Source organism: Mya arenaria, chromosome 2, assembly GCF_026914265.1.
Source record: "Mya arenaria isolate MELC-2E11 chromosome 2, ASM2691426v1".
NCBI lineage: Eukaryota > Metazoa > Mollusca > Bivalvia > Myida > Myidae > Mya > Mya arenaria.
This window is the reverse complement of record NC_069123.1, coordinates 21,353,340-21,425,428: the sequence shown is the minus strand read 5'-3', so window position 1 is coordinate 21,425,428 and position 72,089 is coordinate 21,353,340. Positions and strand designations below refer to the sequence as shown.

Here is a 72,089-nt window from a genome sequence, read left to right as displayed (position 1 = left end):
ATGTTTATTATGAAAAGTTCTCATTGTATTTTTATACATTTTACTTTTTGCGTTTTAAGTTAATTCTATTTGTTTCGGTTTTTCTGATTTTATAAAGATATCTTGCTCCATGGAAAAATTTTCTAGCCTTATTGCATTTTGGACCAAACCATCCCCGTGTAGTTTTGCAATCAGTGCTATTTCGAAACGTTTTGAAGCCAAATGTCGTTTTGCAAGCATTTACAAAAATGTCGGAAATATTATTTACAATTAGATTAGCATCCTCTTGCGTCAATGATTTTGTTTGATTATGAGTATCAAGTTGTTTTAATATATCATTTAATTTATGCGATTTAACATTTTCTATGAACTCATTTTGTTTTGTGTTATCCCATAATTTTAACGTTGGCTCTATCGTTTCTTGGTTCTGTTTGTATTTAGACAAATTAAAATTACACGTCAACGATATAGGATTATGTGCATCCGAATAAAGAGAACAAAATTCTTGTATATTTAAAGATAATACATACTTAAACATGTTAGCGTTGCACAGGAAATAGTCCACAGTACTGACTCCTTTACATGTTGCTTTACCTAGAATATCACCCTTTGTTCTACCGTTTAGAATATATAAATTATTTAACTGGAGGAACTCAATTAATCGGTTTCCATAATTATTAGCAGATTTGTCACAACTTTCTCTGTTTAACTCTACATTTTTGGCGCACTCAAATTGATTTATCTCATGTATATATTCATCATATATCTCTTCGAAATGGTTTACTTTAGACAAATCTTTGTCAACTGGGATAATATCGTATATTTTTAGTTCTACTATTGTTATCCCCAAATATACACATAAGCTTATATTTAGAGATCAATTCATTTAGCTCTAATTGAATATCATTAAAAGGGTCTTCAACAGAGTATAAAGAATATTCAGGGGGGGGGGGGGGGCATATACAATACCACATAAAATATCTGACTCAGAATTTACATACTCTTTGTGAATGCTAAACCATAAAACCATTTTACAATCAGTGTCGATAACATGTACATACTTAGAAATACTTTCTTTAACTAAAAGATCTAGGCCACCCGACTTTCGGGTATTTAATACGACACTTCGTCTGTTCTTTGAAAACCACAAAATCATCAATATCAATACAATCAATGTCATCTAATTTTGTTTCTTGCAAGCCGATAATATCATGATTGTTCAAAATATCGTTAAGTTCAGGACACATAAGCTTTGATTTCAGTCCACAGACATTAAAAGATAAAATACGCAAATTTCCGATATCACCTTCGTGAAAACCGTTAGATACTTTATCATTTTCATCAAATTTACGAGTACCGTTAATAGGTGGTTTCAAAATATTACATGTAGTATGGCTATTTGTATAATAACGGGAATTATAACTATAATGTAAATAATGTGCATAATAGTTATTACAGTATGATAAGAAGGCACACATATTTATGAACAAAAGGTTCCAAACATTCATCATTACTAAATATTCACCATGATTGTTAACAGAAGACAAATCACTATTTGCCGTGTGGTCAACAGACCGACGAGCTAAGTCACCACTGTTTATTGGGTCAGAGATCAAGCATGACTCTCCGTGACTGTCCTATAAACGGGACTCTTCGATGGTCGGAGGTTCCTCGGGGGTATCCATAGGTTGCGCAGATGATATGTGATCGTCATGGACACTATTTATTGGCGGCTCAGTGCAGCTTATCGGAGACGCTGAGTTGTCCGAGCGCTTAATAACACATTCTTGGTCGAGTGGGGAAACCGCTTTGCGTTTGTTAGAATTATCCGGCTCGATTGAGGCAAAGCGATTCGGGGTTTCGTAACTCGACAACGGTCGATGTACCTGGGACAGCGTCTGTGGGTCGTAATAGCTGGGAGGGGCCCCATGCACTCGTTGGCCCGATGGGTGGGTTTTGGTTTGTGGCGTGTAGTAGGTATTATGCGTAGGCGGGGGTCTGGGGGTCTGCGGCATCTCTTGTCCGTGAAATGGTGCCCGAGGTGGGGACTGGGGCGCGGACCGTGGTCCTTGGTTTGTCGGTCGCAATGTTGGCTGATCGCGCATGCCCGGTGCAGACAACTGGTGGCCTGAGCGTGAGAAACTCTTTGTTTCGGGGTCATACAGCCAACTGTTTACGTACAGCCGGTCCCTAACAATTGAGACCTAGTTCCCAGTTTCACCGTATTGTCGAGCTACTGGATATAACACTTTTCTCTTTTCCTCAACTTCTCTTGGAAAATGTTCATAAATCTGATGTTTTCTCTGGGATTTGTTAAGGATGAGGCCTGCTTTGCGAATTTGTTCCCTTTGCACATAGCGTTCGAAAGTTGCGACTATCGGCCTAGGTCTATCATTTCTAGGCTGTGCGTTCGGTCTACCCACTCTGTACACCTTGCTGAATAATATACCTTTTATATCGGTGCTGATTTGGTCGGATACAACTGAATTTTCCTCTAAAGACGATTGCAACATTCCCCTGAGTTCGCTCTCAGTCTTTTCTTGGGGAGTTCGATTTCCCTGACCATTGGTGGAGTCCGGACGGGCCTCATCCACACCAAAGAAAATGGGGTCGTTTTCCATGAGGCGTGTTCTCAGGTGTAGACATTCGGATTTTAGATCAGCGTTTTCTTGCTTATATATTTCAACATTATAAGATAAAACATTGCTTTGTGTTTTCAAATCGGAGAGTTGTTCACTTGTTTTACGTTTGTTTTGCGTGTAATCGTCAGTGACATCACTAAAAGATTGGCAAAATGCATCACAATCAGCTAACCTGGATGTTGTTGCAGTGTTTACATTCTGGATATTATCAACTGTTAATCTAAGGTGAGAAACATCTTTTTCCATAGCTAAAGCCCTTGCATGTGTTGACTCCATAGATTTCAAACGGGAATTCATCTCATTTAAAAGGTCATACATACTCGACATTTCTTGACCAAGCGAAGGTGTATGCGGAAACGCGCCGAATCCAGGTTGAGAGAAATATGTAGGTTGTGCACCAGGGTAAGGGGGGATGAAGTTCCCGGGTCCGTGAAATTGGTGTTGATCATACAGTTGGGGGCGGTTCCCTGTCGCAGCTTTCTGTGGTTTGGGAGTTGCTCCGTCTGTGGCGCTCGCGTATGTTAGCACCTTTATTGTCTTTGTTTTCAGGCATTTTGGATAAAATTTCTTTAGAATATTTGCACTTATACTAGTTTAATCTTATTTGTCACTTTTGCAAAAATTTAGGCTAGTTTAGATCCAAAAAAACGTCACTAAATTAAAAAAAATATATCACTGAGAAAAAATATCCGCCATTTCACTCGAGCCCCGTTTTCGTTTCAAAAATGGTATGATATTTATATACAACTATTTTACATGGTATGGTTAATTGTCATCATGTATCCATGTTTTGTACATTCGAATGAAGTAAGGTAACGCCAGCAGGCTGTGGATTGTGACTGGTGCCAGCGATGGCAACACAGAACTTGCGGAACAGGTAGGAAGTTTTGAATTTGCATGAACATAATTATATTTAGTACTATATGTATACAGATTATATATGAGTATAATAAACTTACTGAAATGATCTAATCATGAACAAGACCATTGCTAAGTTACTTTAAGTATTGTGTTACTTTAATTGGAGTGTCACTAACGGTTATGTATAGGCACGTGTCAGGATGTCATTTCATTATTGATATTGCAACTTGTCAAAGAAAGGGACAAGGGCGCCAAAAATTGCATGTTTCACATGTTTATACTGTGGCCACTTTTATATTTCAGTATATATTTTTAATTATAATGATGATACGATACATGCATAAAATGATATTTTTCAGGGATCTCCCAAGACAAGTACAGGCAGGCGTCCGGCCTTGTCTGGAGAAGCAATTACTCCAGAGAGACCCAAAATAGCCCACCCTCAAGCTGAGCGAAGTAGTTGTAAGCAAATGCCAGCAAGCAGAGATGCCGACCTTGGATATCAGCATCATGGTAGCGGTAAGTACTTTTTGTTAGTAGTGTAGGACTTAGAACGCCGGCGCAATCAGGTAAGATAATAATAAATGTTTACTATGGTTTAAATTTAATTGCATTACTTATACAATTACAATATTGCATGAAATGCTATTTCAGGTCCCTGGCGAAACGGGCGAGTCTACCACTGCCGACGAGTCGGCCGACAACAGCGACATGCATGAACACGGAGGCGATTACATTTACATGCAGATTACTAGAGATGAGGTAAGCTTTTCATGTATCCATTTTTATATGTTTAGTGAAAAGAAGGAATATAGGTAAATGTTTTAAAAAATATTTATATACTCATGCATGTTAAGACATTTTAAATTCAGCTGCATCGCAAACAGTGTGAGACGTGTTTCCGGGGGTTGAGGTGAAGGGCTGCGCATTCCACTGTCCAATCTGTGGGGCTTGCAGAAGCCTACCGAGAATTGGTGTTCACAACTTAGTCAGGATGTTACTTGCCCTCCAGTTTCTACCTGCGGCCCACATCGCCCGCGCATTGGATGTACTGAAAGCAAAAGCAACATCATCTGCGACAGAGCAACTTGTTGACTATGATACGCGTCAGAGGCAAAACAACAGCGTTTTTTCGCCGCAGGATTGGTCTGTCTTCAAACAAACAATCAGGACGAACAATGACGTGGAAGGTAAACAATACAATTGCATAATGTATAATATATCAGGATACGCTTTGCAATGTAAAATGCATATTAATTAAATACATATTTACCGCTTGTTTGGTTACACAAGACCTCACTCTCGCGCAACATCGTGCCAACGTATAAGCAATCATAGCTTTCTTCATAATCATTGTAAAATATATTACGTTTAAACGAAATACACTCGTCTGAATTTGAAATGTGTATGAGAACATTTACCTTAAGGCGTGTTAAGCTTTAATAATACAAGTATAAGGATGTTAAAAATCGCCGTAGCAAATCGTGTTTTTTTTCTAGTCGAACATATTCCGTCCTTTCTTAATCTGTCAACTGCACGGGTCTATTGTTATACGTTTGAATAATTAAATCTTTAAATAAAACGGTCAAGAAAAGAACTTAAAACTAAACAACAATATGGTATCATATCTAGACCACACAGAAACACAAAACATTGTAACTTTTGTTTTTCTTTTTTCTTATAAGATAGCTGGGGTGTACCCAATGTTATAGTATGAAGGTTATTATATTCCCAGCCATTTATCTTTTTTTCTTTCTTTTTTTTGTCTGTGTAGAGTGTGTTTAAACAATTTTGAAAGTTTAAATAAAATTAAAAGTTTCTCTTTAAAATTATTCCCGACTATTTTTTTACCTTTTCATTTAAGTATACTATTTAAAATAAAATAAATTCTAATCATGAAGGGAAAGTGCTCCACCCCTTCAGGACAGAAATCCTTTTTTGTCAGCCAGCTTCTTAAATAGTTAATTTTATGCTCTGGCTTATTTCTATAGAGATCAAAATTTATCTTTATTACTGTACAGGTAAATAATGAGGGTTTTTAAAATTATGAATTTCTTCCCAACAGATCCAAATAAATATCGACTTTAATATATATGTATATGTATGTTTATGTATGTATGTATATGTTTGCGAAGAATATTACATATTTATTGTTATTAGATGATATTTTAGTAATAGGAATAGAACTTTTATAAAGAATAATCCTATGTATTAAGTGAAAACTAGTCAGAGTGAATGATGTTTCAACTTTAACATGATTAAAAGATTTCACCTTGGCCTTTCTTTCGTCTTCTTTCTTTCTATTGTTTGCATGCAATGTATATTTGTTGTTCACATAAATACCTGTATACCAATCCATATATTTGAATGTAGTTACACTCACTGCGGAGATCAAAATAAGTATATAGACATATCAGGATTTAATTATATCTAATTTAAACATTTGTTCTTACAACTATCGGGGATTAAACAATACTAAAAACGGCTTGGCATATTTAATTTGTTAAAAGAAAATCAAATGATATGGTTTGTATTCAGGAAACGCACTTTACAAGTGATCATGAGAAATCAATATACTCGGTATGGAATGGTGAATGTTTTTACAGTCATGGGAAATCGAATGCTAGGGGAGTTGGTATTCTACTCAGAAACACTTTGAATGTTAAAGTTAAAAATGTATCAAAAGACATTCATGGAAATTTTCTCATGCTTAAATTATTGTATAATGATGTATCTTTTCTGTTAGCAAATATGGCACCAGATTTTGTTCAGTATGATATTCGAAAAAATAGATACGCTTAATAGTATAGATAAGTATGTGTATTAAATCCAGAATTATACTGTAATAGCTATAAAACAATTAATCATAATGTTAAAGCTAGGAAAAGGTTGCTAAAATTGATTTCTGATAAAAACTTATTAGATCCATATAGGGAACTGCATGGAGATACAAAAACTTACACTTGGAGATGATAAAACCCTTTTCAGCAGGGAATACTTGACCTGTTTTTGTTTTCAAATAATTTGTTAAATCTTGTGAGGAAATGTGAAACAGATATTTGTTACAAATCGGACCATTTCATTATAACCTTAGAATTATGTTTTTCTGTTATCAAGCATGGTAAAGGCCTTTGGAAATTTAATAACTCACTTTTATTAGATATTTAAGTGTATAAAAAGAAAGATTGATGATGTTATTTTACAAGATTGTATTCCTGTATATGATAGAGATGCTGTGATAGAAATGGATGAATCAGAAATACAGTTTGTAATTAATGATAAACAAGAAGAAATATTGTTAAATGATATTATCAAACTACAACGTAATATGAATGAAGATAACAAAACACAGTTACTTATCTTAGAGACTGAGCTAAACGAACTAAGAAGCAATAAGCTTAAAGGCTTACTTTTAGATCTAGAGCGGTTAGAAAATGGGGAGAAGGCTACCTCATATTTTTGCAATCTAGAAAAAAAAATATTGCTGATAAACATAAACCATTTATTGAAAGAGATGATGGTTCTTTTATTTATAAATAGGATGAGATTCTAAAGGAGTCTTATAAATTTTATCAAAATCTTTACAGTCAAAGGGAATCCATTGACTCTGATCTTCAAGAAGAACTGGATAACTGTGTTTATAATGTATTAAACAAACAGCAGTTGAGCTCCTTAGATGGCCTTCTGACATATGATGAAGTATCATGTACTCTAAAACATATGAAAAATGATAAAAGTCCGGGATGTGATGGATTTACATTAATTTTTTACAAAATGTTTTGGAAAAATATCGGCAACTTTGTTGTAAGAGCAATTAATTAACCATGCCTTTAAGTGTAACTTTTTTTTCGAGAAATATTAAGTTAGGTACGATTGTGTGTATACCAAAAGAAAATTAACCTAAACAATTTTTGAAAAATTGGAGACCTATTACTTTGCTTAACGTCATTTACAAGATAGCTTCAGGAAGCATAGCGAATAGAATAATCAAAGCGCTGAAGGCACTGGAGTATTCTCTGCATATAGGATTTGTGATCATTAGGGTTTCCTTTACAAAATTTGAAAAAAAGAAATAAGCAAGATCATCAGCATTTTGCAGCTAGCACAGCATTGCAAAGTTAAACTTACTGATTAGTCAGTGAAATAGTTGAGAGACGTTGAATGAAGTTTCAATGTAATAAATCAAATGGTCATTGACATGGACTCGAATGTACACTTATAGAGTACAAAAAAGGCTTTAATTTGCAATTAATGCATGACAGAGTTTTCTAACTTGCATATTGGTTGGGAAGCCTAGGCATGGGGACTACTATAGCTGTACTAATGCTGTGAATAGTGGAGCTAAAAAAACAAGTACAATAGTGTTAAAGATATGCTTAGCTGGGCAAGGTGAAACCGGTATATATTTAAAATAGTGTTTTATCATGAAAGGGATGAAATTAGTAGTAACTCGATATGTTTTAAAAGAGCATCATTTATTTTTCAAGTAAAGCTTAAATATTGCATGTAAACCAACAAGGGCAGCCTTGTTGAAAAGAAATACAAGACACATAATTATTATTTTATACACAAGTTATCAAATTCTTTATATATACTGTATGTAATTGGAGACAACTTGAATAGCAATGCAACAAATTTCTTGTCGAAACGAAAAACAAGACACTTTAAATGCTACTAAAATGAATCAGGAGTAAATAACATTTACCACTTACGTACAATGTTATCCTTACAATCCTATAAGCCATATAGCCAAACATTTAAAAAAAAACAAAAAAACGTGTGTGCAAATATGTACATTGAAACATGCATATGGTAAGGAAATGGACAACTGTATTTCCTTTACAATGATGAGCAGAAAATGATTTGATAAAATGAAAAAGTACTTTGTGAGACGTTGCAAATTGAACACATTTTTATGGCATGCATAATAATTTGTGTTAAATTCTTTCTATGAAAAAAAAATTAAGATTTTTAAATAAAATAAAATGATGGCTAGCTTTAGTTGATGTCTGCATCAGTCAAAAAGTTATAAGAATAATGACATGTATTAACATAAATGAAGAGACTAGAATATTGCATCAAAGTTACATTATAGTATATTAGAAATTTAAGAATTGTTAGCAAATGCTGTTTGAACTGAATTATACACTCTGTATGTACAAACATGTACATATTATGTTAAAGCATATACATTAAATATACCTATTCTTTTCTATTCTAAAATTAAACATAAACATAGGAAATGAGCTGAACGTTTTAATTTGAACAGCAATTTAACAATATAAAAAATATAGAGATGCCATTCAAGAGAAAATAAAATGGTAAATTATGCATGAAGTTGCAAACATAAATGGAACCTAATTATTGAACTGTTATATAAAAAGTGAACATTGTTTACTAGATGAAATGCATTTATAACATAACATGCCTTGTTTTAAGCTGTTTAATAATACTAAAATTTAATGTAAAATTGCATAAAAATCTGGTCAATGGAGTCATAATGCAAAGAAGAGTTGAAAATGGATGTTTTAGTTGATAATGATATTAACACAAAACAGCATGTGTCTTATTGGACAATGGCAAATTTTTCAAATATGATAAAAATAACGCATTCAAACAGAATATGTTTCAGACTACGTATGAAAGAAATAATAATGTTTCTATTTTACACAAAGGTTTTGAAATACAACAATGCAAATATAAGCATAAATAGGCCAAATATGCAAAAAATAATAGTAAACAATGTGTGAAAGTGATACTGAACACTAAATAATTTCTTTGTGCATTAAATGAATATATACCAGAAGAAAAGCAATACTAAATCAAGTCCAAAATGTATAATAACATGAAGAACACCCCTTTATGAATATCTTCATAACAAATCAGAGTACATGTAAACAATAATTATTTATATCATTAGTATCAAATGTGTCTAGTTTAAAGTGTGTTTTCATTTGCATTAAATTACATTGTAATACATACCAGAAAAGCAATTATAAAAATCCTTAAATGTATAAAAAAAAACTGAAGACAACAAAGAATAACACCCATTTATGAATATCTCCAAAACAAATCAGAGGTCACCTAAACAATAATCATTCATATAATAAGTATCAAATGTGTCTAATTTTTGTGTGTCTGTTCATTATCTTTAAATGAGCATCTTTAAAGTGAAACTCTTATTTGGAATCAATACATATAATTGTATTTATAACACACATCAAACTGACTGATAAAACAATAACTACTTACTAAATAATGCATTTACTGAAATATTGTTTACTGATAACAAGCTTGTGACCCTGTTTATATTAGCAGAAAGCATGACAAATATTAAATGATTGGTGATTGCTTAAAGATTTACTGTGGTCTACTATAGTATCACAAGGCATAAATACCATGTTTTATGTTCATTCTTATTAGCAAATTGAACTCAAGATCCTTAATTCATTAGAAACATTGTTGTTGACATATATCAACCCATTTAAAAAAAAAATCAAAACAATAATATTAATTGTGATAAGTCTTATTTGGGAGTAAGAGTGCATCTTTAAAAATAGTGTGTGTGTTTTTTTCATTTAAATATGTAACAATTCAATTTGACAAATGAGACAAAAAATTAAGTTAGGAAATAGAAGTAGTAATTGTACATAATACAAAACAACAACAAAAATGACAAAGCTCAATATAACAGGAAATCTATATGAAAACAAAAATCCTTAAAGGCCATAATTATTTAAACTGAATTAAGGTATTTATAAGTAATACACACTTTTATAAAGCTTTTACCGACAACATAGTTATTATCATGGTACACTATGGGACTTTTATCCAAATTTTGAAGATTTTTTACTGTGAATTAAAAATATTTTGTCTATATTTGATTTTTTTTCACATTATCAGAGATTATAAAATGAACACAACAATTCCTGGTAAAATAAACTTCAGCTAAAAAAAGATACTTAAAGTTCAACCGAACATATTATTGATACACATGGAAAAAAATCTTTTTGATTGATCTTGTGAGTCTTCAGAACAGAGCAGTATTTCCATGTTTGAAAATATATAGCAGCTTTATCAATTCATAAAAAATAGTTAATAATAAGACAACCTGCTGAAATCATTTTAAATATTTTCTATGATGTCTAATGAACAATTTAAAAGACAATTATGATAGTTTACCGTTCAGTTTTGAAGAAAATATACATTATGTCATGTAACTATACATTTTTATAGCTAATATAATGCTTAAAAATCAACCTTTTTCTTGTAAAAAATGATAAAGTTTAATTGGACTTATTCATAAAATGTAATCATTCAAAAAATGAATTTTACTTATGATACTAACTCAGAATTCAGATTTAAAAACAATGAAAGTACTTATAAATTAAAATATGTAAAGAAACAAGAACACTAAGTAGGCGGTAATGCCCCTCCAAAAATGTCAGAGTGAAAGTTCTCAACTAATGTCTTTTTGATATTATAACATGTAAACAGTCTCTGTGGGTAATCGATGTCTATTTGTTTTATTTAGTCAATGGTATTCTTACATTTAGAATTTTTCACAATAATTCTTCACTCTTCAACATTTGAAGTTTGGTTTGTTCCCATGCGTTTGTACTTGTAGTGTGTGTACAGATGATAATTACTCAACGCTGAGTCAATGCTGATTTGGTCAATGCCCCTTCAGGTTCTTTACCCATCTAGAATGTTTAGTGCTGAAAAAGAAAAAAAGTACTTTCTAACTAATAAGTATAGATAATAATACTGTCATAATAAAATATAAACAGTTTAATATTTCTCGACATTATTTAAAAAAACACAAAAACAAGCTGATACATACATGTATATAATATAAAGAAAATTACTAACGACGTGTTCTTCTCCCTGGTCACCAGCACAGACATGTTCATCTCTCATGTCACTTCCAACAAGGACATGTTCTTCTCCCAGTTCACCAACACAGACATGAATGAATACATCATGAAGTTACTGAAATATTGCCTTAAATGTCTGTGCTTACATACAAAACATTTAATAACCAGAATTTCAATGTAGCAAAGGGCCATCATTTGCATTATATGCCTTAGAGTTACCTTACTTGATTGTATAAAGTTTCAATGCAATACATAAATTAGTGATGAGATATTGATGTATACCTGGTATGTGCTTACATGCAAAAGCTTAACCATAATTTGAAGTTGAATAACAAAGGGGAAAAGCAAGCTGGAGTTATCTTACTTGATTAATTAAGCAGGTTTGATGGATGGGATCATTTATCTCAAATGTTAATGCAATACATGAACCATTTCATGAGACATTGACTCAAATATATTTATATGCAAAAACTTTTAAAAACCTTATACTGTGACGTTGATGCCTGGGAGAGTAGTATAGCCCTGCTTTTTTTAACAGGCTGGCTAAAAAAGACAAATGCAAGTAGAATAATTTTATATTAATTTCTGTCCAGTTGTTGCATATAAAGGCCTTATACATTGTGGGGGATAAGTAATAGTCATTCCACTGTTGATAGCTCAGTCCCTAACATTGCTGACTGCAAACCACTAAAAATAATGCAAGAGTTTGAATCTGACTATTGTTAATATCACTACCTTAAAAAACATCAAATGCAGCCAGCAGTGATTGACTGTATTTTTAAGCCAAAAACAAATCAATTACCATCATGTTTTCTGTCTCTGATTTTTTCCTGCATGATGTTCTTTGCCAACAGGTGGCATATCAACTTCTTCCTGCATACTTCCTTTACACATTACCTGCAAGTTTAGATGGAATATTTAAAATCAGAATTATAATGCATGCATGTACAGCTTAAATTATTCAGAGCTATTTTCCAGAAGGTATGCCCTTAATAATGCTTTTAGTGTTGGGAATCGGTTCCAATTTTACTATCGATAATTGGTTCCACTCAAGTACCGGGTTATCAATAGTACAATCGTTTTTTTTAAATACTATATAGAACATGAATTGAAGTTTTATTAATGCACAGTATTTAATCATTATATGAATCTACGTTATTTCTATGATTAAAGTTATTAAGTGTTGTATAAAAAAAGTTCATTTGTGCTTGCTCATTGTGGCTTTAATCAGCCATTAAGTTAAAGATAACATCTGAACACTTACTAATATTTTTTTTCGATGATCGATTTTAAACAAATACAATCGATTGTCGCTGATTTCAGGTCAAACCAATCGATTTTCGATTATAATCGATCATCGGAACATCACTACATGCAAGTACAACTGAAATTCTTGTGGGCTATTTTCCAGACCTCAGAATGTAATACCCTTAAAAATGCATGCAAGTGCAACTAAAATTCTTCCGGGCTATTTTCCAGACCTCAGAACGTAATGCCCTTAATAATGCATGCAAGTACAACTAAAATTCTTGCGGGCTATTTTCCAGACCTCAGAACGTAATGCCCTTAAAAATGCATGCAAGTACAACTAACATTCTTGCGAGCTATTTTCCAGACTCCAAAACGTAATGCCCTTAATAATGCATGCAGGTACAACGAAAATTCTTCCAGGCTATTTTCCAGACCTCAGAACGTAAGACCCTTTTAAATGCAAGCAAATAGGATTAAAATCATGGGGGCTATTTTCCAGACCTCAGAACGTAAAGTCCTTTTAAATGCATGCAAATAGAATTAAAATCATTGGGGCTATATTCCAGACCTCAGAACGTTAAGCACTTTAAAATGCAAATAAATAGAAATAAGTCATTGGGGTTATATTCCAATCCTCGGAACGTAAAACCCTCTACATTGCATGTAAACAGGACTAAAATGTATGAGGTTTATATTCCAGACCTTTGAACATTATTTCCTTTTTAATGCATTCCAAACATGTTATGGCTATTATCCAGACCTCAGGACGTAAAACATTTAAAAAAAATACTTGTAGGGTTAAAGCTGTTCGGTGGTGTTTTGTCCATACCTTTGAACATATAATACTATTCAGGGCATTGCAAAATGGACCTAAATTCTTTGCGAGTATTTTCAAAAGATCAGAAAGTAAACCACTAGATTAATGCAGTATACTTTAATACTGACCTGCTGATCCGAGTGGTGTGGTGCCTTTTACTATATATAATGAGATTATATATAAAATGGCTTGTAACTAGCACAGATTATGAACTTACCACGTTTACCGAAGTCTTTGGTGTTAGACTCAACTGCAAAACGAGTACCAGTTTGGAGCTCATGGTCTAGAATGGCCGAATTAAGTTCCTCTAAATTCTCTACGAACTTTCTGGAGGCCATTTTGATTCTGTGACGTCCTCCGGTGGTTCTTTCCCTGTTTAGAGCATTGGTTTCGTTCATTGGTGAATAAACGTAACGGTATAGGTATTTATACTATCGAATGCCATTTAGTTGAAAATCATTTGCCAAACGTGCCATTTGTGTTAACGCCCAAAATGACCCGGTTTATCCAAGATGGCGGACGAATCAACACAAGTCCGTGGAATTTCCGATGTCAAATGGGATTTAAGGCATCACACTAGAGTTTTACAATGAATTGTTAGTGCTAAAAAGGAGAATTAAAAATAATTAATTGAATAACATCATCACCTTGTGGTCATATTGGCTGAATTTAACGCAATACAATTAATGACTGAAATACATCAGGAAAGGTCACCCACTACTAAAAGTAAGTTGCAGTAAAACACGGAAATACAAACTTAGTGAAAATCCAAAAAAACAATGACGTGGTTTTTCTTCGTGCCATTAGTAGATGTTAATAATTGTTGCAAATATTGATGTGAAAAATAATGATAATAACTCGAAACAACTGCGTCACAGTTGTCATCTTTCTGCATAAAACATATATTACAGTACAGTAGGGTATTTCAGATTTTCTTTAAAATTGTGATATTAATGCACCAATCAATTTTAACCACGGCCACCCAAGGTCCGGGGATATACGGGGAATAGCCGGTGAAATGGGTCGTGTTTATGCTTTTCAGGTGGCCCTGCATTGCCGGGTGAATGCGGTGGTTTTGTCTTGTTTTAAATATAGCGAGTAATTGGCCTTACCTAGAGTCCCCAGGGTGCAGGGACTTTGGTGGGGATTTTACCAACTGTTTGTCTCCGCATGGCATGGAATTTAGCCGGTGTATTCTGTACTGAAAGTCCAAGTCCCCGCTATTCCCAAGATTGGGGGGGGGGGGGGCGTGGTTACAATTGACTGACCAGTGCATAATTTGGTTCCCTTTATGCCATGTTGATCTGATTCATACCATAGTAAAATATTTTCTTCAACTGTAACAACACTTCAATATTAAACACTGCATTGCAAAATAGAAACACGAACGTTTCACATAATTTATCTTGGGCCAATATCATTGTTTAATCACACAACTGTGTATAATTACACAAGTGTTTCAGTAAACACTTAAATATTGATCAGCTTCTGTCAACATAGCATTGCCATTTTGGAACTATCTAGCTGATGCGCGTCATCTTGAAGCTCAATATACATCAAGTCGAAAATTATAGATGTGTTCACTACGTGACGTGCCATATCAAAAATGGTAAAAAATCATTCAATGTACAATTATTTGAACTAAATAAACTTAGTGCTCGAAATGTCATTCTTGGCTAGGAGAAAAAGTTGGATGTGGACATGAGGACTCGCCAAAACAAAACTTGTCAAAGACTCTGAAGTTGCTGTTTATTTGGACTAGTCAAGTATTAAACTTTTCAACAAGATAAAGTTACTATTATAAATGATCCTGGCATTAGGACACGGAGCTAGCCTATCTGTATTATCTGGATGGTGCTAAGCCCCTGGTGAGCCTTAAATGCCTTGATTTGAAATCTGCCACTTATTATTCTCTATCATTGACTACACATTTTTCAGGTAAGTGTAAATTACAGTATTTTTTTGTATGTTAAAATTAACAATGGTAAAAGATAATGCATAACTTAATTGTGCATGCTGGGGATATCAATATTGTATACATGTATATAGCTTTACAGATATTTACAGTGTTAAAATCGCCCAAAAGGGTCTTACTCAATGAAAAAATAAAAAATAAAAATACTAGAATGTAGACAGGATTTTGACATTTTTTGGCAATGCTTCACAACATTGAACTTTGGACCATGTGTATTGTTTTAAAAAAAATCTGTTAATGTTATGCTTCAGTTATCTTGATTGTGTCCTTTTGGCGTATTTGTTATGCAACTGGAATGAAATTTTGACCATGAAGTAGTTCTGCAAACAAACATTAACGATGATATTGCCAGGTGACCTTTTCATCAACTTTTCAAAGCTACAGCATTAAGATGAATAATTATGTTTGGAAAATAAAAATCAAGCTTAGATATTTGGTTTGAAGCATTGTCCAATTGTCCTCACCTAAGAGTGTTTAAATTATGCTTCTATATTCAAGATTAGGTTCCGATGATTTTCTGTTTTTATAAGAGAAAGGACTTAGTTCTATACTTGCAGCAGACCGAACAGTGTCACCGTCCATCAGCACTTTTAGTGTTTTGATTCTGTAACGTTTTTCAACGGTTCCATACAGTAGTCAAATTTACTGTGCTCCAAAGCCCAGCTGGCCTGTTTAGTGATATCTTCCAACTCCGCGTTGAAGTCAAATTTAACTCTATTTCCATGAAATTTCCAAACTAAGTCTTTAGCAATTTTTAGCTTTTTCACCTCAGAATTTACAGTATAATTGTTTCCCTGAACTTCTTCTCGTAAAGATGAAACTCCCTATCTCTGGTGTCGCAGTTCAATTAAAATCTGCTGTAAATGATTCTCTATTTCTGTACCACCACGTGGTTGTTCCTCGGTCATTTTTACAACAAGCAGACGAAAAAAAAAATACGTTCGTGTTCATCAGCTGCCCAAAGCTGAATGAGCCTAAACTGAGATTTGCACGAAAACCTCGTGCATCTATTTAACTTGCTGACTGAGTGCTTCAAAGTCTTTTGATACAAACTAACACCATCATTTTGCTTGGAAGAAGGTTCACCACTTTCATCTTGCTTCTGAAAAGAATTTAAAAGAAAATCGAAGAGTTAAATGTGCATACCAGTGCTACCCAGCCACATGAACAACAATCCTTTACCATGAAAAATGCAATAAAGATTTAAATATTGAAGTAAGATTGTAAAATCGCAAGCATCGATTCTAAGATAGAATACCCACATAGATTCACCAAAGCAAAATAACTAAAGTGAAAGGTGCTTATAAAAGAATGTTTATGACAGATGTTTATAACATAATGTCATTTTTAAAGCAACACATCATATACACACATTATTATATAAAATATTTTAATATAAAAATGAGGTTATTGTACAATGAGTTGTGAATTTGCAATGTGACATTATTTGTATCATCATAAAATTTCCATACTCTGTGGATAGTAAGATGTATAGCAAATACTATTGCAAAATGTCTTCTTTGTAAAAGTTAACACATTTAAAACACAATAATTATCCACTATATCACTATCTCTCATGAATGTTTTCACATTTGAAGTAGGTTTTCTTAGAATTTGACACATTTGTCTTATTTGCAGTTATGGCAAACAAAAATTGAATATTTCACTGCTGCTTTTCCTTTAAAGGCATTTAATAAGGACTTTCCTTTCAATGCAGCATTTACTGGGGACATTCCATTCACTGCGAGGTTGCCAGATGATGTAGCTTTCAAATAAGATTGTTTTGCCTTCTTCTCTTTCTCAGCAAACTTCCGTATCTTATCGAGGTTTTTATATTCAAGTTTTCTAATACACTCGGGCGAGGTCAGGTGGTCATGTAGTTCATCTACAATGCTTTTGCGTTTCACTTTCATAGATGAGGCTTTTGGTATTTTCATTGCCTCTTTCATTACATGACTTTCAGATGTTTAACTAGTTGTATTTTGATTCAAACCTGTAGCCATATCAGCAAGGAGCTGTAGAGCACTGATTTCTCCCAGGTTAGATTCTTTCACTGGATCTTGATTATTAGCTGAGCTGTCTGACTGGATACTTTCACCTGATATTAATTTTGTTTTCACCTTCGAACTTAAAAGTACATAAGTATCGTACCCGTGTGATATGCCCATTTATATATAAATTATCTTGCAGCCTGTTTTCATACGTGTGCTTAACTGGCGTTGACAATACGCTTGCATACGCATTGAATACTTCTTCATTTATATCAGTTTGCACTTGAGTATTTTCTCTCTGTTCTGATTCCTTTACTATGGATGCCCTATCAGATTCACTGAATATCTTCAACTGCTGATCTGGGATGACTTAACGGTTGACGGGATATATGCCTGATGAACAGAAGCGACTAACGATAGTACATGGCTTGTTAAAAGCGTTAAAGCAATCCTTTATCTTCTCTGCAAACTTTGTTTTGTTTATTACTACACCCGGGTGTTCGATTGTGTTTCCGAACAGTCGTATTCCACTGTTTCTTCAATGGCCCAAACATGCCCTTGTCAAGTGGTTGCATAAGGTGAGTCGCATTAGACACAATTCTGTACAGCTCAATTCCGTTTGACCGTGCTTTGGTTAATATGGAACGATTGATGTATGAACCAACCGAGTCTATCAACAATACAACCGGCTTTTCTGTCACAATATGTTTGTCAAAGTAATCAAGGTATATCTCAAACGTTTCAATGTTCATCCATCCCTTTTCTCATCGACATTCCATATTCGTTCGGGCTTGTTGAGAAGATCTTTCTCAGCTAGGAAATCTCTGAAGTTCGAATACCATTTATCAAATCGTTCACTTGTGAGTCTGCTTCTTGAAGCTTCAAGCAAAACTTCTTTCCTTTAGGCAACAATGTCTTTGTTTCTATCAATAAACTTCTTGTACCATTCATAGGAAGGTCTATCATTAGTGAATGGAGTTTTCCTGTTTTCTTTCCGTATTATATCCTGCATTAGATCCAAAAACTCACAGAGCCGTAGCCCCATCCCTCTTTTCGCTATTTCACTAAGATACTGAGCAAGTTCTGTTACCTCTTGCCTAGAAAATACTGTCCCTGGTCCATTCCTAGAATCAATTGCAGTCTCCCCGGAAACTCTTCTGTACAGGTAACTGTAACTGAGGTTGTGCTATCGAAGCTTTATGTATAGATACCTTTTTAATTTGAACGTCGTACAAGGCACGTCTTTTTCTCACTATCTTGTCTTTGCATGGAGATTGGGACTTTTTGTATTTCTTCTTAACCTTCTCTGCTGATCTGAACACTTGACTGGTCCCTGTGGTTACCTAAAATGTTTAGAAAATGCATATTAAGTACATGTTTTTATATAATGCTTTATGATTTTAAAATCACTTGTGTTAAAGGAACACTAGCTATGTGAAATCAATGGCTATATCAGAGTTTATCCCCTTGTAAAGTTGATAAAATAAATAAATTAGTAAGTTAAAAAGGAGTTGCGTCCACAAAATAACGGGAGGTACGTATAGACGGACGTATGCACGGACAAGTGCAACACTAAATGTTTTCCACATTGTGAAGGCATCAAAACGTGCAAACAAAAGAAAATCAATGAAAATTGCTGCACCCGCCATGATAAATTAAAAAAATATATATTCTTGAGCAGACCCCTTAATATATGATCCGTAACTGCTTTAATAACATGCCTTACAATAGTAGGTCACATGGATAGAATGCATTTACATTTTCACAAGACTTTTCCTGCGCTGTTACAGTAATGATAGAACAAACATTTGCAATTTACCTTTTTCCGTTTTTGGGCCATTAAAATATAACTTTTGGAAATAATTTTACACACTTCTTTCTTCCGTTGTCAATATCTGCACACGATCGTCTGCTGTTGTTGGGGTCAATAGGCGCTTGACCGGAAGTAAACAATATGTCAAAACCGAAAATTTGTAAATTTTGCAGGGAAAGCTATTTTATGGGAGTCGATGAGAATTTTCTCTTATTCTTTGCATGGGATACTAAATATAAAAGTTAACCGAAACTGCTTCATAATCGGAACTGACTGACGAACTGTAACTACAAAAATAAGACAGTAGGTCAAAAGAGGTGGGACCAGCTTTGACTAGACAAATATCAAAGGTCTCGGCCATGTATTAGGAAAGAAGATTTCCCTATATAAGTCTATATGAAACTTTTGCCCCAGGTGGCAAATTTATCCACTGGGCATTATTTCAACACATATTGGTGGAGGACTTCTGTATGATGCTACACACAAACTATCAAGTTTGTTTTCTCTGAAATATGTTTATAGGAAACTTGTGACCGTTAGGATGGGCCAGATTTGAATTATCTTGGTATCAACCGCTATGTAATGACACATACAAAATATCAAGGGTCAGGGCCTAGCCGGTTTCAGATAAGAATGTTTGTTTTTTTTCTTATATAAGTCTATAGGAAACTCGTGACCAAAAAAGACGGTGCAAATTATGATCCCAGGGGCACCATTTGAACAAATTTCATAGAGTACTACTTTAAAATGCTTAAAACAAAAGATCAAGGGTTACTTTTAAAATCATGTACTTGTAGTTACTTCCCTTTGATCAGTACTAAATAACTTACTTTTGAACCAGTAAATTGTGTTTAACAAAAAAGGATAAGTTGCATATGTTTAAAAAAATATATTAAACGATTCCGTGGAGCTAAAGATACTTCAACATTTGTTTTCGTACAAAACATAACAAACGGAACTCATCGAAAAACTCATGTTATACCTCATTTACATATTCAATGATAGGGCAAAAGGGTCAAAACTCCTGTCTGCGCATTGATTAGTTTAATACAGTTGTTTAAAATTTCTTTTTGCAAAAACTGTCTTTTCATTTTCTAAACGACAGAAAACACGTGCTAAACTGCGTAAACTGCGACTGTGGTTTTCAGAAATGGATGTAAGCGCATTCTCCAACGATCTGAAAGAAAAGAGCATTGAAAGAGACAATGTTGACTTTTTTGTTGACCAGTTTGAGACAGCAGTGGAACAAATTTTATATTCAGCCTATTACTGAGAAAACAACAATTTGCTGCCTTCCAAACCATGATTCAGAGAAACTTTTCTCCGTCTTAAAAAATGACACACAAAGCCGAACGCTTATGAAAGAAACATAAACAGTCACATCTCTATGAAAGTACAGTGGAACCTCGCTAAACCGGATCTCCACAAAACCGGAATCCTCGGGATACCGGACTTTTTTCAGAGTCCCGATTTTTCCCTTATACTTTTCAATGTAAAATAATCCCCACAAAACCGGAACCTCGGAATTCCGGATACCGGACAAAAAATCGAGAAAATTTGTTAGTTGTCAACGTAATTTTACCTCGCAAAACCGGACGTTTATTTGTTCAAACATGTCAAAATGATTTTGTGTATTAGGAATTCGCGAATCGCGTGTCACTTTGTCACTTTGTTTTGACAGCCGGTGCGTCGTTAAATATTGCACCTTTGATGTTGTGATAACTCGATAATCGATAATGATGATTCCGCTGTGGATTGACTGCCGCGCGATAATCAAACGTTAATCAAACTTGTGAAAAGAAAAATTGATTGAGACATTAATTTGTTTGTTGTAGAAAATAAAGAACTAGAAACGGTTATTAAGTGATCATTTTGGAGGGTTGTTTTATCTAAAGACTTCCATGAGTGAATCAAATTAGAGCGGTGCGTTAATTAAAATATCAATATACTTAACAAGCATTAAATTACGCCAGTTGTTTTATTTTTTAAGACTCGGAAAAAAGATGATTATAAAAACGCAGAAATATGTTTATCACTTTTGCATGTGCTTTAATCATGTCTCAACCTCCGTCTAAACTTACTCCGTACATCAAATCCTCACTAAACCGGAATCCTCACTAAACCGGAAATTTTTCCCGGTCCGGACCTTGTCCGGTTTAGTGAGTTTTCACTGTACAAATTTGCCCGAAAAAATCACAAACATGAACTCAAACGTGGGAAAAGATTTTCTCTCAGTGAGAAAGTTCTAAATGCAAAAGGTGATTCAAAACAGCTCTATTTGTTTGTATCTGAGATAACGGGAACACTATCTGAAAACTCGATGCCAATTGGAGATAATGAAAGTGTATTAGCAGAAAACTTGCTGACCATTTGATGCACAAAAATTAAAAGTCAATTGCAGACAAAAACATGTGATATTGAAATTCTTCCAACTAAATTGTTGAAATCTATTTTAGATGAATTACTACCTGTCATCACGAGGCTATTAAATATATCCTTAAACCAACATCTTCAATAGCTGTAATTCAAGCAATACCGGAACTAGAAAAATGTTCTGTTACAATCAACAATTGGATGAATGAAAATAAACTAAAATTGAAGGCTTCAAAAACCGAGTTTGTTATGTTCGGTTGTAGGCAACAGATTCATAATTTTAACACGAAATCAATTTGCATAGCAGGAGATGAATATAAAATCAGGAAGTTGAATTATATGTCTTGGAGCATTTCTTGACGAAACATTAAATTTCAAAGAGCAAGTGAAAAGAAAAAGTCAAACTGCCATGTTTAGTTATTTCAGAATCAAAAGTATTCGAAAATATCTCACCAAAGAAGCTGCATAAACTCTTGTGTTGTCATTAGTCATTTCTCATCTTGACTATTGTACTGTAATCCTCTACGGAATCGCACAGAGTGAGATTAGCAAATTACAGCGTATTCAAAATGTGTGTGACAAACTGGTGCTGAATCGCAAGCAATTTGACAATTTGACAGCTTCAAACAATCTCCTTGTGACCTGCATTGGCTACCAATTACATTCAAAATGTTAACCTTCATGTACAACTGCTCTGTTTTGTTATTCTCCTGACTACCTTAACAGAGATACTAACAAAACAGATCCTAACACGGAACCTACGATCGTCTCATCCTGTTAGCGGGTGTTATGTTGTGCCATTCAATAAGATGAGAACACTTAGTGACAGAAGTTTTCTACTGTAGGACCAAAATTGTGGAATGAGTTGCCTCTTAGTTTCAGAAACTCAGAAACTGTAGAAACTTTTAAGAAGAAACTGAAAACACATTACTTTCGAGACTTTTATGCATTATTCTAGAGACTGTAATGATCGTGATAAAGTGCATTAAGAACTAATTTTGTTTTTACTTTGTATATACTATACGTGCATCATTTGTCTTAAATACTGTTTTAATTTTTTAGTCATGATTGCAATATTTTATTAAGTACGTGTATCATGATGAGTTTAAAAAATAATATTATTTTAGGACTGTAATTTATTGGAATTATTTCAGATTGCGCCTTACTTTTTGACTAATAACTTTTGCTTATACATTTGCTTTTACATTTATTTGTACAATGCCATTGAATATGTATTTATGTAAAAATACGCGTTTTATCAAATTAAAATGTTTCATGATACACTTTAATGTATGTTATGTCTTTGAATACTCAATTTGAGCCTCTGAATTGTATTGTCTTTATCAACTATCTCATGTTTTATGGTGTGCTTGAATTTGAGTGAATAAATGTGTTGACTTGACTTGTAAACTGATTGTTGCTACATGTAGTTTGCCATTGATTGCTAAACGTGTATTACAAAAACGTTATTTCTCGTATGTAAGAATGTGTATCTATATCATTGAACACCATTTGCCGATTTGGAAATCTTTGATCTTTCTGTAATAATGTTTTTTGAATCCCATGTGTTGCTATTTAAATTGATCAGACTGAAATTCATTTGATAGTGTACAATACCCGAGCTGACAAGTGCACTATGTTTCGTGCTAAATGCTATTAATACGCCTCCCGCTTTCAGTCATTCCGCTTATTTCATTCCGCTTATTTCATTTCGCTTGTTTACTTCCGCTTATTTCATTGCGTCTATTTGCTTTGTTTTGCACACGTTTGAGAGATTTGGACTGCTGTTCCTGGGCTAATTCACTACCCCTTTCAACTATCCTCTCCCTCACCATGTCTGACTAGCATCCAAACACTATTTTATCCCTGATCAGTCCGTCAGTTCTTTCTGGACCGAAATCACAGTCCTTGGAACTTATTGTTATATTTGAACTATGATATTACACCCTATATTCAATTTGTTTTGTACGAAAGGAAATGTTCGATCATTCAGAAAGTTCAAGAAAACGTTTGACAAACAGGATTAACATTCTTCAAATAAACGGTAAATATTTTATTTCCAAATAATACCTATGTTTCTATATATAGTAACAGTTATACTATAGAAATTCTTTCCCGCAAAAATGACTATCGTTTCAACCCGTGTGACTATCAAGACACATGAGGGCGATAATAGCATTATTGTCCCATGAAGACAAAAACGTGCAACATGATGGCATTTGCACGATATAATTATGGTCGACGAATACAAAAAAAAATACACAAGCACAGGATTTTAGGGGAATTAAACGGATCAATCCATGTAAGGAAAGTGAAATTAGTTTACCGTTAATAACATGTTTTTTTGTTTTAGTAACGAGTACTACCGCGACCACTGAACCGGAAATTTACAATCGGTAAAAGGACGTGTTTTGTTGAAAATGTTATTTTACTTATTATTTAGGGAAATGTTTATCATTCCAGCAATTTCAAGCTCAGATTTTTATGAGACTGCTCTATGCGTATTCGACCCTAATTGTGCTCACATATTTAAATTAACGTCAAAATCAGCCGATTTAAAAACAGGAAATATTTGAAGAATGGAATTATAGCCATCTTATTCCGAAAACTCGTGAGAAAACGTTTGCTATTTTAATTTTAAATTACTTGTTATTTTCAATAGCTAATGCCATTCAAAACCAATTTGTTATGTCTCATTGTTCAAGGGGGAGGACTTTATTTCGTTTCATGCAAACAATAAGTAAGAAAAATGTTTCATGGCAAACAAAATGGCGGATTTAGAATGAAAAGTACCGAATCTGGTACCAACTTTTGCCTGGTAAGTGGACTTTTTCTTTAAATTTTGAAAAATGTATGCGTCCAGTATGTGGCGAAAAACATATTCTTCGATCGACATCTTAGTTTGGTATCATAACTTTAAAGATAAAAAAAGTTATTGAAGAGATTGTGGCCTAGGAGGCAATGTTTACAAATAGACGTTGATTTTATCCAAAAAATTTCGTATTTTCTCGGCAAATAAGGCATATTTGTGCATGTTGTAACTGTGCTTGAAGTTTATATTCCTATTTTTCAAACTATAAGGTTATTACTCGACTGTACATGTTTCCATGCCGATTTTTTTACCTGAACCCCTCATTATGTTTATTGCAAGCACATTACCCACTTTTTGGTGAAATGCAAACAAACTTCTGCACAATTGTTTAGCATTGAGAGACACGGGTTTAGTTCTGGGAATCGCTAATATTCACGAGTCTTTTAGTTTAATATGTGATGTGTATCATAATAATGAAAAGTCTCGTTATGTGGGAGGGATAAAGGGTTAAACCAGTCATAGTTCTTTTGAATATATCAATGTCGTAAGATCAGACTTATACCAATTAATTTACGTGGTTGACGTATGATAACCAAAGTACACACAATTCTTTTCTCCAAACAGTGTGCATTATAATTTATAATGTTATTGTATTAGCTTTAACTATATGAAAACACATGCATACATTAAAGCACTAAGTGTGCTGAATGCGGCCATGCCTTAATTAAACTGACAGTCAAGTTTGTTAAATAAAAAAGGTATTGAAACATAGATCCTCCAAAGATGACAGTAACAATGAAGTTTCTTAACTAAATAAATTGGAGAAGAACATTTTTAAGCTTAAGTTTTCAATAATATAGAAAAAACTGGGCATTGGGTCAGGACAAGATTCAACCAAATCTTCATAATAACAAGCTTGGTAAAGGGCCTCTTAATGATATTATACACTATTATATCATTATTTTCTCCCTCTTAATTTGTTTTTGGTATTCCATTCTAATAAAATGTTACCATGATAACTAAGAGCTGCTGATGAATATTAAGCTCTGCCTACTGTCTTATGTTATTCGTATTACTATTGGAGACTTTTGTACATAGCAAAGTTGTGTTGACTATCATGAGATGTATATCATTATCAAAGTATGAAACATTGAATTATCTTTATATACACGGATCAAATTCCATAACATGGTGTCAGAAGTAGATCACACTGCTAGTGAGAATGGAATACCAAACATAATAATACTCTTTATTATATACCCATCATAAATCCACACGCAATACAAATTATCGCAAAATACCGAAGTCCTTATTCATCTACAGTGCAATACTGCCGTATTCCACTCTTGTGACGTCACTTCATAACAAGTATCGTTGTACAATGTTAAAATGACGTCATAAAACCAAAGTGTGAGTCCGTGAAATGAAATTTATTTTTTAAAACATGTGGCTTTTAAGTGATCTAACTAGTAATGTATATTATAAAAGGGTTATTAGTACTGCGTTTTTATCTGGAATGTCGTATTCGACTCTCGTGGATTTTTGCAGATTTTGATTTCACTCGGCTTGCGTCTTGTCACCCCTTGGACAGAGCATCTTTAAGGCACAGGGCCATACTGTCACCCCTTGGACAGAGCATCTTTAAGCCACATGGCCATACAGTCACCCCTTGGACAGAGCATCTTTAAGCCACATGGCCATACTTTGAACAATCTTTGTAAAAGATAACTACACGTATGTCAGACTGCATACAAAATGCTAAGGAAGTAGTTTCGAAAAATAAAGAATTATTTTCTCCGTCTTAATTTGTATGCATCAGATGACTCAATAAATACAAAGGGTTGGCCATTCTTGAATTGTCCTCTGTAACTGTCCTGATAGCTCCCTACCTCATTATTTGCAAAAGGTTGCAGGTTCATGATTCTCCTGGTCCAATGTGTCATACAGAAAGAAGACGTTAAAAGTAGAATCAAGTAGTTTTCTTTTCTGGCACTCCAAATTAAATAGTACTGTAACATTTGGAGTGCCTAGAATTTGTTTAATCCCCAGGCAACATGTATCAGGTGTTGCAGTACATGCTTTTCACCCGTCCTTGTAGATCTTAAAAAGACTTTAAATAATTTCGCAACAGTAATTCAATTAAGGTTGCTAAAACAGTGTTTGAATAATCCTGATATCTAGATGTGCCTTTAATTGCAGCAATTTGAACTCAAGTTATGATGTCAATTGAGCTTAACCAGCATACTGCAGTTCCTGGGTGTGGGGATTACTTCATTTACTCGTCTTGAATAAACAAACATTTCTTGCATTGAAAAGTGCAATGTATGAACATGCCCAGACACCTTCCAAGCCTTTAATCTTGTGTCAACATATACTTGGTGTTATGTGTTATATCAATGAGATCTACAGGGTAAAAATAAAGTTGGCAATTTAAATTTCTTTCTAGACAGATGGACTTGTCTTCCAGTTACTTTGAAAATCTTCATATTAGCTATACTGAACAAGACTGAAGCAACAGAAGCATTTCGCTTGTTGTTTTATTTCATTATTCAATGATTTTGTAAACATTCATCAATGATAGTTGAAATGAAGAACCATAAACATAACTACATTGTATTTTGTCATTAAAGGCCTAGTTTAAGCCTTCTATAAGTGACCTCCCCCCCCAAAAAAAAAACAAAAAAAAAATAAAAAAAAAAAAAAATAATAATAATAATGTGTATTAGTACACAACCTCCGTTAATTGATCTGAATCTTATTGCCTAATCGTCTTTATCAGATCAGCGAAGCCAGCCGATTGATACCTAACTGACCAATCAGTGTCCAAATTTGGCAGGGCTTATCAGTGGTTCATTGAAATTCACCATGACCTTCCACAATCTGCATTGATAAACATTAGTTAATGCATTGTTCTTTGTACTTACATTCTTAAACTTGAAAAACAACTGCATTATATAAAATGTATTCCTTAAATTATCACTGAGAGAAAGTTTAGACAATTAAGCGAAGCCAAATTACCTTTGAATTAGTAGAATATCTTATCCTCCAAATATATTCATCATTTCATGTAACCGTTTATAGTAAATGTTGAATGTTCAATAGTCTTAAAATAGGAAGTATCATTTTTTGTATATCGAAGAACACCTGTGTGTATAATTTTGATGATAGTTTGCCATTCAATTATACTTCGAAATTTGTATCCCTTAGTGTTCAATCCCAAGCATACTTAAATTACTTGTTCACATTTAAGTGCAAGAAAAGTCAGTATACATTTAATTATGATCTAATTTATTATAATGTTAGGTAACATAAAGGATATGTTGTGCTTATTAAAAATTACATTTTTCATCTATGCAAAATGATTTCAAGCAAATGATGCAGTGTATATTGAAATTTGATTACCGGTATGAGTTTAAACTATGACAGGGATGATTCAAGTGAGCGATTTTTGTGATTTCTGGCATCAAAATTGTCTAAATTAGCAATGAAAATTTATCAATGATGAATTTTAAAGGTATTCTCACATTGCTCACAGTTTGTGAACTTTGTTTCTGTTTTGTTTTTGTTTGTCTCAAATTAAAGCATTGGCTTCACTTATTGTTTATTGAATTCTCTTTGAAGCAGTCATTTTAGCAGGCAGCCGGCTCTTAATGAAAATCCTGTCATTACTTTACTATGCCACAACAATGCGTGATAGGGAACATTTTTGAAAATTTTGATTTTGATTTTGTTCCCTAAACGCCAGTCGACTGATTCATACAAATCTCAAATAAATATTCTTCAATTCTGATTCAACAATATTCAACACTGCTTGGTTAAATAAAAACTCAAAAGTTACACATGTAAATTATTTTACCGAATACCTTTCTCTTAAATTTATATAGATCTATCAACAAAATATCCATCTATCAACACAGCAGTTTTGATTATTGATTTTCATTCTTGGTTAGGAAACTATAAGTGGGATATGGACGCAAAGAATTGCCAGAACAAAAACCTTATGATTTTTGAACAGGGTTGTTTTTAACCCTGTTCAGTGTAGCCACAATCTCGACAATTGCAACATAAAATGCCTATAAATAACAAGTGTCGACTGCCTCTTTACCACCAAAATATAGTTTGAGAAAGTGCGGACTATATAAATTGCAAGCTGTTTCCAATAACCGAGCTAGATTTGACAAAGCAAGAAGCAATTATAACGCAATATCTATTTTAATCATTTAATGTGTTGAACTTAGATAAAGATAATATTAAAGTAATTACCCTGCGCCAAAAAAATGAATGAACATCGAAACGTAAACAAAGAATTACTATCCACTCAAAGCGCATCGATCATTCCATCACGCGACACAATGATCGCATCACCTGCGCACAGGTTCCCCGCTTAAAACATCACGTGATAGCCCACGTGGGAATAACAAACGCACGCCATTTTGACAGGCACGTACTAAAGTGCTGACGAGTTAGCTGACGATATAGAAATAGAGAGAGTTGCTGACCATATAGACAAAGAAGGAAAAAACGTTTTGAAATTAAAGCTTTATCAAGACTTATTTTGTTTAATTTATCTATATACCTTTTATAATGTATGTATATACGGATGTTTGTGTATTTTGTTTTGAAAATGGCATTTCATTGAAATGAATAGAGTTATATTTTTTGCTGGTTTGGTGTAAATATGAGAAAATATCACGGATTTAATAACCTTTTTAGGTGTTTCATTTACAATTGTTTGAAAGCAATTATTTTAATTTTGATCATTTGAATGAAGTAACTATTTCTCTTTAATCTGTTGTATTTTCGAAGTTGTTTTGTGAATAACAAGGCAAAAATAAGCAAACTCTTGCTAATGAGTAAAGTTTGATTAGTATATATTTTATTTTCTTGGTTGGGAATAGCACAAGCTTTCACCATTTTTTTATATTTTCATTTTCTATTATTAAACCCCACACATTTACGGGGAGTAAGGCTTCGTGGAGTTTGTTTCTATGCTGTTTCAATAATTCACCAGCCGTTGCATATTATCTATTTATCGTTCCTACAGGGTGAGAATCCATTTTTTATGTAAATAATGTGTATATCATTTTAAAATACTATTTAAAATTTTAACAGTGGCCCTGAAAAGGATCATTTTCATTTTAATAATTAGTATGAGTATAGTCTTTGTTTATGCCAACATCTAATTACCAACAGGAAACGGGTTTAGTGTATCTTTTAAATTCACCCTGGATGATCAACCAATATCTATTTTATTTCCCTGGTAAATAAATCCTTGGCAAGCCTAACTCATATTGTAACACCATAGGATGGAATCTTATGCTAGAATTGTATTAATTAAATTCATATATAACGTTACTGTTAAAACAGACTGAAAAATGTAAAAATTAAGATGAACGTGTATATTCCTAATGTATTGATAAAAGTTTTTCGCGATATTCCGTGAAACATGGAATTAACGGTGACTGAAAGTGTTCCGGAAACCGGCGTCGCACGAATGGTTCCACGAAGATCATTTGCCGGAAAAAGTATCTTCTATCGAAAATAATTTAGCTGAAAGGGGCGTCACGTTGCAAGATATTAATTTGTCGTTAAAAGAGTTGCTGCACCCATCGAACCTTGTTATTCAGCCTGAAGAAGAAACAGTGACTTTATTTGACTGCGACAGTGAAGTTCTGTTAAGAATACATACCGGTACAGAATGCCGCGTAGAAAAATCACAGACAAACAAGTACAAACGAAGTCGATGCCATAGATTTCCAACATCCCATCTCGGAAACCTTTGCTTTACTCAAAGGTCTACAAGAATCTGTCAGTTGATTAGAAACTAATCTGGAATATCATATTTACCAGACAGAAGAGGGTTTTGCTCAACTACGGAATGAAATGTTCAGCGTCTAAAGACAAAATAAAACAAACTCTGATTTTACTGACCGTCAACTTGAAGATGTGGAATCGAGTACTATGAAGCTGAAATTGTCTTGTGAAAAAATGAACGAATCCAATGCAAAGAAATTGCAAGCGATATCTGACGCGGTGAAACAACTAAATGAAACATTAAAAATCGCAGAGTAAACCAGTTTCTACAAAAATAACATCACAAAAAACAGCTTTTGAAAACGACGTGAGACCGAAGGAGCACAAAAAAACCACCATTTCTAGTGTGTTTCATTTATCGACCTGCTGATAGTAAGTTAGAATGGATTAATATGTTCAGTAATTGAAGACTTAAATTTAGAGTATCATATCATAGGAGACATTTACATAAATTATAATGCCGAATGTGGGTCATTTAAAATTATATTATGAAATACGGATTAAGACAGCTTACAGAAGTTCATACAAGGGTAACAGAGAAAACATCTTCTATTATAGATCATGTATACACGAACTCAGTGGGTCGAGTATGTGAAGCATTCGTATCAAGTTTAAGTATAAGTGACCACTTTTCAGTTTGTTTCACTAGAGCTGCCCGTTTACAAAAGGTTTCAGAAAATACGCATCAACATCATATTAACATATAGGTCTTTCAGAAACTTTAATGAAATTTCCTTCTGCATTGATCTTAACAAGGTAAATATAAATGGGGTTGAACAAATTCAAGACCCTAATAAAGCCATGGAAGTTTTTTTGTAAACGACTGAATGAGGTGTTGTCGCACCATGCGCCACTGAAAGAAAAACGAGTAAAATATGAAGAAAAAAAACAGAAAAGAAAGAAATCGATTCGAAAAGCGTAAACAGTGGTCGGAATATAGACTTTCAAGAAATAATGTTACTCGATTAATACGTCAAACCAAGAAAGATTATTACAATAAAGTTGTTAAAAACTGTAAAGATTCTAGGGTATTATGGAAGAACCTCAGAGAGCTGAATAATAATAATGACACTATTAACAATAATAGTATATTACCACAATACCTTCATACAAACGGAATAAATGTTGTTGGTGATGCACACATATTAGATGTGTTCAATAAGCATTTTACTGACATATCCGATTGTATCAATAAATCAGTGTTCGATGAAACAAATTTTTCAAAACTTGGTACTAAATTAAATAGTTTGCTAAAGGGTCAGTACTTTGATATATCTTACATCACCCCATTAGAGGTAAAAATAAATATTGATAAGCATAATACGGCGAAAGTTACAGGATTAGATGGAATAGGGCCTAATAGCCTACAACAATGTGGTGATTGTATTGTTATACCACTAACGTCCATTATAAATAATAGCATACGGCTAGGAATATTCCCAGACTCATTAAAAGAGGCTACGGATTTGCCTATATATAAATCTTCTGATCGCAATGATCCAAATATTTATAGACCAATTTCTATCCTTCCAACACAATCAAATGTGTTTGAACGGCACTTGGCAGATCAAATCAAAACATTTTTAAAAAATACGAATATCATACATGAATTTCAATCTGGGTTTCGAGAAAAAACATTCTTGTCATACAGCGTTGATAAGAATAATTGATGACTGGATTGATGGAATTGACAATGGAAACTATGTAGGTGCTCTCTTTCTTGATTTACGAAAGGCGTTTGATCTAGTAGATTACCAAATATTTTTACATAAATTGAAATTATACAATTTCAGTGGTAATTCTGTCCAACTGATTTGAAAGATAGACACCAAATTGTAAAGTTTGGGGATTCCCAATCTTCACGAAGATGTATAAATTCTGGAGTTCCTCAAGGATCCATTTTTGGACCTATTCTTTTTCTTATATATATTAATGGCATAACCTTTGAAATTGAAAATTCCTTGATTGACTTATATGCTAATGATACTACACTATATGCAAAAAGTTCAAATAGGCAGGAAATTGAACGTACGTTGCAAATAAATTTAGATATGGTATCAGATTGGTGCAAAGTAAACAGCATGGCAATACATCCACAAAAAATTTGCATGTTGCTGGGTTCAAATGCAAAGTTAAGAAATGCATGTGCACTCAAATTATTCGTAGACAAAGTACTAATTGAAAATGTAACTTCGAAGAAATTGCTTGGAATTGTTATTGATTCATCATTGTCGTGGAATCTGCAAGTTGAATTTGTCTGCAAGAAAGTAACCGCAAAAATAGCCCTTTGAAAAAGGCTCAATTACTTTTTAACGGATCAAATGAGACAATTGTTTAAAATCGTATATACTTCCTATGTTTGACTATTGTTGTAGCGTTTGGGGGGAAAGTAAGCAAACGCATATGAGACGAATCACCATGCTTCAAAAAAGAGCTGCAAAAATTAATTCTGTTTAAGCCTGTTAGAACGCCATCGCATGAATTATTTAAAAAAATAGAATGGCTTCAATTTGAATGCCGTTGCAGATTTCACACGGCTGCTATGATATTTAAATCTATTAATAATCTTACACCGAGTTATATAAAAGACATTATTAAGATATCTAGCAATACAAGATATGGATTACGATCTTCTACGCGACAAGATATTGCTCACATTCGACATAAAACACAATACAAGAAAAACTCGTTTGCCTGCTACAGTGGGAAATTTTGGAATCTTTTACCAGAAGAAATACGTAAGTCTAACACGGAAAAGACATTTAAAACCCGCTGCAAGAAGTTCTATTTACATTATCAATCCGTTGTAAAAATTGTATGCATAATTCCATGCATACCACTGGTATAGTTTATACATTATGTATATGTTGAGTAAGGTGTTAAATAAATGTGTGACTGTCATAAAATTTTGTTTACAATTCCATTCTAAGCATTTTTACATGTCAAAACGATCATTTATTCCAGTTATAGGCCATGATGAAATAAAAAATGTAATAATGCTTTTTAACAATATGTATTTTTGCGGTACTGAAATGTGTTCTCTCATTTGTGTTTTGTGTATTTTTTGCATCACATATTTTTTTAGTGTGTGCGTGCGTGCGTGCGTGCGTACGTGCGTGCGTGCGTGTGTGTTCTTTTAGAAGGCCGCATTGTAAATAAGACGTGTGTTATGTTTATTTATAATATGATGCCTATGTCTTAATGTGTTACCTTCTTTTAAATAATGTTATTATTATTATTATATTCATAATTATTATTATTATTATTATTATTATTATTATTATTATTATTATTATTATTATTGGTTACATTCTCCACCCTGGATTGCCTGGTTACACAGCAACATTAACTTTATTGTCAATAAAATATTAATTTCTCATTTACCATCATGATCCAATAAACCTGGGGCGGCCCCTGTGGTTGTTTTACACGGGGACTCTTAGATTCACTGTGCTACATATCAGCACCTTATCAATACACACATGATCGTGAATCATAATGGTGAAAACCCGTATAAAACCCTGTTCATGCAGCGCTATCAGCGCTTTGATTAAGTGATAAAATCAAAATTGAGCAGGCAATACTGTTCTACCAATGGCGATTGTTTATCACAATATCATTGAACAAATACAATGTATCCTGGATGTACTTACAGTTACACTGAAAATGTTTCCGAAGACTTTTCTATGCACCAGTAAACAGCCATCATATTCATAAGCCAGGTGCTATACACATATTCATACATTTGACTTAATTTAGATAGAAACTTCATGAATAAGTATGCGCATATTGAGTATTTGATATTTCTTTATCTTATCTCCATTTTGTAAATGTGAAATTACATGATTTGGTCGGGACCAAACGAACTTGTATTGCAATGTAATTGTACGTATCAAACTCTACATGCTTCCACGGTAAGATGAAAATAATCCGTATGATGGTGGTAATCATTCCATGGCGGCCTTATTGATAAATTTCTTCAATAAAACACGTATAAAATTCACATCATCCGCATCCGGAAGTAGTGTTGACATGTCTGAATCATTCAGCCGCTCTGATGAGAGTCAATGAGCTCAATACTGTAGACTGGTACCCTAAGTTACTTTTCCTCAAAAATATAACGACAGGTATGCGCCATGTACACGGCATATGGTTATTAGTTTACATTAATAGTATTTGAATAATAAATACCAAAAAAACATGTTGTATTTAAAAAAGTGCTAAGGCCACAACAAATTGATCATTTGTTTGTCGGATTTGCCGCACCTAAAATTCGAAAAACGAAAAAAACAAACTTTTTTTTGCGCCCGCACATATTATTTTGCCGCGTGGATTTTTTTTGTATACTTCTCAATTTCCCCTATTTTCTGAATTTCTTTTACTTAAAATTTAAACCTGCAACGTCGACTTCGTCTTGTTTTGAAGGTATTTCTATGCTTTACATTCTTCGCGAGATAACTTTCCTCGTGTCAGGACAAAATCAGGTCCGGGTAACCGCAAAACAGCTGATATTTGTTGACAGTCTTTTTTGTCGGGCATCTTTTGCAGGACGCACCGTTGTTTTTCATTTCCGGTATTAATTTGTAGTTTACTCTCCATTGTATAAGCAAATTTAAACGATCATGAGCTCCCGAAAAGGTTCTAAATTCTCAAAGGAAGATCTTGACCAGGTTACCCAAGCAACGAGGTTGCTTTTTGATTCAAGATTTGATACATTGGAGTCTATGATTGATGAGTGTGCGAAGTCCTCCGATTTGACAAAAGCTAAATCAAACATTTTAGTAAATGTGTACAAAATTGACAATAATGATCAGTATCAGAAGAGGGAAAATATCAGAATTGGCAATTTCATGCCAAGTGGTGATCTCGTTGATGAGGTTGTTAATTTACTCAATCATATGGTTGGCTTGAAGGAGAAGACTGCTGACTCCCAACCTGATGAGAACAATGAAGCTGTCCAAAGCTCTCAATCTTTGTTTAATAGCCAGGCCGATTTATCGCTTGATAAGAGTTTGGACACTGGGTCTCCTTCGGTAGATGGTCCTTTTTCAAGAGTGGATTTTAGTGATTGCCATTTCACGAATCCCAAGAGTGGTAAGAAGAAACAGGTTATCGTTCGTTTTGTCTCCAGGATGTCTGTTAGAACTGTGTATCGGCACAAGAGGAAGCTGCGTGATTCTCCAATCCCGGCGTATAAATCAGTATTTATTACTGATGATATCACCCCACTGCGGCTAAGGATGAAGAATGTGGTCAGCCAGATTCCAGGTGTGGAAAAAACTTTCTTTAGAGATGGAAACGTGCATTGTATTTTCAAAAAGAAACATTTTAAGCTTAGTTCGCCCGATGACATTTTCAAGGAGTTAGGTGTGGAGATGACGGACGGTATGCTGCGTGACCTTGACCTTGATAAGTATGTCTAGGATTGGTCGGAGAGTGATAGTGCCACGGTTGTGAAAGAAGTTGTCGGACATTTTCAGCCAACAGAGAGCTGCATCACTACTTTTTGTACTGACTCTAATGTTCACAATAATAGTGTTGATGTTCAACTTGTTGAATCTAATAATCTTACTAGTCAAAATTTTAATTTAAATGATGATATTAATGTTGCTTCTAGTCATAATTCTAATATTATTTTAGAACATAACTTTTGCCATTTGTCAAATAATAATGTTATTAGTCTTGCATATGTAAATGTTTGTGGTTTATGCTCAACATTGAACAATCCAGATTTTATAGCATTTGTTAAGCAGTTTGACACTGTTCATTTTGCTGAAACTAAGTTAGACTGTTTTGATAGTCCTTCAGTTGATGGCTATACATTTTTTGGCAAAAATCGTGAAGTATTTAAAAGGAAACCTGGAGGTGTTGGTATTTTGATAAAAATAGTTTACTTAAGCTATTATCTGTACTCAATGTTAGTAATGAAAATTCTTTATGGTATAAGTTTAATAATGCTGACAATATTTTTGCAGTTGTCTATATTCCTCCCGAGGGTTCACCCTATAGCTCATTAGAGATTTTTGATAGCATTGAAAGTAATATTGTTGATTTACTTACACAATATAACAATGCATCATTTACTATTTTTGGTGATTTTAATGCACACTGCGGCAAGCTGTTAGATTATGTTGAATTTGACCCTTATGTAGCAGATAATAATTTAGATGATATTGCTACTAGACAAATGTCATCTTTTGGATCTGGGTATTCCATTAGAAAGATTTTCATTGGATCAGAGTAATATTAATAACTATGGTTATCGCCTGTTGGATATGTGCAAATCTACTGGTCTCTGTATTGCTAATGGTAGATGTGGAAACGATATGTACTTGGGTAAATGTACATGTAAAAGCACGAGTTTGGTTGACTATTTGTTATTGTCACATTGTAATCTCCCAAATGTTAATAACTTTGTTGTAAATGACTTTGATCCTATCTTATCGGATGCACACTCGTCTATTTCTTTTAAGTTTTGTTGTCATAATTTATCAGATATTACTGATAGTCAAGAAAATGATAATGACTTTGATGTTGACTTTATAGAAGATGAAGTTAAAAAACCGATCTGGGATACCACTGTAAAAGAGAGATTTTTGTCTAGCTTTGATGAAGATACCTTATTAAATTTACAATCAGAAGTTGATTCTATTTTTAACAATAAAAAGTATTCTGAAGATAGTATTAATAGTTTAACAAATAAAATATCTGAACTCTTTGTTAATGCTGCTGATAACTGTAATCTTATTGTTGCTAAGAAGGCCTCTATGTACAAACCACATACTTCTAAGAAGAAACCTTGGTTTGATGCTGACTGTGATACTGCTAGGAAAATATGTTTAAATGATAAGAACTATTATAGAAGGATAAAAACTGTGGATAGTTATAATATAATGGTTAATAGTAGTAAATGTTATAAAAAAGACAATTAACAAGAAAGTAAAAAAATTTGATAATGATGTAAATAAAACAACTTATTAATTTACGCTCTAATGATCCTAAAGCATTCTGGAATTTGCTAAACAAGTATTCTGGTGATAGGAAAGATACCGTTTCAAAGATATCTAGCCAGGTATTTTATGAACATTTTATCAAATTGAACCAGTCTGTTGTTGATGGTAATGATGTTGCATCCCAAGACTTTGATGATGCTTCAGTTGAATATAGCAATGAGTTTTTAAATGCTGTAATAAGCATTGAAGAATTAAAAAAAGTTGTTAGACTGTTGAAAAATAACAAATGCCCATCTTTGTTTGATAATGTTCTGAATGAGTTTATTAAACATGCAGACAGAGATGACATTTTATATTATTTGTCAACTTTTTAATGTTATTTTGGATTCTGGTATTTTTCCCGATGTCTGGAGCCGCGGAGTTATATTACCTATATATAAGAATAAGGGAGATGTTAAAGATCCAAATAACTATAGAGGTATTAGTATTTTAAGTTGTTTTTAAGTTATTTACAAATATTATTAATGAAAGATTTAATTGTTATTTAGAAAGTCATAATTTACTTTGTGAAGAACAAGCTGGGTTTCGTAAAAAGTATAGCACAGTAGATCACTTCTTCTCATTAAAATTACTTATTGACTTTAACGTAGGTACAGGGAAAAGGTTATACTGTGCTTTTGTTGACTATAGAAAGGCCTTCGATTCTGTGAATCGCATTCATTTGTGGCAAAAACTCCTTGCACATAATATTGATGGGAAATGTATTAGAATCATTCGCAATATGTATGCTAAGGCAAAATCATGTATTAAGGTGAATAATACAGGGTGAGAATTCGTCTCCATTTTTTTTCTCTATATTTTTGAATGATTTATCCCAATTTATGTCTACAAAATTTGAAGGATTGACCACTATGTCTAAGGTTACTTTTGAATGCCTTAGTGATGATGATGTTGAAATTTATCTTAGAATTGTTATATTGTTATATGCAGATGACACGGTATTATTTGCTGTAAGTAATCATGACTTACAAGATGCTTTAAATGCTATGTTTGATTAATGTACGTTATGGGATTTGCAAGTAAATGAGGATAAAACAAAAGTTGTTCTGTTTAGTAAATCAATAGTTAAAAATAATGTAGTATTTTTCTATAACAATAAAATGCTACAGTGTGTTGAAGAATTCTCTTATCTGGGAATACTTTTTAATTATAATGGCAGTTTTTGTAAAGCTAAGAAAAGATAAGTTGAACAAGCTAGAAGAGCTATGTTCTCACTTATTCAAAAGTCCCGAAAACTCAATCTTCCCATTTCAGTTCAGTTACATTTGTTTGATTATATGATTGCTCCAATTTTGTTATACTCTTGCGAAGTATGGGGTTTTGAAAATATCAAAATAATTGAACAGTTTCAGCTGAAATATTGCAAATTAATACTCAATCTCAAGGCTTCCACCCCTAACTGCATGGTGTATGGTGAACTTGGTGTAAAACCCATAGCTCTACAAATTAAATCGAGAGTTTTATGTTATAGTGAACGTAAAAGGTTGTAAAATATCTAAGTTATTATATAATACGGTTTTAAAACTACATAATGGTAATGTTATTGTTTCTCTATGGTTATCTCTCGTTAGCAATACCTTAAACGAACTTAGTTTGTCTGATTATTTTAGAAGTCAAACAGTCATTAGTCCTGTTAATTTTAAGTCAATTGTTAAAAGTAGACTGTATGACCAATTCTTACAAAACTGGACTAGTACTGTTGATAGCTCTTCCAAATGTCTTGTATATAGGATGTTTAAAAGTAATCATTGTTTTGAAGATTATCTTGACTTGTTACCTAGTAACCTTTGTAAAATACTTTGTAAGTTTAGGACCACAAACCATTCTTTGCCAATTGAAAAAAGCAGGCATTTGAACATTGAGAGAAATCAAAGATTATGTCAGTTATATACTAAGAATGTTATTGGTGATGAATTTCACTACTTACTTGAATGTAATCATTTTTCAATCATCCGTAAAAAAAACTTATTGTTCCTTGTTACATTCGTCACCCAAACTCTTTTAAATTAGATGAACTTATGAACTGTTACAATAGACCTAAATTAATTAAGTTGGCATTTTTCTGTAAAATCATCTTACTCAAATTCAGATGACTCACTCTCCATACTCCGATTAACCAAAGATCTATTGATAATTACAATACCATTCCATTGTGCCTTATTACTTCATATTTTCACTGATGATGTTTAGTAAAGTTTCTTTTTTTCTTGTGTGTGACATGTTTGTTCACTGTGTTATTTGATGTTAATTAATATGTGTTTCATTGTTTTGTTATGTCACATGCATATTATATGCCTTGACGAATAAAAACTTGAAAAAAAAAACTAAATCAGTTTTCTTAATGTAAAATATACGTTTTAAGTGAAAATCAGTGTCATAGTCAACGGATTATAGTCTTCAGTAAACAACAACAGTTTCACAGCGTCGAAGGCAATAATTATTTATGTGTGTTTTTAATAATTCATTGTTTTGTACTCAAAATTTAGTGGTAAATAATAACTAAATCTGATTTTGAGTGCAAAACTTCTATTCAAATACACGCCGGACACACGACTTACAACCATTGAACATGTTCTCGTGAGTTATTTTTTATATTCTAAAATGCATTTCTTAGTATTCATATACTCATAAGTGTTATAAAAAAATAAAAAGTAGGACTTGTAAATGTTTTAGAAACAGTCTGTATTTACACATACAGTATTATAATAACATCAGTAAAAGCAGAAAATACAACCTTTTATAAGTATAATGACTGTTTTAATTTTCTAAATTCTTTGTTCTTATGTACCATTCATTTGTAGCCACACCCCCTCCCCCCTTAGGTCCAAGGGTATACCGGGGAAATGGGCTGTGTTTTTATCTTCGAGGTGGCCCCGCAGTGCCGGCTGAATGCGGCGGTTTTGTCTTCCAGCCAAATACAGCGTGGAATGGGCCGTACCTAGAGTCCCATGGAAGCATGGGCATTTGACGGGGGTTTGACGAGCAGTACGTCCCCGCAGGGCGAGGACTTTGCCCGGGCTTGGCTGGACCGAAAGTCAAAGTCCCCATTATTCCCCGGACCTGGGGGCGTGGTTACAATTGACTGGTGCATTATCGCACTTATTTTCTTTGATCAATTAGTGATAAAGTGGCCTGTTTCTTACAGGCATTGAAGCTATGGAGGCTGTCATGTTATTCTTTTTAAGGCACGGACCTATAAACCATAGGTTCGTGGTCAAGGCGAGGTCTTGAAACGGAAACATCTTTAATCCAACACCTGCACTTAATATAATGACCAGTGCCACATTTGCAGATTTGTTTGCCACTGCTTCATTTATATTTTCCCACAATCAAATTCACAGTGTATATTTTTTATAGAAATATTCTGTGTTATTTACATTTTCAATATTCTGTCATGTCAATGTCACTACAATTTTATCGTGTGATTCAAGAGGTTCAAATTCAGACCTGACCCAATATTTAGAAATGCTCAAATAATAAATTACTCTTACCTGTCTAAAATGTGTTTTTTTGTGATAGTAAGTTAGATTATTATGGAATGAATACAATAGTTGTACTCTTTGGTCTTCGAATAATTGCACGTTACTGTGAGGAATGCTGTCTTTACAATAGTATCCACATTTAAATTGCTGATGCATTGAAAGTTAATAGTAAAGCACTGGATCTTATTGCATTTGTTAAATATTGAGACAGATAAACATGTGATACAATCAAAACCTTTTCAATTATAACTGAGAACTTTTTTTGCAATTAAAAAGCATTTCTTAACATAGTTGTATGATAAATTTGGTAAGAAATATACATTTTTTTTTAATTTTTCGCTTTTCGCTCGTCTCGGATTTGCCTAAAATTAAAAAAAAAGTTGTTGTTTTTTTCGCTCGCTCGCTTCTACTTTTTTTTGGCAAAATCCGTAGAACAAATGATCAATTTGTTGTGGCCCAAATGCCATGCAATGAATAGTTAAAAATTAAACATTGTATCGAAAAGAGAGTGTCACGGGTACATGCAAAGTTTGTCCATAAAAGGACAGGTACCGACTTCTGAAGTTATTTTATTTAACAATGGTAATCGTTTTGATAAAAAATACCAACATTGTATACAAAGGATAACAATAACGTTTTTTAAATCAACTTTCCTGATTGTTTACTACTTAGACCGCAAGCTTGATTCGGTTTACGTATTCTCAAGACATTTCGAATGCGCGACGGGCACGGGGTTAGCTGATACTGAGAGGGAACCAGTCTATCAATACAGAGCATTGAACGGTATAGAATGAGATGATAGTCGAGATTATGTAAATTTTCGCAAGACCGTTATATTGACATAATCCAACAAATACAAACGACAAGATTCAATATATATATATATACATATTGAATCTTGTCGTATATATATTTCGTTCATCAAGGACAATTTGCTTCCACAACTTCTGATTGACGTTAGTGTGTAACAAGGGTCAATAATGCTTGAGTTTTATTTATTTGATATAACGGACAATAGACGCATGTAACAACTCAGTCATGCTACATGTATCATAAACAGGACAAATGCCATGATTAATTACAGTAACTGTTTCATATAACATAACAATCATCCTGCCGATCACAACGTGAAAGGCATTCATTTAATTTTATTTATCGTGTAATAGTTAGTCGCTTAGACGTCCATACACAAACCTATTTATTGACTGTCGTTGCACATGAGATTTAGAACCTTCCTCACTATGTTGACAAGGTTTTCCGCCTTTTCTACCGGAAACACGTGTGACAGGTCCGGTGTGTGTTTGTCTCTGTAACTCGCCAGGTCTTTCAGCTGACTCCTGTCCACAGACGACCCAACTCCGACAACAATGCTCCGAGTGCTGTACTTCAATCTTAGTAGATCAGCCTTTGTCTCATCAAAGTCGTTGATCGGGCCGGCAATAAGAAAAATCGCAAAACGGTTGGCTTTCGTTGCGCTTCTTCCAAAACCCAAACGGACGCGACTGACAAGAGAATATGCGCTGGTCTGCATAGCATCTTCCACGGCAGGTGCAAATTGATTATCCTTTGTAAACTTCTGTAAAGCTATGTCAGCTTTGTTGCAGCTCTCTACAAGGCCGATTTTAACATTTGTGGAAACCCCGACGGAGTCTCCAATCATTTTTATGAACTCGGTAACTTGCAGCCTGGATTCACCGCCGATACCATAGATCCCAAACATGATCTCTGCCTCGAAGGCGCTTGTGCATTCTGTAAAGGATAAACTATGCATTTAAAGAGATCTGTTTTGATATAAATCAGGGCGATGTGTTTATATCGGATTAATGTCATGGTCATAAATACAACACATTTGAGAGGCATATTATGCCATTCAACTTATTTCATTCGCTGTTTTATTTTTAAAGACACGTAAGGCAAGACTTACTCGGTTGGTCTCCAGGAACTGAAACAAAACAGAAATGTTCACAATTATACGTTACACTTTGTGTTTATGGTAAGTTGAATGAACCAAAGGTAGACCGAGAAATTATGTCACACATGAAAACAAAAAGTTGTGTCATTTAAGCCATGTACCATATAAACGATATTGCTTATTGTTACATGTATATGCATGAAACTTGCCTTTGCATGCTTTGTAAGCAAGGAGCTGCTTGATCCTTGAAAGAGCACCATACGCATTCACCTCAAACGTATACTCGTTGACTGGTTTTGACGCCATTTTTTTCAGTTCGGCACGGTCCGTTTTGTTTCCAACCCCTGAGAAAAAAGTTCGGTGTGATATCTATTCTTATTTTTTTCATAAGACCTTAGTTTTTATGTAATGAAACTTTATGATTTAGCCAACATAAACAGGCCTAATATCGATCATCAAATTTACATCAAACATCTAAAATGTCCTTGTTAGCATGCTTTTTTATGGATTTTTATGTTTCAGTTAAAACGCTATCATTATGTGAATATTGATAGAGTAGTTCTTTTTATTAGTATAACAGTTAAACATCATATCTGGCGTGTAAATATGGCAAACTTTCATTAAAATTCCAAATCGAGTGACTTAATGATAATACCGCACCGATTGCAAACATATAGATGCCGTCTGTATGGACATCCTTTGCAGCTGAAAATGTCAGGTCGGGTCGTGCGGACCGACCGTCTGTAATCAGAACAGCGATCCGTGCGGCAGTCTGTGGGCGGGCTCCATTTTTCACCGACATGACGTCATTTAGCAATGTCTAAATAGAACAGAAGACACGCGTATGTATTTTCGAACAATGTCATTTAGGTTCAGTAAAATAAAATGTCTTAAAACACTCTTCAAAATGGAAACTTAAGAGTGTTCTAGTGGTATAGATGTCCTACTCTCACCTAAGGGGTTGTGCTTTCGATCCAAACCAGGGGTACTTTCTCATGGCCTCTAAAAAGGACAGCAGTACTGGTGTGTAAGGTTATCGATACCGATTCATATTGGCTTCAAGCGCCTGTTCAAATTCGATCTAAGACTAAATGGTCTTCTTGCACTTTTGCGGAACAGAATGACAAGCATTTGCTGAGTTTTAAGCATGGTTTAACGACTATATACCTGATACTAAACATCACTGGACTCTACCTATACCACTTTGTTCATACTGTTAATAAATTAGTCTAGAAGAAGAGCACAGGGTCCTAATATCTATTGTTACCACATAAAATTGCAATTGCACCTCATTGGGGATCCAGGTCCAATTGGTAAACACTTGACTGTCATCCCAAGGGTCGCAGGTTCGACACCAAACCTCATCATAATAATACTAGCCGTCTACCGGCATGGGAGTGAAATGCTGGTCCCTTGTGTCAGTGTATACATTGGTGAACGTTAAATTACTTAGGTATCTCTAAACAGGGTAACATTATGTCTGTACACTATGCTCCATATTCTTACGCGACTAATTCTACTGCCAGGGCCGACGCCGATGGATAATTCTTGTGATATCGTAAAATAAAATATGAATAGACCATTATCGTTTAAACTCTCAAAAATCAATATAAGTACAACATATATGCTTTAACTGATTTCTTCTGAAACATCAGTTAGCTACAACATAGAAACGAACAGCTAACCAAACACTTAGTTTGTACTGCTTACTGACCTTATGTTGTAAGGCTCACAGTCTTTGCATAATAATAAACGACATACTGTGGCAGTTTGTACAGCTAGCAAACTTCATGTTCAAAGGCTTTAAGTTTTGACACTAAAAGCTCTCGCGCAGTTGCTATACCTTGAGGGCAAGATGGGTGTTTGTGTTGCCTCCTTGAAACTTGACATTGGCGACTGCGGCCGTTAGCTGCCCTCGGCTTCTGTACTCGTTCAGATAAAACTCCACATTGGCCTCCTTGCTGAACGATATAAGCCCAACCTGGAAACATATGGATGAAGTAGCGGATCCGTAGTGGTCTAGTGGTACGACACTTGACTGTCAAACCAAGGGTCGCAGGTTCGAACCAAGCCGCATCAATAAAAGACTGATACCTTGGGACCGTCGCCCATGGATAGTCCGATTTGCGGCGTAAATAAACATACAAAAACTATCGTTTGTGAGGTTGGTTCGTGGTCACCAAGCCGGACAAGTGGGTTTTCCTCCGGGTACTTCACTCTCCCCCACAACACAAGACCACACACACACACACACACACACACACACGCACACGCACATACACACACACACGCACACACACACACACGTAACATCGGGTCAACGAGAGTGAATACTCATTATTATAATAGGGTGTTATCTGGTTTCATAATCGTTGAAAAATAAATAGCTTAAACATAAATGATTTCATAACGGACACGACAAGAAAAAACAACAATGCTGCTATGAATAATAAAACAAAACATGGTGTACTTATTTTGTTTTTCCCCGCACTGTCTAACTGGTTCTCGTAACACCAGATCACGTATGAAAACAATTGAAATATGTACCTTGTTAAACATTATTATTGTCGCGTAGATACCGTGACAAATATGCTTCAATTCAATTTGAAGTTGTGCATCTGGCTGAATGTAACATAAGGTTAATAAGTAAGCATTTTGTTTGGGGTTAAATTACAAACATTACGAACACTACGAACACTGGAGTAGTACCTGTGTTTTGCCGCCTTCGACGTCAAAATGACTGATGACATCACTAATGAAGGACAATTGAGTTTTAAAATCTTCTGGCCAGATGCTAGCAGAACTGTCGATGACAAAGACAATATCGGCCTGTTTACCCTGGCATGCTGTAATATAAATGCTAACAGATAACGTGGAAAACTTTAATATAAAGGCTGACAGGTAACGTAGAATGCTGCAATAAAAAGCTAGCAGGTCTCTTGAAATGTGGTAACAGAAAGGTTCATAGGTAACGTGGAATGTTGAAATAAAAAAGGCTAACATTTAATTTGGAATGCTGTTATAGAAGGGCTAACAGGTTATGTGGAATGCTGTAATATATTGTTTTACAGGCGACGTGGAATGTTGTAAAAAAGCTAACAGGTAACGTGGAATGCTGTTATAGAAAGGCTGACAGGTAACGTGGAATGCTGTAAAAGAAAGGCTTACAGGTAACGTGGAATACTGTAAAAAAGGCTAACAGGCAACATGGAATGCTGTAATAGAAAGGCTAACAGGTAACGTGGGATGGTGCAATATCAAGGCTAACAGGTAACGTGGAAGGCTGTAATAAAAAGGCTAACAGGCAACATGGAATGCTGTAATATCAAGGCTAACAGATAACGTGGAATACTGTAATAAAAAGGCTAACAGGCAACATGGAATGCTGTAATATCAAGGCTAACAGGTAACGTGGAATACTGTAATAAAAAGGCTAACAGGCAACATGGAATGCTGTAATGTCAAGGCTAACAGGTAACGTGGGATGGTGTAATAGAAAAGCTGAAAGTTAACTAGGAACGCTGTAATAGAAAGCTTGACAGGTAACGTGGAATGTTGTTATAGAAAAGTAAACTGGGAACGTGAAATGCTGTAATAGAAGGGTTCACAGGTTACTTTAAATGCTTTTATATAAAGGCCAACAGGGTACGTGGAACGATGTTATAGAAAGGCTAACAGGTAACGTGGATCGCTGTAATGGAAAGGCCAACAGGTTACTTGGAATGCTGTTATATAAAGGCTAACAGGTAACGTGGAACGCTGTAATAGAAAGGCTAACAGATAACGTGAAAAGATGTTATAGAAAGGCTTACAGGTAACGTGGAACGCTGTTATAGAAATGCTAACAGGTAACGTAAAAATCTGTTATAGAAAGGGTAACAGGTAACGTGGAACGCTGTAATAAAAAGGCTAACAGGTAACGTGGAACGCTGTAATAGAAAGGCTAACAGATAACGTGAAAAGCTGTTAAAGAAAGGCTTACAGGTAACATGAAACACTGTTGTAGAAAGGCTAACAGGTAACGTGGAACGCTGTAATAGAAAGGCTAACAGGTAACGTGAAAAGCTGTTATAGAAAGGCTTACAGGTAACGTGGAACGCTGTAATAGAAAGGCTAACAGGTAACTTGGAACGCTGAAATAGAAAGGCTAACAGGTAACGTGGAAGGCTGTAACAGAAAGGCTAACATATAACGTGGAAGGCTGTAATAGAAAGGGCAACAGTTAACGTGGAACGCTGTAATAGAAAGTCTAACAGATAACGTGAAAAGCTGTTATAGAAAGGCTTACAGGAAACATGGAACGCTGTTGTAGAAAGGATAACAGGTAACGTGGAACGCTGAAATAGAAAGGTTAACAGGTAACGTGGAACGCTGTAATAGAAAGGCTAACAGATAATGTGAAAAGCTGTTATAGAAAGGCTAACAGGTAACGTGAAAAGCTGTTATAGAAAGGCTAACAGGTAACGTGGAACGCTGTAATAGAAAGGCTAACAGATAACGTGAAAAGCTGTTATAGAAAGGCTTACAGGTTACATGGAACACTGTTGTAGAAAGGATAACAGGTAACGTGGAACGCTGTAATAGAAAGGGTAACAGGTAACGTGGAATGGTGTAATAGAAAGGCTAACAGGTAACGTTGGATGGTGTAATAGAAAGGCTAACAGGTAACATGGAACGCTGTAATAGAAAGGCTAACAGATAACGTGAAAAGCTGTTATAGAAAGGCTTACAGGTAACATGGAACGCTGTTGTAGAAAGGATAACAGGTAACGTGGAACGCTGTAATAGAAAGGCTAACAGATAACGTGAAAAGCCGTTATAGAAAGGCTAACAGGTAACATGGAACGCTTTTAAAGAAAGGCAAGCAGATAACGCAGAAAGCTGTAATATAAAGGCTGACAGGTAACGTGGAACGCTGTAATATAAAGGCTAAGAGATAACGTGGAACGCTGAAATAGAAAGGCTAACAGATAACGTTAAAAGCTGTTATAGAAAGGCTGACAGGTAACATGGAACGCTGTTAAAGAAAGGCTAACAGATAACGTAAAAAGCTGTAATAGAAAGGCTAACAGGTAACGTGGAACGCTGTAATAGAAAGGCTAACAGATAACGTTATAGAAAGTCTACAGGTAACGTAGAACGCTGTTATAGAAAGGCTAATATGTAACGTGGAAAGCTGTTATAAAAAGGCTAACAGGTAACGTGGAACGCTGTAATAGAAAGGCTAACAGGTAACGTGGTATGATGCACTAGAAAGGTTGACAGATAACATGGAAAGCTGTAATAGAAAGGCTAACAGGTAACGTGGTATGCTGCAAAGGATAACGATAACCGGTAAGGTGGCATGTTGTTATAGAAATGCTTAATTACCAGTAACCTGGTTTTGCAGCGCGTGGTGAATACAGGTGGCAGCATTGCATAAGCGTGTTGAACAAAATAGTATGGATATAATTATGTCATTTTAAGTTCCACAGACTATGAACGATACTGGCAAGGGATTTTTGGCAGCAAAATATATATCACGACACTCCATTTCCATTCCTATTGCCTTTTAAACAGAGTATATTCTTTTTAGCACGTAACTAATATACTGAATTGTAATAAATGAGAAATGCCAAAGCCACGTAATTGTCATATCTGCCGACAACCATTTTGTCGTGGATTGCTCATTTTTCTGCTGAGTGTTCCTTGGTATTTGATGGTTGTAACTGATATGGACCAATTATCACATGTTCGTGGCACTAATTATCCGCGCTCATGCTTAAATGGCAGGGTTAATTAAACATGTACTTAGAACCGTCGTGCTAGTAACGTTCATTTGTAAAATTCCACAGATATTTGCAGCGTTTTTGTGCACCTAAATTATTGATCATATCAAGACTACTCTACTCTGATATTAAACAAAGGGACTTCTCAGTAGTTGAAAAACTACTAAGATCTGGTTTAAAAAGTGCTACAAGGATTCAGTTACTATTCAAATTTAAAAATATAAATGGTATAGTTTCACATTTCAATTGATAAAACAACACTTACTCGCATTTGTCTCTTCATCTTTTGGCATCTTTTCTGCATGAAAAACATAAGAATATTAAAGTAGAATATTACAGTAGAATAATACACATGCTACTATAAATAGTAACATTTTATTATAGAAATTCGTTCCCGCAATAATGATTATCGTCTCCGCCCGTGAGATTATCACGGCACGTCAGGGCGATTATGGCATAATTGCCTGACGAAGACGAGAACGTGCACACTGACGTCATTTTTACGAAAATAAAATGGCCGCCGTATACTTGGTAGGCAAAATTTAAACATTATTAAAAGCTTTAAAGGGATTAAAATGGAACTATCGGTGCAATAATAGTGAAATTAGTTTTACCAATAATGACGCCTTTCGTGTTTCAGTAACGAGTACTACCCGAAACCGTACTGGATATTTACATTCGGTAAAGGTCATAAAGCAGTGAGGAAATATTTTGTTGAAACGTTTTGTTTTACTTTATTCGCTGAGAAATGTTAACTATTCCAGCGAAATGGCTAGGGTCATTCAAGCCGAGATTCTTATGAAACTGCTTCTAGGCTTGATCAACCCTAGCTGTGCTCACCTATTGAAATGAACATAACAATCAGCCGATGTAAAACAGAAAATATTTGAAGAATGGAAAAATTGGAGGCTTATTCTGAAAACACGAAAAGGTCTGGTATTTTGATTTCCAGTCTCTCGTTATTATTCGCTTGTATATCTCATTTTTAAGACTTTCAGACTTACATGCCAATTATATGACATATCCTTCATTATTCCACACAATCAGGTTTTAAAATCATTGACAAAATGACAAAACATATGTATTATACAGGATAATACATGGTTGACCATGGCTTTTGGTTCATAATTGCCCCAGTGAAAATAATTGCCCTCGGGCAATTATTCCTTCCACTGGGGCAATTATCAACCAAAAGCCATGGTCAACCATGTATTATTCTATAAATATTACAGTTACAGTAGAATATAGCAGTAGAATACAACACGATTAAATCATTGGCTCCCACATTTTTGTTATCGCTAGTCTCTTAGCCTGTTGTTCTTCTATGTACTTGATATGTACGCTCATACGTCCCATACTGTGTCGTTCCAGGTGGATAATTGCCCTTTTTACAAAACATACGGCGAGAGGCTGTAACAGTTGTCAGAATTCGTGATGTCAACTATGGAAAGAGGAGTACTCACCAGAAGTTGTAGACCGCATTGTTGTGGTTTGAGTAGGTTTCGTTGTTGTCGTCGTTGTTGTTGTTGGTGGTGGTTGTGGTGTTGTCGTTGTTGTTGTAACTTTTATGGTTGTAGAAGTAGCAGTCGTTGTTGTCGTTTGTGGGGAAGCTGTTGTTGTTTTTTCTATCACTAAAATTTAGACTCAGCTATGTATCAGTAGGTTTAGCCATCAACCTTAATGTTGAGTTTACTAAATATGGTTCCTGTTTCACCTTCGTACTTTTTTGTACCTTAAGCAAGTTTTATCACGACTTTTAAGTTATCTGAATCTATCCGAATAGACTGGTATATATATATACATTACCGTGTAATGTTGATATGACTTGATAATGCTAGTTGATTACTTATATGTAAAATAAATGAGCATGTTTACATAAAACACGAAGTTATTGTAGTGTGTATTTTTGCTCTTTATTATACCTGGAATCGGACGTGAAATGAACTTTTTTCAAGCAAAAAAAGCATGTGTATTATATTATTTTCTGTCTAATGTTAATTTTCTTTTCCTGAAGTGTTTGGCGCAAATGACTTTATACAAGCAAGCATGCGTTAGCCGCTATATGACCCACTTAAAGCACCACCAATTAAATCTAAATGGAATATATTCAGTTGTTTTCGGCAGAGGCTTTCAAAGTGAGTAAATAATCGGAATCCGTTCCGCGATCCAATTGGCGGAGACATGGGCATAACATGGGCTTCTTTATTTGAAAAATAATGTGTATCGGATACCACCGTGATGTCATATCCGCTATTGAGGAAAGATGGACATTAAAGAAAATGTGCGTTTGCATACGTGCGTGCGTTCGGTTCGTGTGTGTGTGCATGCGTGCGTGCGCATGCATGCGTGTGTGCGTGGGTGTATGTGTGTGTGTACCGTGGTCAGGCATTCAAGGTGTTAGTCAAGTGATTTTGGGTTTACGATCACCAGAGGCACTTGTACTTTTCATGGGAAAAGAGTGACAATAATCAACACCTGGTTATCAACAAAAGACTTTTAACCCCTGGATTACCCTCGCATGCCTGTAAGGCGATTAGTTGCTGCCATTTGATGCCTTTCAAGTCGTCAAAATTCTTGATCTTGAAATAGTTGTTCGAGGCCGGGGGAGATGCCACAGCCTTAAGCTCCTCGTCATCAACCTACCGGGAGTAAGTGCCGTATACTTTCACGCATACAACCCCATTCATCATGACCGTTTTAACCATGGGAGGTATTTTTAAATTGTATTGCCTTTCATATGGACAGGATTTCTACTCAGAAAATATTTTAACAAGTATAATAACTAGTAAAGAAACGTTTTCACATGTCAAAATGTGTGGAGAAATTGACAAATTTTGAAGAGCTGAAATATAAATTGAAAATGATACCTTACATATGTAATTGAAAAAAATACCCATAAGAGGTAAAGCTTAACAAAGCTTTTATAATTTGAGCAAATACGGGTATTCAAATAGTGTTCAAAAGTCGTCATTTTAAAATTGGGGTTTATGATAACTATGAGTAAGCGTCCAATACAGAAATACTTCTTTGAATTTATATAGTTATTATACAGCATACTGTGTCATACTTACTTGGTTTCCAATTCCTACTGTCAGAATTTTTATCCCTGATTGTTTTACATCGTCAGCTGCTTGTAATGTTGCGGCGCCATACGTGGCTTTACCGTCCGTGAGTACGATAGCAATATGCGGGACGTTGTCGCGGGCACCGGTTTCCTGAGCGAATAGGTCAGTCATGGTCGCCTCAAGAGCTGTGTGAGTTAATGTATGGTATCCATCGTCCTGCCGAATAGCCGTGAGCTGAAATAATAACCTTAACTAAATAGTTTGCAACATGTCTATAACGAATCCATAAAATGCTTCTGTAAATGATTTCATGAAAATCGAAAATGGTGTAAAGAAGAGGATGCCGGAAGCTGTTCTGAACGGCGGACGCACACATGTATCGATACTAGACCCTTTTAAGCTAACATCGCGTTAAGATTGCAGAATTTGATAAAATCCCTTCGTTTTTGTCATAACTTTTTGTACTGATGAATTACAGACCCTTTCTTCACATATCTACCCAAAATTAACGTGAACGTGAAGTCGACCGTACCTGAGAAAGGATCCTATCCTTATCTTGAACAGCGTTGAAATGAAATTGTTGGACGACTTTGTCAGAAAATGTCAAAGCAGCAACGTGAGTGTTGTTTTTACTGACGACAAATTTCTCCACGAGATGCTTGATAAACTCAAGCTGGGTTTTAAAGTTCGGGTTCCATATGCTTCTTGAGCTGTCGATGACGAAGGCGACATCTGCAGGCGTTGCACATTGCCCAGTTTCTCCAAGTCCGGCACCGAGCGCTAATAACAGGAAACGTCAATGATAAGTAATCAAAGCGCGAATGCGCTCAAAGACTATCTGCGGGCAAATATGTTAAGAGTTGCAAATTGTATTTGAACAATGGGAATGGGTGAAGGGCACATAGATAAAAGTTGAAACTGTGCCGAGGGTCAAGAGCGCTTGTGCCCAGATTTGGCGAGGAAACAAACATATCTATGTCTATTTTATGGCGTCTTGTGTCATTTTGTTTATGTAAACGCCACTTCAATCGTCGTAATCCCCATCCCCATGTATTTAATGTTACAATGCATGCCCCTTTAAATCGTTTCTTAAGGTTTTTCGTTGCTTTGATTAGATATCATACGATAGGAAAGTATAATACATCATATATATCATTTCCTTTTATGAACATACACGTTTTGTTTAAGGAAAATCATTTGTTTACAAACAACTTCAGCAATAATTCCATTCAAAATGCACAGCTTATCACTTCAGTCGACGTATCCCCCATCCCCATGTATTTGAAGTTATAATGCATGCCCCTTTCAATCGCTTCTAAAGGTTTTTCGGTGCTTTGATTAGATATACGTTAGGCAAGTTTTTTGGACATACACGTTTTAATTGTTTAAGGAAAAAGATTTTATTTTACGAACAACTTGAGCAATAATTCCTTTCAAAATGTATGTAGAAACTATGCTTAGAATATCGGTCAATTAATGTAGTTGAAACCATTTTTAGATAATCGGAAATTGTCTGTTCTAAGAATGAGAATATGATTGTGCTTTTTCAAGTTTTATTGATAAATAAATGTTATTTATGTTTTATGTAAGTATCTGTGTAGAAATAGTACTAGTACTGTTATGAATGCTTCGCACTCTTTGGGTGTTTTACAGGTTTAATCCGAACTACTTTGCTTCACCAAACGTATGCATAACTCACTGTCGTATCAGGGCTTGTGTGTTAATATAAATTGAAAGCCTAATGTCTAAAAATACACCGCTAAAAAAAGCTAAGAATACACCGGAACGAAGCTTTTATGCAAAAGAAATGAAAACATCAAATTAGAAATATAAACGCCTAAAATCATAGAATGAATAGTATTTTGTTAGTGTATAGTTTTGGCGCTTAATTAACAAACTTCGCAAGTCAAAAACTAACCAAAAAGTGTTTGAAGTGACATTTGGCGACCGTAGATGTAATAATTCTCAAGATATAAACAATGGTTGAAAAGAACATTTTTCTGATCTGTACAAAACTGACATTGATCCGAGCTTTGATGATGAACACCTTTTAACATGTGAAGAAAGGTTGAACATCATCAAATCTAATCTGCCAGTTGGATATTATGTTGAGTTCCATCTAACAGAAAAAGTAATTTTACAATGTTTGAAAACTTGCAAAAAAGGAAAAGCAAGTAGCTATGACATAACTAATTATGAACACTTAATATAGGGCGGACAAAAAACAATTCTGTTATTATTACGACTGTTTTACAATATTACAAAATTTGCTCATTTCCCTATTGACATGAAAAAAGGCATTATCACAACTTTATACAAAGGCGGGAACAAAAAGAAAAACGATCCGAATAGCTATCGTGCTATATCATTGTGCTCTACAGTACTGAAACTTTATGAAAAGGTAATTCTATTTGAAATGAAAGGTGAAGAGTGGCTAACGTGCAATAACCTCCAAGGTAGCTTTCAAAAACATTTTAGTTGTATCATGCCATCATTTCCTGTTCGTGAAAGCATATATTTTACAAGGGAAAACAATAGTAAGCTGTATACCTGCTCACTTGATGTTCGTCATGCGTTTGATCATGATAATTTTACAATTCTGCTTACAAAGTTATACGATGCCGGTGTCAACCCATATTTGTTAAAAGTTTGCATTAATATGTTCGAAAACGTCTATAGTTGCGTACGAACACAAGTGGTTCCGTATACAACAAGGAACGAGACAGGGCCAGTGCTGGAGTCCATTTTTGTATCTCTTCTACATTAATAATCTTATGCACACTATTGAGAAATCAAGGCACTCGTTGACTATATTTGTAGGCTGTCCAACGCACGCCGACAACATGGTACTACACTCGCTCGGCAAAAAAAGCCTGAGCGAACTAATGAACATTTGTTATCTAATTCAATCAAAGGACGATATCAGTATAATGCTAGTAAAACAAAAGTAGTTGTATTTTACGAATCAAAGTCGATGTTCACACGCAGTGAACGATTGTGGTGCTTAGAAACAGACTGTGTAGAAGAAACAGTCAGTTACGTTCATTTCGGGGTACTATGCGACAAGTGTATGAATTTAAAAAAGAGTATAGAAGATGCATTAGTAAATTAAGAAAAACTGATTTCGGTCTAATAGATTGCGGAGCATCAGATGACAAAAGTCTACACCCTCTTACCATGAAACATTTGTACGAAACGGTAGTACTTCCAAAGGCTTTATACTGTTGCGAGTTTGGTACAATTTCTCAGTAGCACAAATAAGCTCCCTTAATCGTGTCCATAAACAATGTATTAAGTCGATTCAAGGATTTTCACGCGCATGTAGATCAGACGTAGCACTAGGCTCTATCGGTATTTTATCTATTAACTACATAATAGACAAAGGAAAACTTTTGTTCTTCGGACAACTTTGCAAACTGGACCCCGCGAAAACCGTTAAACGAATATTTATATACAGACTTCTTGAGTTCCTTGGGAATCCAAGTCAAATAACAGGATTTTTCCCCGATTTATATCAAAATATTGTGCAAATACAATATTTTGGTTTATGTAAACCAATGTCTAGAAAATGGCACGTTTCTAGAAATGTGCACGTGGAAAAACATCGTTAGGAAATATATTTACGAAGTTGCTAACGCAGAATATCAATCAAGGCTATTGAGTGAAGAAAGTTTGCGTTGTTTTCTGTCTATAAATAATGAAATATCACCATGTATTATATGGAGGTTCAGTCAAATATATCGCGAGTAACACAAATATTGCAGGACGGTGGCTCTAGCTCTAAGTAAAACTTTCAGCAGACCCTACGTTACACAATATATGTTCTGATCAAACGTATTTCATTTCAGATCATATTTTGTTATTTTGTCGTTCGAACGATACTACTAGGCAGTGCCTTGGCAAAATCTAAGTTAATTGTTCACAGCAAAACAGTCTGACGAATTTTGTCAAATGCATCATTCAGAACAATTATTAGAAATGATGTCCGGTTTCCGATCATTTACGCTCAGCGACCACAGTCGAGTACATATTTTCAAGACGGTACTACGATACTTACAGTTTCTCAACAGGCCACTGTAAACATGCCCTCATTTGAAGTCTTGTTAATTTTGGTTGTTTTTGTAAAAGTAACTATTTATTTCACTGTGTTTACTGTACTTATAAATGTCACTCCTTTATCATTGTCATAATTCTCACCAAAATGCAGGACCATGTTTACTGTAGGGACATGTCATTTATTTCCCATTCTTTGTATTGTTGTGTACCCTTAAATTGATGTCATGCATATAATTTTCCTATTCTTTTCTATGTTATAATTATATGTATATTCATGTATTGTATGTTATACATATGTTATGCTTTCCATTGTTGGAGGAATAAAAGAATCTATCTATCTATCTGTTATTGTATAGCAGGCAAATCATAGTATTTGAAGCATGAGCAACGCGAAACCTGAGATACAACTATTTTGACACTCAGACAATCATTTTTGTTTCTTATCTCATAAAAGTAATATAAAAAATACACCATTACAAATAAGCGTGCTTCAGGGTCACGTCAGGTTATAATAACAAACACTGCAGGCGATGGGACACTTGCGGTCGGTAATAATTTTTTGAACATCTTGGACTAAACTCAGAGTGAATATCATTATGTTACCTTCCTACCAGAGCCTCCATTATTTTGACCCACATTAATCTGATAAATATAGCGATCTAAAAATATTTATAGTTATATTCTGCTAAAAATAAAACGCCGGGATACAGAAATACAGCGCGGAAATAGCCGAACAAGCAAGAACTCATACTCGGACTGCAATACAACTAATCTATTTGTATGGTTTCGAAGTCATTCTGCTAAACATAGAGCGCATTGAGACAAAAAAATGGGTTAAAACGACATGAAAAGAAGTAGTTCTTTGGAGTTTGCGGTCTTAAAAACGGAAGTAGATAAACATAGTTCATGCAAATATGTTCATATATTTTATATGCGTTTGAATGTTTATTATTATTAATTTTATTTCCATCATTATTATTATTATAATTATTATTATTATTATTATTATTATTATTATTATTATTATTATTATTATTATTACTACTACTATCATTACAATTATTTTTATTTATCTATTTTATATTTTTTTTATAATCATCATCATCATCATCATCATCATCATCATCATCATCATCATCATCATTATTATTATTATTATTATTATTATTATTATTATTATATCTAACAGAGTCTTTGCTTTATATTAAACACTTTCTTTGTATAATTATGTTAAAGAATAATTTGGCGATCTATGGAAAAAGAAGCGCGTGCAGCGATGCCGCAGGCCGAGAAAGCTCGTAGTTCCAAAAAATAAACTTAATTGGTGTTTGCACTTATTTGAACGATTATTATTCAAATTGTTGTTTGAATTGAGTTGAGAGTTTTACTAAGATGACCTCGTTAAGATTTTAATATTCGTAATGATCAACAAAAGCTTGGATAATTTGGTACTGAATTTGCTTGATTGGTTGCATATCATGAAGAGCAAATTAATGGAAGAAAACGTAAATATCAATATTGCCACAAAATATTTTAATTGTGCACTGAATAGTTGTCAATACGATTTGGTATCTGATGACACATCGTTCATGACGTAAGCTTCAACTGCCTCCAGACTTAGCTGTCACTTATAGTAACATTGCACATGCGCATAGGGCAGGGCGGTTTATGAAAAAAACCTACCAAATCATGAAGACCAAAAAAGTAAATGACCGTCAAATCTGCTGTACATGATATGGAGCTACAGTAAATGGGGTAAATCCTCGATTGTCATTGGTCCACAAATATGTGGGAACACCAAAAGAAACATTGAAACGAACATGAAAGAAAGGTTTCGCCGATCGAAAGCTTTTTCATCGTTTTTGTTTACCTAGGCAATTAAGGTTGAGTTAGAGTTTAACAGTATAAATATATGTATTACTAAAACAAAAGTTCGATTTTTGTCGACGGTTTAAATGACAGTCTTGGAGACTGAAGTACAACGTTTTAACTTTTTTTATTTGCAAAGTTCGATACCTTTAATACTGTCATTTGTATTAGGTCTGCACTGGTAAACTCTGCGTTTTGGGTTGTAGAATTTAATAAATCAATCGGAGAAGTGCAATATATAAATGTATATTCATTTACGAGTTAAAGACGAGCAATACTGCCAAGTGAACACACTATGATAATGTTTCTTACAGTTTATACAAATGTTAGTAATTTGAAGTGATATCAAAATACAAGAGGTATAAAACGCAAAATGCAGTAATAGATTTAAAACAGGTGATATCAGCATGCAGTTAAAGATATTAAATAGTTTAAAATGTGCAGTCCTTTTTAGGGTTTGTTCGTTATATGAAATAAGGAACACAACATCCAATACCCAGAATATTGAACTGTGTTGTTCTTGCTGGCTTTTGATAACGTTTCAATTTTTTTTTATTTCTTAATCTAGACAACCTCCATAGTATCATAAACACTGTGGAAAAGCTCTAATGAATATATCGCATTGTTGCCATAATTTATCTGTCACTCAGTTCTATGTAAGAATACATGTAATACATATAGCGTGATTTATCTATGTATATGATGAGTTTAAATTGGTTGGTCTTGCAAAACAATAATTAAATAAAATTATTTTAGTTTAAAAATACAGGATCTTGTAATTTTATTATAATCACAATATTTGTGTTAGTTCACAAACTATGGTTTGGGCGTTATTGGTCGTATGACATGTAACGCCGCATGGTAGCATCGACGCATCAACGTGTTTTTTTTTTCCGTTTATGCGGTGATTTTCAACGCGAAACAAGGCGACCATGTTTATGCGGCGACGCTCAACGTATAAAGCAGAACTTGTTTATATGGGGCGCAACTGTGCCTTTTTGCCACATACAGAGGATTACCTTTACCATTTATTATAAAGCTAAAAAATAGAGTTCTAATATTTTAACAAAAACGTTGATGATGATGATTATCATGATGATGATGGTTGTGGGGATGATGATGGTGGTGGTGGTTGTGATTGTGGTGATGATGATGATGGTTGCGATGATGTTGTTGATTATGATGAAGATTCAGATTAGGGCGTAGCATATTACTGTCATTTTGAAAATACGGGAAAAGTAGGCAGGCAAATTGGTCAAATTAAAGATAATATTTTAAAGTTGAGCCAAAATTGAAAGTTCAAAATAAATTATTACTCCCCTTGGAGTGTTCACATCTACAGTGGTTCTTAACAAGTAAATAATTGCACATGTGGAGGTGTGAGGATTGTTGGATTTCTGTTGTTTGTCCGTCGTTAACAATTGACTTTTCTAGAAACGTTTGAAATGACGTTGAAAGTGCGCATTGTCAAGGGTACATGCCCGTCAGTCTGACAAAAAGGCGAGAACATATGTTACGTCATACGGTGATTCAATTTTCTGATTGTCCCAAATGACGGTGTTGTGCGTTGTCGTAAAATATATTCCCGTCGTAAGTCGGGCCAAACGTCATTTCAAACGTTTTCGCAGAAAGGTCAATTTCTTTGGTTCTCATTTAAACCGATCTTACTAAATCTTTGTCAGAATTTGCGTCTCTAAAAGTCTAGTTCAAAGCTTGGTTAAGTGGACACAAAAAACTAAGTCCGTTCTTGATGAAACATTATCAACCACTATTGTACTAGTATGTGTTTTAATTGTTTTTATATGCGGCGAAAGTGTGCCTTTTTGCCACATAAGAAAGTCCTGTTTATGCGTTGAAAACCACCGCATAAACGTGGTCGATTTCGTTTATGCGGCGATGCTGTTATGCGTCGTTACAACGCCACTCGAGTCTTAGCATTTGGTGGATAAAGATAGTTTTTCATTATGTCGGATGTGTTTGTCAGACTTTCAACCTTTCCACAATGTTTACAACTTTACTACACAATACGAGCTATTTATTTGTATTGACAGCTCATTCTCGGCTGACAAAATATGCTCAAATTTTGTTATGGGTTTGCTACACATTCGCATCTTAAGATCGGCCGTATTTTTCAAAACTCATTTTTAATTTTTGTGGTCTGCACTTTCTTATATATCTGATATCGTCTGCTAACTCGTCCACAATTTCACCTCATCGCCACTTATAAAAAACAACAACTGTATTTGTTCCTTTAATCAGGCTCCATGAAGTATTCGACAGTAAATGTTATCCAACAACAAGTATTTTTCAAAATTAATCAAAACTTATTTTGGTAAGTCAGGGGCCATAATTACCAACAGTCTCAAGTTTGAGTTCAAATGTCAAAACAGCAAATCTTCATTTCATTGTAAGTTTCTTTCTTCTCAAGTTTTGGTGATGAAACTTGCTCAATTTATAAGTATTCGAATTTGTACAATTATTCACATTCATTTTTGTAAAACGAGTTAAAGCTGAACTATCACAGATTAACCTATTTGACAACTTTTTCTTTTTTGTCTCAGAAGGAGCTGATTTTTGCATCAGTGTTTTCAAATCAGTCATAATTGATACACACAATAGAGCAGATCTCAATTGTTCGGAGAACTGCCGAAATTTTCAGTTCTTAAAGCGTTAGTAAAGCTATAGAACATCAATTTTCGAGCGTAAATTTTAAAAAATGCGATCCGATATTTTATTAGCAGTCTTATATATAGGGTTTTCAGACATTTACGCAAATGTTGGCACATTCCAAGACAAAACATTTTCAAAACGGTCAAGCTGAGAGAGTGCAGCTTTAATAAAGAGTGTTCTTTGTAATTTAATAAAAGAGCTTTACGAGTCTAAGTCTAGACTTGGAATTGAGTCTGTTTGTAATCATTGCCCCAGTACCCAGTCGTTATTGATTTTAACCAGATGCATCGTTTGATTAAAAAGAAGCAGGGCATTTAGCCGGTTAATGCTTGTTAATATGCATTTATCAAATTAAAGTGGTCGCCTTTTTCACACTTTAATTGGTAAATGCATATAAACAAACACTAACCTATTCATTTCACGCTTAAAGAAAGTATAAACTCACCGCCGTAACTGGGCAATATCTGAAAGTGAAATTGATATGAATTAAATCACAGGTAGATAGGAGACGGATATTTTTTTACTTCGATGTAAGATCAAAATTTAATTAATTGATCATAGAAAATGAAAAAAATATATTCTCGCGAAAGGCGTGAGCACAGATGCAATTGATTTAAACCGAAATTGATCTATTTTTCTGTCCCTTTTATATTTTAAATTTACGGGATTAATTCGTGTTCAAAACATCGTCATCTTGACGTCACACTTGTGATGTCATTGAGATAACGTTCGCACTGTTACCTTACAACCCGGAACCAATGGGAAATTTTATATGTTCAATACATATGCTTCCATTAAATTTGCTATTTTCACTGCATTGAAATAACAGTAGTGTAAATAAAATAAATACTATGCTCTTCGGTTGATCTGTGTGGTTGTATCACGTATAGCTACATCGAACTCGACACTCGGTCTGGTGCGACATGGACTTAACGCAAGCAGCTCGAAGTGATACAACCCGATGATAGTTCATATGTAGTTCATACCTGTTAAATTTCGGTGTAATGCGTGCATGATTTAGACTTAATATCGGCACCTTGACAGAATTCCCTTACAACACACTGTTCTTCTTTCTGTTTCCGTATCACAAAGTATATAAGTGGACATGTACAAATTAAATTTTACAATTTAACGCAAAAGGAAAACTACGTTTATCTGTCGAAATACTAAGAATACAGATTGCCGTTTTAACAAACAATATGATTGCTTTATTATATATGCCATCCAATTACGGAAAATATACTCACCACACAAAATATTGTTGCAAGTGTATACATTCTCAAGAGTAACGAAATGCTCCGTGCAAGACACCACACTGAACAATGTGAAGGCACTGAAAATGCTGCAATTTATATTTTCCCTGAAAAAGAATTTGCTAATTCGTATCAGCAATTACACATTAATAAATGGCATGGCATTATAAAAAATGGTAATTTGAGACATACAGTCTAACCTAGAGAAGCAAATTAAATAAATTCTTGTGAAATAAACCGTAATTGCATAATTGTGTTTAATAAGGTTAATAATTAATAGGTTAATAGTATTATTTATACTATTTGTTTGTTTGTAACTGACATTCCACTGAAATAGATGTGTCGCCCGGTTGATCAGTTCCGTTAGTGTTAGTTATCAAATGTCATCCGTACCCTGGAGTAAAAATATTGAGTATATATATATATATATATATATATATATATATATATATATATATATATATATATATATATATATATATATATATATATATATATATCTAGATATAGATAGATAGATAGATAGATAGATAGATAGATAGATAGATAGATAGATAGATAGATAGATAGATAAGGGCTACCTAATGCTAGTTTCGAAATATTATTATTTTATTTAGACGAACCTACGTTCAAGGTATTACCATAACTTGGAATAGTGTTATTACCTTCATAAACACCATGCCTTATATTAAAAGTATATAATTTTTTCTGTTTATGACAACTCAGTCTTATTTCGTGATGGACCGTTCGACAATAACATCCTCAACCTATTGTATTAAACAGTTCTGATGCCCTATTTTCTTAACGTTCTGTATTCTCATTTAATTTTCGCATAGAGAACAAATAAACACACACACACACACACACACGCACACACAGCAAAAAAACCTCAACCACACGTGAATGCACACGTTTCACACACACACACACACACACGCACGCACGCACACACGCTCACACGCACACGCACACACACACGCACACACACGCGCGCACGCACGCACACACACACACACATACACGTACGACAGCGATGTCCCCTACTCTTAGGTACTCGTAAAATATAACCTACAATGGAGATTTGATTTTTGTTATAGATTTTGAAAAAAATATCACATACACTACAATAAAATGTTACGTTAGTTTCAGTATTTCAGCCATTCCTTTTATCTAGAGTACATTCTAAAAAAGTATTAAAATCGCCCCCGATAATAAACATTTTTTTTATAATTTGCTACCAGAAACTCATGTAAGGCTTTAAATATTTCAGGTTCATCTTTGTTAGGTCCATAATATTTATTAATGTTAATTCCTTTTCATTTAATTTAATGTAGTGTGCAATAATTCTTATTGAAAGCTGTCAAATAGCGGGTTAAGCATTATGCATCACGGCATACAAAGTCTCAAACCAATATTGATATTATAGAAATCGAAGCTCAACCTTATGACAGTCTTGTATTCACAGAAACCTGGAGTAATAAGACCATTTCAAACGAGGAATTACAAATTCCTAAATTTATCACGCCTTATCGTTGCGACATTCGGGATAGAACCGGGGGAGGTGTTGCCTATTGTTGTCGTGAAGGTATCCGTGCCATAGAACGAATAGAGTTTCACGTAACGTCACCAACGTAAACTCCTTATTTGGTGGAATATACCGCTCTCCAGACTCAATCAACACCCAGTGGCTTAACAAGGAACAAAGTCTCGACGGAGCTTTTAATGGACAATATGGAAATATACCTGTGACTGGCGATTTCTACAGAAATCTTGCAACATCAACGACGAACAAGATAAGCAAATTGATGGCTTCCTATTAAGCTGATCAGCTCATGAATTATCCTACCCATTAACAGAGCAATCCAACTCTATTAGTTACCTTATGATTGTTAAACATCATCACCATAATTTTTCAAGGTTTGTGGCTGACCCTTTTATCCCGGATCTTAATCGTTTTCATTGTCCCATTGTGACCGCAATTAAATTTGATAAACCATCCTAATCATGTTACAATTGGCGTACTTGGCTTTACAATTTGGCATCAACTGTTTCTACTCCGACTGTAAACGGCATGAAAGAAACTACAGACGAAGACAATGTATCCTTTCTAAACTCCTTCATTTACTCGCAGCCCAGTCTCGATAGCACTGGTCATGATCCGTATGAATTGCCAATGCCAACTCATCCCCTCCATCAATTACTATTACGGTAGAAGACGTTAGGGCCGCAATATATATTATTGATCTTTCGAAGGCACGCGGTCCAGATCTTGTTAGTCCGAGGCTAATTAAAGCATCTGCAGATGTATTAGCTGCACCACTTTATCACTATAACAGCATACTTCTACAATGTTTACACTATCCTTCCTCTTGGAAACTAGCAAATGTATCAACAATCTATAAAAAGTCAGATCCATCAAATCCAATCATTGAATTTCACACATCAGCAGTGTCGGAATGCTCATGGAACGCTGTGTTCACATGTATATGTACACCTAAATTTTCACGAACCTCCAAATTGACTTTATCAAATGGAATTTTACCGTAAACCAACTTACTTATCTTTACGGCAACATCTGTAGAGCATAAGACGAAGAAAAAGATGCTTATGCTGTCTTTTGTGATATATATCAAAAGCCGTTGACAGAATATGGCATCGTGGTCTTCTTCACAATCTTCTTTTGGTACTCAAGGTACTATTCTTAACTGATTTTCCACCTACCTGTAGGATCGAATACAAAGAGTTGTTATTACAAACTCTTCTTCCAGCTGGAAATTCATCAACGCCGGCGTACCACAGGGCTCCATTCTTGGCCGTCGACGATACAAAATATTCGCCTCTTTGCTGATGAAACCAGTTTATTTCGACCAGTTGACAAAATCCACAATGGTCTATGTCTTGGCTGGTATCTTACAATCGTGCACAAAACCCCCATCAGGCAGCCCAATCCAGAAATCGTTCCGGATCAAGTACCAGTGAGTCAAGTTAAAACACATAAACACCAAACAAACTTACCTTATCGGACAACGTTAAATGGCCATCACATATATCATCTTCAGTATCCGGGCCTGGCAGCGAATTGGAATCCTAAGTTCCTTGAAATTTCATTTATCTCGCCAAAGTCTGCAACGCATGTACATATCTTTAATCAGGCCGCTTTTTTGAATACAGTGATGTGACATGGTGTAACTGCTCAAGTGACCTAAAGAATAACATGGAATCAATTCAGAACGAAGGTGCAAGAATATTCAGATGAGTTACAAAAATCTGCAATATTGAGCGAATTCTCAAAGAGTAAAACTTGGGTAGAATAACTGAAAGAAGGCGCCAACATAGATTTCTTACATATGTTCAAGATGAAAAATGGCCTTACCCCGTCATATCTCTCCGATCTTATTCAAGCTCATATCAACCAAGCTTGCATGTTGCGTTCTTTGAATGATGTTCATATAGTTCATTGTCGTACCCAATCCTACGGTTCCTCCTTCTTACCCATACTTTTCGGGATTGGAACAATGTTAATCTAAGCATACGAACTGCTTCCACACTCCAGGCTTTTAAAAGTAAACTTCAAAACAGAAGGGTTTAATGGTCAACGTATCTCTTAAGCATCAGAAGCAGAATATGTCAGATACATCATACTCGCCTTCGGCCTGGATGCAGCAATCTGTATTTTGAACTTCATCGCAGCAATCTCTTTTAGAATCACCACTATGTATCTGTGGGGCAACCGAAACTCGGACTCACTACTATATCCAGTGTCCGAGATACCAACGAACCAGTCTACTTTACTTCTGACCTGCTCTGCGCATCAACAACCAATAATCTGCTGTACGGCAACGAGCATCATGAAAACAAACTTCTTTCACCCGTGTCAAGAACTTAATTGCTGCAACTTAGGGTGTTGACTTGTATTGTTTTACAGATGTATCCTTGTTGACGGGCTGCCGGCTAATATATTTGAGACAACTTTTTTCTACGTTTATAACATTCCCTTTGTTCAAATCAACTCACTAAATACGCATAGCCTTAACTAAATGTTTGTTTATTTTTATCGAATAAATACGTTTTATTTACTTAGTGTTAGTTTCTCATGGTAATCTAGTCCCTAACCTTATGCTATATTACCGAACATTTTTGTAAATGTAAATGACAATCATAGATAATAAAGCACATTGCACAATAGACATAATTAGTGAACGTAACCGTTTCCCAAAACTGAATGCCTGTTTAATCGTATGCGCTAGAACATTTCGTGCTTATAATTGCCACATGGCAATTATTACAAAATTAACGTGTTTTTTTTCTTACTCGTTTTACTCCAACGATGAAAACTATATTTCCATTTATTTTTTTTAACAATAAAAACAAAAACATTTCAACGTTCTTGTTTTTAAAAATCTCTTAAAGAATCACTTGAAGACATTACGTTACGAACTGAAATATATTTACAGAACACATGAATTCTTTTTTCTTAATACTTGACACATTATACGTACAGCTATATAAACTTCTCATATGTTTTTTTTAAAATTGAGATTTAGGGATATTTTGACATCATTACCTGAAATGTTTTTGAATTTATAACAAAATTGCGACAAACAAAGCTTCAAATATGTATCTTCCAAATGCAACATGACCTTTCACAGTGGCTTGCAACGGAATTCAATTATAATACTTAAATTAGAAGTTCATAACCTAAAGGGACCAAACTGCTTTGCTTAAAGAGTGTCATTTTTGGCAAGATATGTATTTCATATGTATTTCATTTCACTATTTCAGGAATAGTATCACTTTTATCACTACATAATTACAATTACCTTGTCCGGTTGATCAAACTAGGTGATCCCAATGAGTTGTCTGCATTCCTGCGAGCACGCAAAATGTCAGAATTTGATAAAAATTGACGAAGAGAAATCAAAGTATGCAAATATGTGTAGAACTGCACCAGGTTCAAGTGAAATACATAAGCAATGGCTTTTTGGCCAAAACGCATTTAAATTACAGACGAACAGCAGCTAAATGACAGAAACTGGGAAACCTGAAACATGACTATAGATACGATTGAGCTAGTGTTGTGTGTATTTATGTAAGTAGGACTAATCAAAAGTGAGTTTCATAAGACTGCATATATAACAATGAGTACGGAAGCCCTGGAGGGACATTTTTAGTTTTATTTATTCAGTATAATTTATTAATTACTAATTATAATTTGTTATTTATAACTTATTACATATATCTTATTACTTATTCCATTGTACTCTTTATGGCGGGAAATCTCGTAGTGTAGACGGTGCCTGAAGAGGTTAGCAATGAATACGATAGTGACAACTATGGCAGGAGGTTCAACACAGCCAGGAACCCCAATTTATCAAGCTCCGGAGGTTTTGTTACAAAAGAAGAAAGTGGAAATCCCAAGACCACGGCCTGTAAACGCCAGCTCCACCACTTTACGGTGGTGCAAAGAAAAAGAGCTGTCGACACTTCCGTGGTGGAGCTGTGCCCTATGTTTACATGAACAAACGTGAGTATGATTTATATTTTATTTGATAATTTCATTTAACGGACATATTTCGAAAATTGGAGAATGTGGTACAGTGTAAGAACACTTCTATTGTAGGCTGGTTACTATGTCGTTTCAATATTGTGCAAACTGTGGTGCCAGGAGCTTTTCTCCCGAATCAGACTTGTGCATATTTTGAGATCTGATTGCATAGCAAGTACATTTCGGTGCTTACACACCCCGTAAGAACATTCTCACGCATGAAACATAACTGTTATGTATAGTACCTATGCCGGAACACAACAAAACTAATAAGCACTTCTTAAAAAGGAAAAATGCACATATTTATAAAAGTGGTGGCGCTGTTGCCCTAGTGGTGGCGCTGTCGAGTAGTGGTGGCGCTATCGAGTATGTTTTGCTCTTGAAGTATTATAAAAAGTTAACGCTTTTGGAATGAATACAAAAGTTGCTATGTTTATCATTCATTGAACATTATGCTGGTATGCATACTTCTTGCGGAAACAAAACTCTTCGCGAGCCACCTTAACCTTACTTAAAACTATTTCGAAACAAACGGCTAGGTGCTGTTAATTTTTACCATAGAACTATCAGTATCTATCATGTGTGTCCGGTTATGAGAGAGGTATTCTTGCATACCGGACGTGTGTTTCCGGTCATTTGTCCAGTGCTGGAAAAACGCATCTTACACCCCCATGTAAGATGAGTTACGCGCAACAACGCGCTTCTTCTTATTTCTTTTATTGTATGGTTTATGAAAAGTACATTATTTCATTTCAATAAAGCGCAATCAAATAAATAAGTATGCAATTAATTAAAACAGATAATGAATAATCGTAAAAATGCGATTTAAATAGTTACTATTTGACATCAATAGTGATTTAAAATTACTGCGCTTTATGACGTCAGTAAACAAGGTTTCACGCGCTTTTTGGTAAAATGTACAAAAGTGCGTTTTCTACGTCAATTCTTACACAAACTGATAATTTTAGAATTGCAAGAAAAAATATCAATCATGTTTTTCCGGTCCGGACCGAAAAATCCGTCATTCGGTCACGTTGCGTGGCCTGTAACTCGGCAAGCCTCGTTACCGGCTTACGAGCGTGCACTCGGGTCGGATTTTTCCATCCGTACCGGACACACATGGTAGATACTTATAGTTCTATGGTAAAATTAACAGCACCTAGCCGTTTGTTTTCGAAATAGTTTTAAGTAAGGTTAAGATAAGTCGCGAAGTGTTTTGTTTCCGCATGTAGTATGCATAACCAGCATAATGTTCATTGAATGATAAACATAGCAACTTAAGTATTTATTCTAAAAGCGTTAACTTTTTATATTACTTCATACGCAAAACATACTCGATAGCGCCACCACTAGGTCAACAGTGAAGACTGATGTGTGGTCTCTTTGTTGCACCTTGGTAGAAGTATTTTGTGAAATACTTCTTTGGAATTATACTCAACACCCAGAAGCAGACCCTGTAAAGTACATTAAGTAAAGTAAAGAATGAGACTTAAGCCAAGCCAGATGGTTTACAAGGACTTGCTAGTCAAGTGATTACAGCTCTTTGCAGTATGTTATATGAAGGTCTTGGATACCGAGCTTGTGAAACCCCTGAGGCATTGCAGATTGTTAGGGTGTTTTAACAGTAGCAGTGAGAGTGACACATTTTCAATAATGTGGTATCAGTAACTAATTGAATTTTCTGACTTAACAGTTAGCATACTGAAGCAAATTTCCTCAAACACAAAAAGTGTACATCAGGAAGTTCTAAGGAACATTTACTGTATGAAGTAATGTCTAGGTACTATGCTTGGTAATTTTTTAACTTTGAACATAGAATGTGCATTTTGATGCTAGATTTGTTATTAACTCTCATCCAGAGGGACTTTGACTTGTTCTTCATTATAAGGTCTAACAATTAGTTAGTATGCAGCCATTAAGGGAAACACATGTTTTAAAAGCATAACTTGTACTACGGTAATGTATCTCATATTTGTGGGAACCCTGATAAACTTTCACAGACAATGCAATTTTACTATTTCTTTGTATCTGAATAAAATTTTCACAGTTATGTGCTAGAAGATTCATTTTTGTGAGCGAGGCATGATAAATGTTTTGAAAATGTATGTACTTTTAATATGTTCTGTTTTAACCTTTTTCTCTTGCCATAAATAAACAAAGCAGCATGTACATAAATAGCACGTTCAATTTTTGAACATGTTCTTTGTGCTCCAGTTATTCATTTTACTAACTCGCCAACATCTGCCGTCATAAATATGGTTAATAACATCTTCATGAAATTTTGTTATATTAACGTCTTAGACAAGCCTCTTGTTTATGGTAAATTTTTGGGTATCAAGAGGTGACTGCAATGTTATTGATATGCCTTTTTTGGATTTAAGAAAAATAAGATTGTTTTGAAAAAGTTGAATTGTACAAAGCATTGGTGATATCCTAAATCAGTGGAAGCCAGTGTATCCAGCACATAAAAACCTTGTCACGTCTAAAACCAACCAACTTAAGAGGAAGTTTGTTCTTTTATGAACATTGTCTTAACACAAAGCACACTGGTTTCTATTAGCTTAGCATTAGAGTAACTGTGTGATTAACACAAAGTTCCTTTATATATGTTTGTAAACAGTGGTGGGAGCCAAAATGAACTTGTAAAATGTCATATTTTCTTGCGTTTTTGTTTTAAAAAAATAGTCCCAAACAAGCTTTAACTGGCATGCATGTCATACTCATATTGATTGTTGTCAATAGCAATATGTGATTTTTCAACAATCAGTCTTATATTTGTATATTAGAGGTCAAGTTTAAAGATCAAACTTTAAGTCCATGCCTAGGCCACAACAAATTGATAATTTGTTCGTCGGATTTGCCGCACCTAGAACTCGAAAAACTAAAAACAAACTAAAAAAAACACTTTTTTTTGCGCCCGCACATAATATTTGGCCGCGCGATTTTTTTGTATACTTCTGAATTTCCCCTATTTCTGAATTTCTTTTACTTAAAATTTTAACTTGCAACGTCGACTTTTTAAAGGTTTTTCCATGCTTTACATTCTTCGCGAGCAAACTTTCCTCGTGTCGGGACAAAATCAGGTCCGGGTACCCGCAAAACAGCTGATATTTGTTGACAGTCTTTTTTGTCAGGCATATTTGCAGGACGCACCGTTGTTATTCATTTCCGGTGTTATTTTCAGTTTACTAAATCAGTTTTCGTAATGTACAATACACGTTTTGAGTAAAAATCAGTGTCATAGTCAATGGATTATTCAGTAAACAACCGCAGTTTCACAGCGTTGAAGGCAATACTTATCTATGTGTGTTGATGTAATTCATTGTTTTGCTCTCAAAATTTAGTGCTAAATAATAACACGGACCTATGGTTTATCGGTCCATGATAATAACTATATCAGATTTTGAGTGCAAAACTTATATTCAAATACACGCCGGACACACGACTTACAACCATTGAACATGTTTTCGTGTGCTATTTTTTTAAATTCTAAAATGCATTTCTTAGTATTCATATACTCATTTTATAAGTGTTATTAACAGATAAAAAAGTATGTTTATGTTTAACTTATTGCTACTGAGCTTGTTTCTGTAGCTTTTGCCATAAATATTGTAAATGTTTTAGAAACAGTCTGTATTTACACATACAGTATTATAATAACATTAGTAAAATCAGAAAAAAAACTTTTATAAGCATAATGACTGTTTTATTTTTCTAAATTCTTTGTTCTTATGCACCAGTCAATTGTAGCAACGTCCCCCCCCCCCCCCCCAAGTCCAGGGGTATACCGGGGATAGCTGGGGAAATGCGCCGTGTTTTTACCTTCGAGGTTGCCCCGCAGTGCCGGGTGAATGTGGTGGTTTTGTTTTTCAGCCAAATATAGCGTGGAATGGGCCTTACCTAGAGTCCCTTGGGTGCATGGGCATTTGGCGCGGGTTTAACGAGCAGTTCGTCCCGGCAGGCCGGGGACTTTGCTCGGGCTTGGCTGGACCGAAAGTCAAAGTCCCCGCTATTCCCCGGACCTGGGTGGGGCCATGGTTACAATTGACTGGTGCATTATCGCTCTTTTTTTCTTTGATCAATTACTGATAAACTGGCCTGTTTTTTACAGGCATTGAAGCTATGGAGGCTGTCATGTTATTATTTTTCAAGGCACAGACCTATAAATCATAGGTTCGTGGTCAAGGCGAGGTCTTGAAATGGAAACATCTTTAATCCAACACCTGCACTAAATATAATGGCCAGTGCCACATTTGCAGATTTGTTTGCTACTGCTTCAATTATATTGTCCCACAGTTCAATTTACAGTGTATATTTTTTCCGAAATGTTTTCTGTGTTATTTACATTTTCGATATTCTGCCATGTCAATGTCACTACAATTTTATCGTGTGATTCATGGGGTTCAAATTTAGACTTGACCCAATATTTAGAAATGCCCAAATGATGAATTACTCTTACTTATCTAAAATGTTTTTTGTGATAGTAAGTTAAATCAGTATGGAATGAATAATCAGTATGGAATGAATACAATAGTTGTTCTATTTGGTCTTCAAATAATTGCACATTACTGTGAGCAATGCTGTCTTTACAATAATATCTACATTTAAATAACTGATGCAATGAAAGTTAATAGTAAAGCACTGGAACTAATTGCCATTTGTTAAATATTGAGACCAATTTTCATGTGATACAATCAAAACCTTTTCATTTATAACCGAGAACCTTTTCTTAACATAGCTGTATGATAAATTTGGTAAAAATCATACATTTTTTATTTATTTTTTAATTTTTCGCTTTTCGCTCGCCTCTTAAATTAAAAAAAGTATTTTTATTTTTATTTCGCTCGCTCGCTCCTACTTTTTCTTGGCAAAATCTGTAGAACAAATGATCAATTTGTTGTGGCCCTATTAAAAAGTCTATTATTTCCGACATGCATTTTAAGAAATTTAAACACCTTGGGACACATTTTACCACTAGCACTACGCACGTTTGTCAGTAAATGACCAAGGTCATATTTAAAGCTGCACTCTCACAGATTGACCGTTTCGATAACTTTTTGTAATTTTTAGCTCGACTATACGAAGAATAAGGAGAGCTATAGTACTCAGCCTGCCGTTGGCGTCGGCGTCAGCGTCACACCATTGTTAAGGATTGGTTGCAAGTACCAGTCACATTATATCTCAGCAACTACTTGATGAATTGCATTGAAACTTTATACAAGGCTTTCCAACCATCACACCAATTGAAATA

At 34.6% G+C, this 72,089-nt stretch overlaps 1 protein-coding gene and 1 long non-coding RNA gene across 2 annotated transcripts; both read right to left on the bottom strand.

Moving 5' to 3' along the window:
• Positions 1 to 15,159: 15,159 nt before the first annotated feature.
• On the bottom strand, positions 15,160 to 28,713 carry LOC128225219 (uncharacterized). Its single transcript, XR_008259623.1, has 2 exons — positions 28,655 to 28,713; positions 15,160 to 16,504 (listed from the first exon to the last, which is right to left on the bottom strand). It is a non-coding gene; the product is annotated as an uncharacterized LOC128225219 (long non-coding RNA).
• A 12,965-nt stretch (positions 28,714 to 41,678) lies between these two features.
• LOC128225169 (cartilage matrix protein-like) lies at positions 41,679 to 61,375 on the bottom strand. The gene is made up of 13 exons (XM_052935219.1): positions 61,288 to 61,375; positions 60,486 to 60,504; positions 51,978 to 52,225; positions 51,452 to 51,679; positions 50,893 to 51,019; positions 49,844 to 50,011; positions 48,646 to 48,678; positions 45,322 to 45,458; positions 44,456 to 44,593; positions 43,273 to 43,432; positions 42,822 to 42,956; positions 42,625 to 42,642; positions 41,679 to 42,449 (listed from the first exon to the last, which is right to left on the bottom strand). The coding sequence occupies exons 1-13, from the start codon at positions 61,315 to 61,317 to the stop codon at positions 41,899 to 41,901; spliced, it is 1,992 nt and encodes a 663-aa protein (XP_052791179.1). The 5' UTR covers positions 61,318 to 61,375; the 3' UTR covers positions 41,679 to 41,898.
• Between the last annotated feature and the right edge of the window lie 10,714 nt (positions 61,376 to 72,089).

Bases quoted from the DNA above. Each gene is read 5' to 3' on its own strand.
- LOC128225169 (XM_052935219.1), bottom strand. From the start codon at position 61,317: ATGTATACACTTGCAACAATATTTTGTGTG. The intron at 50,012-50,892 runs GTAATCCAGGGG...TCTAAATTTTAG, and splicing joins CGCCTTACAGGCATGCGAGG to TGATAGAAAAAACAACAACA. The intron at 44,594-45,321 runs GTACTACTCCAG...ATATGTTTCCAG, and splicing joins TCGAAGGCGGCAAAACACAG to GTTGGGCTTATATCGTTCAG.